Source organism: Zosterops lateralis (assembly GCF_965231275.1).
Source record: "Zosterops lateralis genome assembly, chromosome: 26".
In the NCBI taxonomy this organism is placed as follows: Eukaryota; Metazoa; Chordata; class Aves; order Passeriformes; family Zosteropidae; genus Zosterops; species Zosterops lateralis.
This window is the reverse complement of record NC_139786.1, coordinates 1,635,904-1,706,106: the sequence shown is the minus strand read 5'-3', so window position 1 is coordinate 1,706,106 and position 70,203 is coordinate 1,635,904. Positions and strand designations below refer to the sequence as shown.

General features: G+C 50.5%; 2 protein-coding genes across 3 annotated transcripts; both read left to right on the top strand.

Annotated features, from left to right (window-relative positions):
- The first annotated feature begins 17,177 nt into the window (after positions 1 to 17,177).
- KCNA3 (potassium voltage-gated channel subfamily A member 3) lies at positions 17,178 to 30,442 on the top strand. 2 transcript variants are annotated; one of them, XM_083878371.1, is made up of 3 exons: positions 17,178 to 19,299; positions 19,796 to 20,510; positions 28,613 to 30,442. In XM_083878371.1, exon 1 carries the CDS (start codon positions 17,213 to 17,215, stop codon positions 18,995 to 18,997), a length of 1,785 nt encoding a protein of 594 aa, XP_083734497.1. In that variant the 5' UTR covers positions 17,178 to 17,212; the 3' UTR covers positions 18,998 to 19,299; positions 19,796 to 20,510; positions 28,613 to 30,442. The 2 variants fall into 2 exon arrangements, with proteins under 2 accessions (XP_083734497.1, XP_083734496.1); XM_083878370.1 differs by having other exon boundaries at positions 17,178 to 20,510.
- A 15,561-nt stretch (positions 30,443 to 46,003) lies between these two features.
- KCNA2 (potassium voltage-gated channel subfamily A member 2) lies at positions 46,004 to 48,939 on the top strand. Its single transcript, XM_083878664.1, has one exon. The coding sequence runs from the start codon at positions 47,123 to 47,125 to the stop codon at positions 48,620 to 48,622; it is 1,500 nt and encodes a 499-aa protein (XP_083734790.1). The 5' UTR covers positions 46,004 to 47,122; the 3' UTR covers positions 48,623 to 48,939.
- The last annotated feature ends 21,264 nt before the right edge of the window (positions 48,940 to 70,203 follow it).

Genomic DNA, 70,203 nt, shown 5'->3' with positions numbered 1-70,203 from the left:
TTCTCTCCTTTAAATCGTGGCTCTGTTTCCATCATGTTTTGAGCTGAGGCCCTAAAATTTGCAGTTCAAAGACTGTCTCTCCATGGGAGTATTTGTAACTTGTAGGGAAATAAACTCAGCCGTGGAATAAAGAGAGAATGGAAAAAGTAATGGAAATTTTGCACTGAGATGAGGTGTAACATTGAAGGGCTCCTCCAGCTCTGCTGCAAGCCAGGCTTGATGTGGGAATTACAGGGCAAGAATTTTTAATGTTAAACACAAAGGGAAACATTCCTGGTAACTCTGTGTTGTACCAACACCCAACCAGATGGGGAAGCCCAGAACACTTCCCTAAACTCTTTATCAAATGAGAATGGATTTAACCAGTGCTTAGGGGGCACAATTTGGGGGACATTCCCCAAAAAATGGCTAAGCCAAGGCTCTTGGTGTTTTGGAGCACTTTTACTAGAGGCAGGAATTTTTTTTTTTCAACACAAAGCTCTTTTCGGTTCTTCTTCTTCTTATTATTATTATTTTAATAGCAAGTCAGATTTTTAGAGTAGCTCATTGCCGGACACAGTGCCAAAAATGTCACCACTCCCAGTTTAGAGCACCTTTCCAGGGGGCTCTAACAATGCCCAAGGCACTGCCCTGTGCCCCAGCTGGAGCTCCAAACTGTGTCACCTCCTCTCCTTCTCTGCAGGAGGGAGAACTGGAAATAAGGTCAGTTCCTTTCCCCAGCAAGGGAGAGGACATGGATTGGTGCAGATGGCGGGGGGATGGAAGGGGAGGGTCTCCTTGAACAGTTGGACTCAATGATCTTGGGTCGTTTCCAACCCTGATCATTCTCTGATTCCTTAGAAAAGGGTTTTTTAATCACTTGCACTTCATTTGCACTGAACACGTGCAGCTTGGACGTGGCTTGGGGAGGATTCATGGAAAATGCTCAGTACCACAATCAGCAGCTGAAATGTGCCTTGCACAGCTCATCTTTAACTTAATAACCACAAATCCACACAGTGGGGAGCTGCTGAACACTTCCCCCATCCTTTTCCTTGTGCCTTTCCCAGTGCTGGGGTGTGGCCACACTGTGACAAGAGTGGTGGCTGCATCCCCCATGTCCCACTGTCCCCACGTCCTCTGTGTGTGCTGGGACAGTGTTGGGAAAGGTGGGACAGGAAGGGTTTGTGGATATGATTGCCTGGTAAGAAATACTGGAGATGTAAAAGCTGTGAGTAAATAGAAATGAAGGGCAGCTCTGAGATGTGATCATGGCAGGCAGGAAGACGGGGATGAGCTGGAGATGGGTGGAAGGACAGAAAACAAAAGGAGCCAAGGGTGCAGCCCCTCTCCACCCTGCCAAGGCATCAGGGAAAAGGTGGATAAGAAAAGTCTCTTTAGAGTTTAGAATACAGGATTATATGGTAATATAGCAGTTCTCATGGGCTGCATGCAAAGTCTGTAGGTTTTGTATCTTGCACCACTTGGTCACTGTAAATTAGAATATTCAACACAAAAGGAGATAAAAAGGTCCTCGGTCTCTTACTCTGATTTCTCTCTTACTCTCTTGCTTTTTACATCCCTTACTCCTACCTCTCTTACCCCTCTTAGCTTTTTACCTCCCTCACCTCACACCCTCTCTCTCCCTTTCTCTTTTGGGGTTCCCTCCAGCCCAGGCTGGTGGCTGAAGGCAAAGCCCTTTTTACCCACGACCCTTGCAATAAACCCACGTATTTCTAGAATATCTCGGCTCTGCAGAGTCCCTTGTCCCTGCCCTCCACAGGTGCTCCTACAGGACAGTTTGTCACAGACACCTGGGACACGCAGGAGCCCATTCCAGGCTCTGTGGTCCTGCCTGGCTCAGCAAGATCAGGAAGGCTCAGTGAAGTTGTTAGAGGTGTGCTGGGTATCCCCGAGCTCAGGATTTGGCCCAGATTATCCATCTGCCAAAAGGAACACGTTAGAGCACAGCCCTCAGTAAATCAGGAACGCTTTATCATCACCGGAACTTCCCTGGGGGCTGTGTGTCCTACATAACCACAGAATGGCAGGAGGAGGTTACGTGACAACCCATAAACCTGCTCTCCTTCTGGGTGACTCAGGGCTGCAGCCACAGAGGCAGCAAACTCTCACTGCCTGGCCTTGGCCTTCACCTGGTGTGAAAAACAAGGTTCACTTTCTATGTAAATTTTAAGAAATAGGAGATAGAAAAAAAGCAAAGTACAGGACTCAGCCAAATCCACCCCTTGCTATATCAGAGACATTCTTTAAATACCCTTTCCATTGTAGCAATCTGTTGAATATTCATATTTTTCCATAAATTAGTTGCCATATTCCAGGAACTCTTTTGCATGGTCCCTCCTTGGGTTTGCCTTTTTAGAGCATTTGTGTTTCTTGGCTGTATCTTCATTATCACCTCCAGCTGGGCCTTGGTCCAGACTTTTTTCAGGTGGGAGATGCTGATAGTTGATGTATCAATAGTAGAGTCTTCTTTACATGTTCACTGCATGTTATTTTGACTAAATTCCCAGTTTTCTATCCCAACTCTCCAATCCCACCAGAGATGCTCTAAGTCCAGGCTTTTAGACAGATTCCATATTTGCAATAGTTCCCTTGGAGCAGAACACGATCCAAGTTTGTCATTTCTCATGATTTCCCCCTTTGATTTTTTTTTCTTCCCCAACTTTCTGGCACTTTCCTGGGAATTGCCACTTTCTAAATAAATCTATAAGAATTGGCAAGCTTGGATAAAATTGGAACACTTAATTCCAGTTTTGGATCCTAGGAAGCGTTTTGAGTAGAAGAATTGTGAACATAATTCGGGGAATGAATTTCTCTCATCTTCTGTTGAGTTGTAGCAGATTTTAGAAGAAGCAGAAAAAGCCTGCCTTGAGCACACAAGTGTAGCAAAGTGTTTTCAGCAAAAAAATATAATCATTTGGGGGAAATGTGAAGACTGGAAAGAGTTGATTGTGCACATTTGATGTATAGAACCTTATGGATCCAGCTGGGAGTTTAAGCAGGAGCTTGGCCCCCTCAGAAGACAGAGGCTGTCAACTGGAGCCAGCAGTGGCCCAGAAACCCCAGGTGACCCATCCTGTAGAGGCAGCAGGTTTTATCAGCCAAGGCCACCATCCTGGCAAGAGTCTCCTCTGCGCTTTCCCACAGGACATTGTATTAGTCATCCCTAATTATTCAGCTCTACTTGAGCAAAGCCTTGTTTCCGTCTTTTTTTTTTCCTTTTATTTTTTTTTCCTTTTATTTTTTTTTTTCTTTTAGCCTGAAAACCTATATTTAAATAATAAAGGGTGGGAGGCATTTTTTAATCCCAGCTGAATAATTCCTAAAATGCACAGAGAGGTAAATCCTGAGACGAGGGATGCTCTGAGAATTGTGCTGGTTCATTCCTTGCCCGCCTCAGGCATTTAAAGCCAGGCTTGAGCACAGCTTATCCCAGGCTCTGTCCTGCTCCAAGTCTCTTGGACCACTTCCCTATGGTTCTTCTGAGTTTGTCTTTCTTGCCTAGATCTACTCTTCAGGTACCATATAAATGAGTTATTCCTTTAGGTCCAGATTTCAGACAGAGATGTGACTTTGCTTGGAACAAGGAGCAGCTCATACTTGGTGGTAATTAGGAAGGTGTTTGTTTATATTGGTGAATATACCAATATATTGGTATATATATGTATATATATATATATACACCATGAAGCCCTGGTGTCAGAGAGAGTGCCAGTGTGAGTGAGGATTTTGGCTCCCCTTAAGTACAGGGGCGTTACTGTTGGAAATGAGGGGGAGTGATTTAGGTACAGGGGGCATTGACATGGCCATTTTGGGGCAAAAGGGGTGTGGGGACACCTGAAGCCTTGGCTGAACCATCTGGCTTTGCCAGACCCATCAAGTACCAGAATGTGTCCATTGATAAGGTACAACAGACTGGGAGAGGGTATTGAGGGGGTACATGGGGAGGGAGAGGCCCATTGAGGAGATAACAGCAGGGATTAAGGAAAGGGATGTGGGTAGGGATGAACCATCACAGAAATTCAATAACAAAAAATCATACAGAACTTTAGAAAACCCAAAATGCACATTGTGACACTTCGCTGCCCTTTCTGATGGATTTATGATTTTTTGGGATGTTCGTGAAGCCTTTCTGGGCTGGGACACCCAGCAGTGACCACAGACCAGACCTCACCTCCCCGGCCGTGAAAGGAGAGTGAAATACTTCTTGAAATAGGAACACCACATGTGTAATTGTGGGGTGCAGAACCCCCAGGAGAGGGAAATGCTGGAGCCAAAGCCATGCAGGGGCTCCCTCCAGTTTCCTCCCACCCTCTGCTCATCTCCATCCTGCTAATTTCTGCTGAGGAGGCTCAGTCTTGCCTTGTAATCTCGATTCGGAGTTTCATTATGAATTACTCGAGTCTCATGTGCCGTTTTAAATTGATTCGTTACGCCAAGTACTTGCCAAACACCTAATGAGGGTCTAAATCGGTTCCGTATGTAACGAGGCAGCGATTTAATTATTGTGAGCACTCACATTCTGACAAAAACCTCAATTATTGCTGTCACTCATATTTTGGGACCTCCTCATACACATCCACACCCCAAATCCTTCCCCACCCCAGATCCATCAGAGGCATTTCATGGTTCCGAGTGCCCACCCCGTTATTTATTGTTATAAACGCTGCAATATATTGTTATATATTGTTATAAACGCTGCTATTTTTGGCTGCTGGGCTGGGAGTTGGCCCTGCAGGGATTGGTATTAATGAGAATGGGAGCAGCTCCGTCTCCTCCAATCCGTTCACAAAGTCTTGTGTGGCAGCTCTTAAAGACCAGCGGCAGAAATGAGAATTAATCAAAAGAAGGGGCTATTAAGCCGCAGCACATCAAAGACAGCCCAAAAAAAGTCTTCACATCGTCAGCGAAGAAAGCTTTTATCTCTTTCTAACAAATGTTGGAATCCAGACACAGCCCTGATGGGCTCTGAAGATCCATTAGGAGGGTGTGAATAATTATAATTGCCACCCCTAATCACGTCTTTCCTAGATTTCAGGGTACTCCAGGAAGGATTGTCAACACCTGCAACTCTTTTAACAGATGGGGAGACTGAGGTACCGCAGGGGATGAGGGAATATGTGGTTTAGTCCCTTTTCCCCCCAAATTTTCTGCACCACCTTGGGAAATAGTCCCAGTTGTCTGTTGATGGGCTCAGGAATGGTTTCATGGAGTGTGGAATGAATCTGTTTCCTGGGTTAAGGAATGATGGGCTGAATCAGATATGGGCACTGACTCATGGAATCATGGAATGGGCTGGAAGGGACCTTAGAGCCCATCTCATCCCATCCCTGCCATGGGCAGGGACACCTTCCACTATCCCAAGATGCTCCAAACCCTGTCCAGCCTGGCCTGGGACACTTCCAGGGCTGGGGCAGCCACAGCTGCTCTGGGCATCCTGACTTTTCCCTGAGCCTGATTTGAAGTCCAAATATCTTTAAATGGTGAAGTAGCCTCCAAAATCCAGGTCCAGGACTCCTCCTGTCCCTGCTCTGTGTTTATCCCTGTCCTTGACTTGGGTGGGTGGAGGAGGTGGTTGCATTATTGCTCACATCAATTTTTGGGCCATTCCTGCAGACTTTGGGGCTCAACCCATCCTTTTACCTCTTTGTTTTGGACTCAGAGGAGCAGAGATCCCAGTTCCCTGTCTCCTCCATGCTGCAGGCTCCAGCAGCCAAAGCTTTTCTGCTGAGCTCCTGATGAAATGTCAGTGTAGAGCTGAGACCAGGGCTGGGAGCGACCACGACTCATCCTCATTAAAAGGCATTTCCAGTTCAGCTGCAGAGACACTTCTCACCCTCTCTGCTGCCATGGCAGAGCTATTAAAAGCTGCTGTGGAAGGCAGGCAGCAGGTGATGGGCACGGGCAGGTACAGCTGCAGCGGGTGAAAAACACATTCTCTGAGTCATTCCCCGTGCCAGGAGCAGGAGGTGGATCTGCCAGCAGCATCTCAGTCTGAAAGGAGAAAATGAACTCAAAGATCGTGGATTTCTCCATCTGAAAGGAGGTTGTAGCAAGATGGGAGTTGGCTGTTTCTCCCCAGGAATGAGTGACACAGCCTCAAGCTGTGCCAGGGAAGGTTCAGGCTGGACATAAGGAGGAATTTCTTCATGGAAAAGGTGTTTGGGCATTGGAAGGGGCTGCCCAGGGAGCTGGTGGAGTCCCCATCCCTGGACATGACCAAGAAATGATTGGATGTGGCACTGAGTCCTCTGGGCTGGGTGACGAGGTGGAGACCAGGCACAGGTTGGAGTCGTTGAATTTGGAGTTTCTTCCAGTCTCAGTGATGCTGGGATTCTGTGATACTAAAGAAGAACATCACTGGAGCACACTAATTTCTAATAAAATGCAACAAGGCCAAAGGCACCTGCCATGGGTCAGGAACAGAGTGTCCAGCAGGGACAGGGATTGTCCAGGGCAGGGATTGTCCCTCTGCTCTTGGCAATGCTGAGGCCACATCTCCAACCCTGGGGTCAGTTTTGGGTTTCTCACAAGGACATTGAGGGGCTGGAGCATGTCCAGGGGAGGGACAGAGAGCTGGGGAAGGGTCTGGAGCCCCAAGAGGGGCTGAGGGAGCTGGGGAAGGGTCTGGAGCCCCAGGAGGGGCTGAGAGAGGTGGGGAAGGGGCTCAGCCTGGAGAAAAGGAGGCTCAGGGGGGACCTTGTGGCTCTGCACAAGTCCCTGCCAGGAGGGGACAGCCGGGGGGGGTCGGGCTCTGCTCCCAGGGAACAGGGACAGGAGGAGAGGGAACGGCCCCAGGCTGGGCCAGGGGAGGCTCAGGCTGGACAGCAGCAGGAATTTCCCCATGGAAAGGGGGCTCAGGCCTTGTCAGGGGCTGCCTGGGGAGGTTTGGAGTGCCCATCCCTGGAGGTGTCACCTGGAGGTGGCACTCAGTGCTCTGGGCTGGGGACAAGGGCAGGCTCAGTGGGATGACAGGGAGGCTCCTTGCTGGGAATGGAGGCACTTTAGCACAGGGGCTCTTGGGGAGGTTTGTCTAGAGGTGGTGGTTGTCTCCTGAAAGGGGGTGAATTGGGAAGAAAGGTGTGTGTAGGGTGTGTGTAGGGTGTGTGTAGGGTCTCTATGGCCAGCAGAGCTTCCTCACTATCCCCAGCCCTACATTATCCACGTACCCTGGGCTCTCTCTGGCCCTGTTGCATTCCCACAGTGCTGAAGGTGTTGCAGGAGCAGGAGGATTTAGCAGGATTTCCCTATTGAATTCTGGCTCATGACAACTGTTGAACAAGGAGAGATTTTTTGGGTTCATTTTCTCTCTGCCATCCTCGTGCATTTCCCAGCCGTGAGTCACAACTCATCCTCTGCTTCTCCCCCTCCCTGGCATCTTCAGGCACCTCCTGAGGGTTTGGAAGATAATAACAATGATAACATCTTGTGCAGGGTTTTCTCTGGCTCTGTGCTGCGTGAGGGCTGGGAATTCACCCTCTGAGTGGAAAGGAAGATCTCCCATCCCTGCTGGGTGACAGGAGGTGGGGGCAGCACAGAGGGGACCCAGCCCACACCTGGCCACATCTGGCAACAGCAGCATGACCGTGTGTCATCTCCTGGATGCTCCTCAGGAGGGACCAAATGGAGAAATAAATCCTGGCAATTAAAAGAAAAAGCATCTCCCAATTGATCGATTATTGGGAGGGGTGTCACAGAGCTTTGCTGGCCAGAGGGAAGCTGCAGAAGCATTTCCTGGTGGGGACTAACATGACATCCCCTCTCCCAGCCATCCCTGGTCCTGCTCCCACCTGCATCCCCATCCTGTCCCTCCACTCTGCTCCCATCACTCACCAGCCAAAATGACTTTACCAGGAGGAAAAGCTGTGAGAAAAAAGGCCAAGTCAAGTGATTTTTCTCTCTCTAGGCTGTTCTGGATCTCATTTTGTGCTTTCCCAGGAGAAGAAGGGGAACAAAGCAGCAGAGAAATCACCAGATTTACACTCAAAAGGAAAGCAAGCAGCAGGCAGAAATAGGGTCAAAGGGAAGAGGACACTTGGTCATTTTGGGGAGAGTTCCTGTTTTAAGGAGGCCCCTCAAGTTTCCTCCCCTCCCTTGCTGTCTCCAGGCTGTTAATCATTGAATGATTTATATTTGCAGCAAACCCCTCCACCTCAGAGCCATTTCTGTGTGCAACAACTCCAGTGAATTAACAGTGGGCACTGCCTTTGGAACCCACATTCATTTCACAGTGGAATAAAACTTCTCTCTAATGATGGCTGCTCTTTTTTCCCCCCCCTCATATGTCCATTTATAATTAAAGTTTCATAATTCCTTTGTTAAGGGCAGGGGTTAAAGGAGAGGAAGAGCAAGGCTTCAGCAATGCTGCCTGTGAAGGGTGAGCTGCACAAGTGAAGCAGGCAGTGAGTCAGCATCCTTTCCTGCCTCTGCTGGCAGCAGAGCTGTTGCTGGGGTGACTGTCACAGGTGACAGAGCGGATCAGCCTTTCCTGTGTCCCCAAGCCCAGCCAGGACATGGGTTTTTTTCCCAAATATATCAAAGCAAAAGCAAAAGGCAGGCTGCAAAAATCCGCCATTCTGCCCCCAAAAAACCCCCCCAGATTGGTTATATTGTCATTTGGGGCTTAGAGAAAACGAAAAAAAGAACATGGTGGTTTTGGAGGTTGTGTAAGAAAAGGAATTTGAGAGAATCTTGTGATAATTGTTTCAGAATTAATTTGTTATTGCTGGGTCTTGTTGGGTCAGCAAAGAGAACCTGACCTGTGGCACCCATGGGTCACCTCCTGCCTGGATTGTCACCCAGCACACCCCTGGTCCCAACAGGATGATTAGGAAGGCAAAATATGACTCATCTTCTCCCCCTCCCTCCATTTTCAGCCTTGCAAACAGGGGATTTCTGAATGGGGCTTCAGGGGTTTTCCCCAGAAATGCTGCAGCTGACAAGCAGGAAATCTGATTAAAAATAAATCACAGGGTTGAGCTGCAGAGCTTCGTGTCTCTGAGCCTTTTGCAGACAAATTCCTTTGCTCCAATTTTTTTTTTTTTTTCCTGGTTTGGGTTTTCCAGCTAGAAATGAAACCTCTGCCAGTGGCTGGGGAGTGTTTGGGAGCTCCAGCTTTACCTGCAGCCTCTGCAGCTCTACCAGCATCCAGATTTCACAGCTAAATGCAGCTCTATCAACATCCAGATGTTGCAGCTAAAGTCTCCACCTCTGTTTGCAAATAAATTCATCTCCCCTGCACAAAATGACCCTTCAATAACAGCCTGACAGCTGAGGGAGGGGTTTTATAACAAACCCATTCCCAGCACTGGTGATCCAGGGTTGAACTGGCTGTGAAGATGGAGAGGACAGACAGGAGGGTCTTGAGGCAGAAGAGAATTTCCTCTGGATTTCCAGTTGGAAAGAGAATGATGACAATATTACACCTGTATTCAGGATGTGGGTTTTTTTCCTCTCAAAGCACAAACATTAACGGATGAACTGAGGCCAGGAAGGTGGGGCTGCATTAATGTGTTTGGCCTGGTGACCTGTGCAGGTTTTCATTTTCTCTTTATTCATTTCCTTTGAGGCCAAAAGCCCAAGGACAGAGCTGCTGGGGGGATCCAGCCCTCAGGAGCACCCTGGTCTCTGTTGTGGCTCTGTCACTGCAGCCAGGCAGAGTCACTCTGTTTCTTTCCATGATTTCATCAAACTCTAATGGAAGTCTGATGGCTTCAGGGTAATTCTACCACAGTGACTTTGCTCCCGTGTGTGTTAGAAGGCATAAAAATGTGAACTGTAAAAGAGGATTTTCTCTCCCTTCTCAGTTTCCTCTCCCTGTAGGTTTCCTGCTTTAACCACCAGCAGTTTCACATGAAAACGTGCAAAATGTGGTGTGTGATTTTGGGGAAAGGCAGATGTTCCTCAGTTTGGTTTTTTTTTGAGTTTCATCATTGCAGGAGGGCTGGGGGTACCCAGAGCTGGGTTGGGCTGCCCAACCCTGTTCATCCTTTGAGATCTGGGATGCTCTGGAGAACAAGCCTTGCTCTCCAAGGGCTGGTTTGTCCCCAAGCTCAAGGTGTTGGTGCACAGAGGAGCTGTGGCTGCCCCATCCAGGCCAGGCTGGATGGGGCTTGGAGCAACTTGGGATAGTGGCAGGTGTCCCTGGTGGAATGGGATGGGATTTAAGGTCCTTCCCCACCCAAACCACTCTGGGATTCTATAATTCAATAAATGGTGGCTTTTTTCCATCAAAACGTGACTGATGGACCAAGTGTCCCACTGGAGCTCACTACGATGGCAATGCCTCGTCCCTCATTGTGTGATCGTGGGCTGTGCCAGCCAAACTCCTGCAGCCTCAGACCCCTCCTGTCGTGGTTTGAAAGCAAAACGAGTGAGAGGCTCCAAGTCAGAAATACAATTTAATAAGAAGAAAGGTAAAAAGGTAAAATAAAATAAATAATAATATAAAAGAGCACTGACAGAGTCAGAACACACCCTGAGCAGGGTGGTGGGAGCAGTCCAGGTGAGGGGCTCTTCCTGAAGCAGTGATCCCACAGAAAGGTCTGGGAGCTCTGCTCCTCTGGGAATCCAGTGGCTCAGGGCTGCTTGTCCTGTCCCAAATCCCAGATTCTCTCCAGGTGGGAATGCTTGGCTCCTCCCCCTGGGCATTGGGAGCATCTCCCAATGGGATGAGGAGTCGTGCAGTGGCTCCTTGATGGCCCATTAAACAGAGAGAGCTCCTGGAGGGAGTTCCCTGTGAGTCCTGGGCAAGGCATTGATGGGCCATGAGCAGAAGAGCCCAAAGGAGGGGCCTGGGAAAACACTGCCCCACCTGGTTCCAACAGCTCATGGGGATGGGGAGGGAATAAATACTTTGTGTACATCCCACACTACAACCCAGGACACCACCTCACTCCTTTCTAACACGACGTTCACTGAACAAGCACATGAAAAACCACAGAATAATTGGAAGGAATTGCGGAAAGGTGGAAAAATCCCAGAGACAAAACACGGTTTGAAGGTCCCTGACGGCTGCCAGGCATCCCTGTGGCTGTCACCGGGATCTGTGCTGGGCTGAGACAGCTCCCTGCCCTCCAAACATCCCCTCCCTGCCCAGATCCCACAGATCTCACTGCTGAGAGACTCTGCTCCCTCTGCCAGCCAGGGGAGGGTCGAGGCTGGCTCCAGCCCAGCTTTCACACACAAAAAAATTTGCTTCATTCCTCTGATGCAATTTATTTTTTCTGAATAAAAAAACTGGCTAAAGAGTGAGGAAAAGGTGGAGAGGGCGTGTTTCAAAAATAAACTCCTGAGCCTGCACAAGGGATGCTTTGTGGCACAGCGGTGACTTACAGATTCTCTGGTTTTCTATGGAAGGCAAAATCTTTTTTCCTTAAAAACAGAGTTGTTTGTGCAGCTGGAGTTGGGCACCAAAACACCCAGAATGTCTTGAACATCCTCTGAAAATTCAGCTTAAAATACTGTTGGAAAGAGACCGAGCCCATATTTTAAGGAAAATTTTTCCAACCACATTGATTTAGAGGGAGATCAGTAGCTGGTTTTTGTTGTAGGGGCTGACACCAAGAGCTTTCCCTGCTGTGGGGTGGCATTGAAGGCTCGTGTCACCTCACTGAGTGACTGTCACCAATCACAACCAGAAGTGACATCCACAGAATAAATTATTCAAGGGCCAAACAGTCCCCCCCTGGCTCATATGATGCTTTTTACTGCCAGAAATTGGGGGTTTCACATCTTTATGCTGAGTCTGTGTCTGGCTCAGCACTGATGCTCTTCCAGCGTCACCTTGAGTCCCTGAGATGTCCCTGATTTTCCTGCTCCCCTTCTCTGAAACGCAGCTCATCTTCCCCTCCCGCAGACACTGGTAATGAAAACACTGTCGTCTCCCAGGATTTGTGGTTAAATTGCTTTGTCGATGTAATCTTAGACCTTAATGACCAAATAATGCCCTGCAACAGGAGTCATTGGGTATCGCTTTGCTGTCATTGTGGAGGCCTTGGAATGTGATCCCCCATTCCAGTGGAATTTGCATTAACATTGTTCAGCTATCATAATCCCACCCAGTTAATCACATTTTTAGGATATTGAAATAGGTCTAACTCCATCCTGAGCTGTAACCTCGGGATCTCCAAAGGTTGGATGGGATTTAGCTCCATTAAAGCTGACGGATGACGGCGATGCTCAGTAATTTGTCTGATCTTTTTTAGCCACTCCAACTCGTTCTTCACTTCCCAAGAAACGCTCTTGCTCAATCCTCAGCTTTGTGGGAAACAAGCCTTGAAAAATATCTGCTGTGCATGGTCGGTTATTTCGGGGCATCAGTTCAATTTTCACTTCCCCCCTGCCTTGTCCTCTGAGGGCATCCAGCAGTCAGGGCAGGATCCCAGCGTGTTTGGGGTCCTGCTGTGCCTGGTGCTAAATGTCCTGTGTGACACAGGCAGCTCCAGTTCTCCCTGGGGAGCTCCCAGTGACGCTTTCCACCTGTGCCGAGGGCTGAGCAAGCTGCGGGATTTACTCAGCATTGGGTTTTCCTCCCTCTTCCATATTTCAGTGTCTTTCCCAACTGAGCAAGAGAAACAATTCTGCAACTGTGAGTGCAGAGAAAAAGCTTCTGGTGTAGGATGGAAATAGACTCCAGGTGGGAGGCGAGAAATACTCCCTCAATGCACAGATGAGAAACTGAGGCACGGAGGGATTGAAGGATTCACTCCATGGCTGAGCTATACCTGGAGTCTGACTAAGACAGCGACAGGAATAGGAATGGTCCAGAGTTAGAGATCTAAATCCAGCCTGGGAAATCAAGATTCAGATCCCAATTCTTCCTGCTGTCTCCTTGGATGGCGTTGGCAGAGAATTTGTCTTACCCCAGAGAGGGAACCCTCCCTGGCTGCTTTTGTGTCCTGGTGAGGAGATGAGATAAGATCCCTGATTTCTGGGAATGAGATGTCCCCATCTTGGAGTACACTGGGAATGGGATCCCAGTTCTTCTGCAAGAGTGTGAGCTCCCAGACTGTGGGGATGCTCCCACCTCCTTCTCCACAAGGGGATGGCAGCACTGGCCAGTCTGGAAGCAGAGGTTGCATTATTCAATTTATTCCCTGGTTGCTGAGAGTCAGGACAAGGGGAAAAACAAGAGTCAGGACAATGGCTTCAAATTGTGCTGATGAGGTTCAGGTTGGATATTAGGGAAAAATTCTTTCCCAAGGTATGGCACAATCACAGTCTCACCAGGGCAGTGGTGGAGTCCCCATCCCTGGAAAGATTTAAAAGGCACATGGATGTGGCACTTGGGGACATGGTTTAGTGGTTGCCTTGGCAGTTAGGTGGGCAGTTGGACTCTATCACCTTAGAGAGCTTTTCCAATCCACAATTCTGTGATTGCTCCAAGTTAATCTCAGAAGGTTGGGTTGATGCTGAGCTGTGTTTGCTGCCTGTGATTGGTGACCTCAGTGACAACCTCGAGCCTTTCTCCATGACATTTGTCCATCCTGAGCAGCACAGGAGGACTCGTGTTCCCAAGAGGAGAAAGCTGGAGGGGGTTAAAGCTGCCCTGCCTGGCTGGAGCAGTTGGGGCTTTGCTGGGGGAGGACAGACAATGCATTTGCAGTGCATTAAGGTATTATTGTAACCGCCTGTGCGCTGAGAGGTTTGTGATCCCGAGAAATAAAGACGAGCAGATTTGTCCCAGATTTATCAATGAAAGCAGAATTCCCACTGAAAGGGGAGGGAGGGGAGGGTGGGTGAGATCCTGCTCACAGCCTGGCTGGATTCCTACACTCTGCCTGGCTGCTGCTGCTACTACCAAGGGGAGCTTTGGGGGAAGAAGGACAACCCCAAAATGCTGTTTGAGAGGCACTGGGATTCATCCAGAAGGAAGGAAAATTTCAAGGTGGGAGCAGGATTTTAAGGGAACCCCATGGCTGGGAATAACTGAGAGTTGGGGTGAAGGTCCTACGTGTTTTCTGCAGCTCATGTCCCCTTAGGGGAGGGATGCTGGGGGAATTCACCTCATGGACTGGGTCTGGCTGTGGGAAAAGGGAAGTTGTTCATCCCCTCTGCTTGGAAACCTGCCCTGAGAAGGCCATTAAGGGAGGAAAAAGAGCAATGCTTGTTCTTCTTCCTCATAGAAACTGCATGTGCTGTTCCAGGGCAGCCTGTGGATCATTGCACAGGGGGATTTCTGAAATGGCCGTTAGGAACAAAATTAAATTTGTTCAGACCAGATGCAGCAGAAGAGATGGATGAAAAAGCAGAAGGAAATTTGCAGAGGGAGCACTGGCACATCTCGCATTAGACAGCAAACCACAGCCTCGTTTGGTGCTGCACCAAGTTCCCAGTTTACGGGAAGGCTTTGGCCAGGTTGGACACCAGGGACATTTCCCTTCCCCTGGGTTTTCATTCCCCTTGTGCTCAGACCTCCACATTTTAAAGCCTGACCTTGACCACCTCTTTTTCTGCTTGACAAACACTGAGCTGCATCTCCTGGATGCAAACCCCTGCAGGGAAGGCGTGTGAGGCTGGTGGGGGCTCACAGGGGAAGGTGATGCTGTTGTTGCATCCCCAGAGCTGCCCCAAAACTCGGCTGGACACCCAAGGGAAGGGCTGGGGAGGCTCTGCCCCTGGTATGCTCCTCTCCTGCAGCGCCTGGCACAGCCTAATTGCCTTTGATAGGATTACAGGGAAGCAGCAGAGGGAATAAACAGGGCCACGACGTGCTGGGGGCCACCAGCTCCAGGAGAAATCCCAGCAGGACTCCCAACCAAAGCCACCGGAGCTCAAGGGTTAATGTCTGCTGCTGTGCTGCCGAGATGGGCTAAAGGCTTAATCCTGCTGCTCTTAAAGGAAAGGCTTTCCCAAGCAGCATCCCAAAGATCTGTGGGCTCTCTCTCTGGTAATTCCTGATGGGTTTGCCCCTGACAGATGCAGAGTAAATTATTGCAATTATGGGAGTTACACCTTGTGCCTCCAGCCTTGTGTCCTCAATAAATGTTTATGGTTTGAGGCAGCCTCGTTTGTTTGCTGGAGGAGACCAGACGACTCTGATTTATTGGCAGAAATCCTAGCAGGGAAAAGGGATGAGCCAGACAAGTTTTTAGCTGCTACACACATGGATGTGGTGAAGGGATGGTTGTTATTTCTTTTTCATGAAAATAAAGCTCCAGACTTGCTTATTTTTCCCAATTTACAAGCAACAAGGGAAGCTCAAGGGTTAATGGTGCTCCAGGGTTTTGCTTCCTGCCTTGTCTGGGTTTTGGGATGGCTGGAGATGCTGTGGGTTGGAAGGGAGGAGTGGATGCTCTCACTGGGACCACGTTGCTGGTGCTGCAGGAATGGTGGGGGAACCACTTCCCAATTCCCTCCTCCCAGGAGATCCATACCTTCAAGGAAAACAGGTGCCAAAATTGGGGCTGAAAGCCAAGGATGGAGGTGGCAACAAAGGGATTTGTGTCCAAGTCTGGGGCAGGGTGACATGGCCTAGAGACCACTGTCCTTGTGTGGGGATGTGGGTGAGCATCCCCCTCTCCATGCTGGGGCTCATTCCTCAGGAATCCTGCTGGGTTTCTGCTGGCAGAGGGTGTTTCTCCTCTTTCAGCAAAGAGGTCGGTGGGCTCAGCTCAGCCAGACTCCATCCTCACTGTTCAAATGCCATTCAGAGCCCGGAGTCGGCTCTTGCACCAAAATTTATTGTTGTTCCCTCCCCAAGATCTGGGTATTTTGGACAGCTTGTTTCTGATTTAAAGTATAAATAAGTTTGATCTTTTCATCTGTTGTTCTCCCTACCTTCTGGAGGCTGTGCTGGTTAAAAATAACTGGGATGATGAGCTCGAGTGGGGATGGTGGAGGGGTTTTAACCTCCATTGTGGCAGGACCACCCATCTGGCTTGGGAAGGGAACTTAGGCTCCCTCCTCTCCCCAACCCTCTTGGTCCAGGGCAAGGTGGCAGAGAGGTGGAATGAGATCAACTTTAAAATCCCTTTTAAACCAAACCATTCCATTATTTTTTTCCCAAGCTGGGAGCTCCCTGAATTGCCCAAACCCCCTTGGCACGTTGCTGGGGGTTAAAACCTTTCAGTTATTGCAGGGGGTTGGAAAAATGGGGATGCAGAGATCAGAGGCTGTCCCTGACACAGATCTCCTGGGCATGGGGTGTTTTCCAGCTCTGGGCTCCTGCAGAGGAGATTTTTGCCTGAAAAAAAAAGTCCCTTTAGCTCACAATTTGAACTATTTACTTAAGAAGACCAATTGAAAGGAGAAAGAAAGAAAGAAAAAGAAATAGAAAGGATTTGGCTTTCTGGATGGAAAGTCTGAAATGCAGGTTTGGGTTCAGATTGGAACCTCAGTTCCTTGGTGGGGGGGCTGGCTCAGCTTTGCCTCTGGGTTTATTTTGGTGGGGGGAGCACAAACACACACAAACACACACACACACACACACGTGTGTGCACACACTCACAGACACACACATGTGTGTACACACACACACACAAACACATGTGCACACACACACAGACACACACACAAACACATGTGTGCACACACTCACACACACACAAATGTGTGTACACACACTCACAGACACACACAAACACATGCAACACGCTCTCCTAGACAGAGGAAAACAATCCCCAGCCTAACCCAGACGCTGATTCAAAACAACTGTTGGTTCTGGCCACGCTGTCTGCGCTTCCCACTGCCCACAGCCTCCACCCAACAGGCAACCCCCAAAATTCACACTCAAAATTGCATTTCACCTGGGGAAAAGGGCAGAAAAAACTCTTTCTAGGCGGCGGTTCTGCTAGGAAAAACCCTTCTCTCTGCTTGTAGATCAGTGAACAGCAAAGGATGCTCCCGGGGGGGAGAGTGAAGCCCCTGGGCGCTGCCTGGGGGATGGATGGGGCAGGGCAGGGCAGGGCAGGGCAGGGGGTACCCGAAGCCGCCGGGGGGCTGCGGGGCAGGGCCGGGGGGTGTCTCCGGCAGCGCTGACTGAGTGAGGCGGTGCCAGGGCTGGGGGCGGATTTTTTGAGAAGCCTCAGCTCTTCTTCTTCAGAGCAGCGGCAGCCGCTGGAGGAGTTGGGCGGCTGTTGCTCCCTCTCCTGCCCGGAGGAGGAGGAAGGGGAGGAAGAAGAGGAAGAAGAGGAAGAAAAGGCTTCGCCTGCCGCCTCTCCTATCCCCCCCCCTATTCCCCTCCCCTTTCCCCCTTCCGCCCCACACCTTTATGGACGAGCGGCGGAGCTTGCTGTACTCTCCGGCCGCCTCCTCGTCGGGCCGGCAGCCTCGGGGCGGGTCGAGCAGCAGCCACCACAACCTGGGCTACACCGACCCACCGCCCCCTGCCGCCCCCCAGCCGCAGCAGCAGCAGCAGGAGGAAGAAGAGGGAGAAGAAGAAGGGAGGGAGGAAGGCATCAGCAGCATGACCGTGGTGGGAGGTGGAGGAGGAGGAGGAGGAGGAGGAGGAGGAGAGCCTCTGCTGGAGGAAGCTCAGCATCCCCCCGCACTGGATCGCTATGAGCAGCCCCCAGTCCCAGCCGTGCCCTCCGGGCAGCCCGAGGGCTCTGGGGGAGAACAACACGAGTGCTGTGAGCGCGTGGTCATCAACATCTCCGGGCTGCGCTTCGAGACCCAGCTCAAAACCCTGGCTCAGTTCCCCGAGACGCTGCTGGGGGACCCCCGGAAAAGGATGCGTTATTTCGACCCCCTCCGCAATGAGTATTTTTTTGACCGTAACCGGCCCAGCTTCGACGCCATCCTCTACTATTACCAGTCGGGCGGGAGGATCCGGCGTCCCGTCAATGTCCCCATCGATATCTTCTCCGAGGAGATCCGTTTCTACCAGCTGGGAGAGGAGGCCATGGAGAAGTTTCGGGAGGATGAGGGTTTCATCCGGGAGGAGCAGCGGCCGCTCCCCGAGAAGGAGTTTCAGCGCCAGGTGTGGCTCCTCTTTGAGTATCCCGAGAGCTCCGGGCCGGCCCGAGGCATTGCCATTGTCTCTGTCCTGGTCATCCTTATCTCTATTGTCATCTTCTGTCTGGAGACTCTGCCTGAATTCAGGGATGACCATGACTATGAGGGAACTGGGGGGACCTTTGGGACAGGCAGTGGTCCTCTCCCACCCGACGTCTTCACCAACTCCTCATCCTCGGCTCCTTCCATGGTGTCGTCCTTCACCGACCCTTTCTTTGTGGTGGAGACTTTGTGCATCATCTGGTTCTCCTTCGAGCTGCTGGTCCGTTTCTTCGCCTGCCCCAGCAAGGCCACCTTCTCCAAGAACATCATGAACATCATTGACATCGTGGCCATCATCCCCTACTTCATCACGCTGGGCACGGAGCTGGCCGAGCGGCAAGGCAACGGCCAGCAGGCCATGTCCTTGGCCATCCTCAGAGTCATCCGCCTCGTCAGGGTCTTCCGCATCTTCAAACTCTCCCGCCACTCCAAGGGGCTGCAGATCCTGGGCCAGACCCTCAAGGCCAGCATGAGGGAGCTGGGCCTGCTCATCTTCTTCCTCTTCATCGGCGTCATCCTCTTCTCCAGCGCCGTTTACTTCGCCGAAGCCGACGACCCCAGCTCGGGGTTCAGTAGCATCCCTGACGCCTTTTGGTGGGCCGTGGTCACCATGACCACCGTGGGCTACGGGGACATGCACCCCATCACCATTGGGGGCAAAATTGTGGGCTCCTTGTGCGCCATCGCGGGCGTGCTGACCATCGCCCTGCCCGTGCCCGTCATCGTCTCCAATTTCAACTATTTCTACCACCGCGAGACGGAGGGTGAGGAACAAGCCCAGTACATGCACGTCGGGAGCTGCCAGCACCTCTCGTCCAGCGAGGAGATGAAGAAGGCTCGCAGCAATTCCACCCTCAGCAAGTCCGAGTACATGGTGATAGAGGAAGGGGGGATGAACCACAGTGCATTCAAACAGGCTGCCTTCAAAGCAGGCAACTGCACCACCACAAACAATCCCAACTGTGTGAACATCAAAAAGATCTTTACGGATGTTTAAAAACGAAACCCAAAGCAAACGGACGGCGGCGGAATCTTGAGGATGTGGTGAAACGATACCAATAATAATAATAATAATACCAATAATAATAATAATAATGCAAAGTGACTGTGTGTCGGTGTTGTGTGGAACATGCACCATCGTCGGTCTGTGTGTGCCCTCGTTTTTATACCTTTATTTTTTTAGATCCTTCCTTTCTAAAGATCCAAAAGCTAAAAGGATTTAAAATTCTCTGAAGAAGAGGACAGCTAAAGGGTAAAGAGAAGGAGGATGAAGACAAACCACACTCACTGTCGAAACAGGTGTTTGTTCTGCAACGTGTTGCGGGGCTGCTTTGCTTTTCGGGCTTTTTGGGGAACCTCCTGCTTTGCTCCCGAATTTCCCCCTCTTTCCCTAAGGGCGGTGTGTAGCCACTCTCCCTTCCAGCACATAAGGTAACTTGTTGGATTAACAAACCCCGACTGGGTGGAGGAATGAGGGAAACATGAGGCAGAGCGTACTGGGAGGGGGCTGGGAGGAAATAACCATTTAATTCTGCAGAGAGTCTCTGTTACCACATCGTTAAATGATGTTTAATATTGAAACATGTGATGTGCCATTACGGGCACATCCCAGATTCCCTTTTTCCCCCCACCATTAGATCATTTATGAAATTCTAATCTGGTCAGAGACCAAGTGCAATCAATGCTGATTTAAACAGAAAAAAAAAAAAAATTAAAAAAATCCCCTAAGCCTTCGTTTTCTATTCTGAATTCCCTTCCCCTGTAACCTGACGGAATTATTTCCTCCAATGTCAAGTTTGTGGCTGTGCAGAAGGGACGGGAGGAGGGAGAGGAGAGGCAGCCTGGAATGTTTTCAGCACAGGGAGCGATGTCTGCACGGGGAGCAGGATCCACCACGGGCTGGGAGCCTCCAATCCACCCAGCTGGGAGACAAAGGGATATTTCCTCCTCTTTTTGCAACGCCTTTGGAAGAGCTTTATCACCAGAAGATTAAAGCGGCGAACACGCCTTCCAGCGGAAGTCACTAATTCCGACCGGAGTGATGCAGTTGCCATGGTGACCACGGTTTCCTGGGAAACCCCCAAAGGTTGTCATGGCATCCCTTCTCCCATCCCCCTTGGTCCTCGCTCTTCCCGCAAAAAAAGCTTTTTCCAGATGGTTCCAGCTCTTCCATCCCACAAGACGTCGTGTTTTTGCGCCCCATTCCCGGTTCCTGCCCCGCTGCTCCTCCCGTGTGCCCAACAAAACATCCACAGGCAATAAACACCTCCAGATCCACCTGTCCCTCACCTTGGCAGTGAAATCTGGGCATGGAGGTTCATCCTGCTCCACCGAGAACGACCCCAAACCCAATGGGAAGTGGCACCGAGCAGCTGATGGGAAGCTTGGCCTGGGGGAACCTCTGTGAAAACGGTAAAGAACAGAATTGAAAAATAACCAAAAAAAAATCCCACCGGGAAAAATCATCTTCACGTCTGTGCCAGGGGCCACGGGACATCTGATGGGATCAGGTGAGCTTTGCTTTCAGTGGAGTCATAATGTTGGTTTTTTTGACAAAACCCCATGTTTTCCAATGCTTACTTTGATTCTCCAGCTGATCCTGACGCTCTCGGGTATTTTTATACACGTTAGATAAAGTGGGATCATATCCCGTAGCTCCTCTGATTGTATTTGCTTTTTTAGTGCTGTGGGAGGAAAACCCTGCTGCTTCTCTGCAGCTGGATTGCTTCACTCCTGTGCTAAAAAAAGGTGATTTCAGTGGTTCAGTGCTCCCATCCAGCCCCTGCCATCGACACAGGCCAAAAGCAGCTTGGCCTCGAGAGCTTTGGCTCCAGCTCTACTCAGTTTTGCTGGGTTTTTGGTTTTAAAAAAAAGCCAAATTCCTCTGAGGTAGCACATGGAACAGGGATGCTGTTAAATACTTACAGCAAAGAGAAATTTGGCCCCAACTTGTGCAAGCCACACCTTTCCCAAGGCTGTGGAGAGGGGACCTTGTCCTGAGAGACGCCAGCTGTGCCAAAATTGGAGTTTAGCTGGGATTTTTCCCAGATTCAGAAGGATATGGATGGTTTGTAGCATCTTCCCTTAGCCACAGTCAAAAAGCCCAAAAAAACCACATCAGAATCCCTCCTTGGCTGTTGGGGTGTGATGGTTTTATTGGAGCTACCAGAGTTTTCATCAGCTGAGATGATCTTCCTTAGGGAGATGCTTTGAAACATCATGGGAAATTACAAACCTGAGATTCCCTGTCCAGGATAACTGGGATTCCTTGTCTGGGATAACTGGGATTCCTTGTCTGGGATAACTGGGATTCCTTGTCTGGGATAACTGGGAACACCTCAGTGAGCCTTTTCCTCAGGCTGCCACTGGGCTGAAATGTCATTGCTGCCTACGAGCTCTCACTTTTTTATTGTTTTTTCTCTTTTATTTTTATTTAAATTTTATTGTTATTAAAACCTGTTCGTAAAAGGAGGGTTTGAGTTTAAGAGCAGAGAAAACATCTCACTCAGGAGAGTTTGCAGATGAGTTCTGGGTTGGTGATTTCCCCGTGGCAGCTGCACAGGGTACAGAAACCACACGTTCTCCTGGAAACGGCACAGAACAATTTTCAGTTTCTCTGTCATCTAAAATAAGCAGAGACCTTGCAGGTTGTTGGTTTGTTTTCCTGACTCCTCCCTGCCCGGTTTTGTAGGGGCAGAGTAGTTTCAACGGGGTTTTATTGGCAGTAAAAGATCTTTATGGGAGAGATGATAAGGAAACCACTTCAGCCACTGGGGTGAAAGGCAGTTTGGCTCTGGGAGAATTCCAGAATGGTTTGGGTGGGAAGAGACCATGAGGATCATCCAGTCCCACCCCTGCCATGGGCAGGGACACCTTCCACTATCCCAGGCTGCTCCAAGCCCTGTCCAACCTGGCCTTGGACACTTCCAGGGCTGGGGCAGCCACAGCTGCTCTGGACAACCAAAATCTGACCTAAATTTCCCCTTTTTTCACGTTCAGAAAAACAGTTTTTAGTGCTGAGTGGTATCACTGAAAGACAAAAATTCACTGCTGCTCTGTCTTTTAGATACACCCCAAAAAGTGGAAAACTGGGAAGGGGAAAACTGGGAAGTGGAAAACTGGGAATATCCTTTGGCTGTTCTGCCCTCTCTGCATCTTCCCTCTCTGCTGTCTCAGGGTTCCATTCACTGAGAGAAACACCCGTGGAAGGTGTCCCATGGGAGGGAGCTGGGACTGGATGCTCTTTAAGATCCTTTCCAACCCAAACCACTCAGCGACTCTGATAAATAAATACCTTCTGTTCCGTGCTCTGACTGCTCCGCTGCTGCAGATGTTGTGCCAGGAATTGGAGAGAGATCCCTGAAACCCCGGGCTCTGCACAGCCAGCTGTTAAATTTAAGTGGCTCTGCTCTCCTGCTGTGTCAGGACAAGGCAGGGTTTCAGGGGAGTTACAGAGAAGCCTTGGCTGTCCCTAATGTGCTTAGAGGGGCAGGATTATGGGATTAGCATCAGCCCAGCCGCTGTCTGCGAGGCAAAGGGCTCAGCTTATTACATTCAGTGGGGAAAAGGGCATCACCAGGAGCTGGGCTGGTGTTTCCCAGCACCCCAAGGGCAGGAGGGCAGGGTTCCTGCAGCTCTGGGCAATAATCCCAGCGTGGTCTGCACTGCCACGTCCTCCCCGTGGAGACCAGAGAGACACAGTGACACTGAAGGATGGGAGAGCTGCCTCCGTGGATGCCTCCAGTTTATCAGAGTCGCAGAAAGGTTCAGGTTGAAAACAACCCTAAAGAACATCTTGTTCCAACCCCCACATGGGTGCTGCAGAGCCTTGTGCCTCCTGTTTTCTCTTCTCACAGCCTTTCCTTTCCCTCTGTGTAGAAGCATCCATGGTTTACAGGGAGAAGGAACTCTGCAGAGCTGAGATATTCTAGAATGTGTGGTTTTATTGCAAGGGTGGTGGGTAGAAAGGGCTTTGCCTTCAGCCACCAGCCTGGGCTGGAGGGAACCCCAAAGAGAGAGGGAGAGAGAGAGGGTGTGGGGTAAGAAGAGGGGAGTGAGAGAGCAAGGGGCAGGGTCAGAGTGCAGGGGGAAGAGAGCAGAGGTGAGAGCAGGGAAAGGAGAGCGAGGTCTTGGTTCCAATCCATTCTATCTCCTTTTGTGATGAATATTCTAATTTACAGTGACCAACCAGTACAAGACACAAAATCCTATAGAATCTCCACACAGCCTATAAGAACTACTACATTACCACACTGTGTTATATTTTAAACTCTAAAAACTCCTCTTTAGACTTTTCTGTTTTGCTACATTGACCTTTGGGTCCCTCAGCCAGCAGAAAGGTCTTGTTCAATCCAAAGGGATTCTCCTCCAGCTGCCCAGGCTGTTGTCTTCAGGTTATAGAGTGACTAAGACTCGGTGTCCTACAACTCAAATTAAGCTTCCATTTCTATTTCAATTACAGGTTTCATATTTTCAGAATCTTTTGCTAAGCAATCATATTTATAAGGTTTCCCTGATTCATCTTCCCCAACACCTCTGTCTGTATTTCAGGTCCTGTTCCCCTCATTCAACCCTGGATTCCACCTCGAAACACATCCTTGGCCACAACCCCGTTCCTTCCACTCTGTACTTTGACACCATCACCTTTTTCTCCTGCTTCTTTACCCTCTTTTCCGTGTGTTTTCAGGCCTGAACTCCTTCAAAAGGTCCTGTTGTTCTCCAGCACAATAGATGCCCTTTGGGTGCTTGGGGTGGCCTGAGCAGAGCAGAATCCATCCCACCCCTGGTGTGGACACAGACAAGGGCTGGGATATCTCTTTCTTCCGGGAGGGTTAAATTTCTTCCCGGCCAATTGTTCCCGCTCCATCCCTTGACAAAAGAAGTGGTTTTGTTTTTTTAATCCCTGGTTTATGGACAATTAAGCAGCAGCAAAGGGCAGACAAGTGGTTTTTTTTCCCCCAGCAGGATGGAAGGAGCCAAGCGGGGTCACTGATCCTGCAGGGATGTAGAGCAAGGAAAGGGTGTACAGGGAGCGTTGTGTGTAAAATCTGTTTAATTGTGTAGTTTGGAGCCCTCTCCTGCCAAGCTTTTAAAATATGCATATCCTGGTTGTGAGCACACGGAGGCTCCACCGCCGCCGGAGGGAAGCAGGGCTCGGTTTTCCCTGGGTTTTAAAATGCTTCAGCAAAACTGAGAGTGTAAACAGGCAAATGGGGTTTAACTGTGCCTTGTTTTGCCCCTCAGTCTCAGTTTTCTGTGTGTGCCTGGAAGGAGAGCTCAGTGCCCCTGTGGGAGCAGGGAGATAAGGGATTTCTGGATATTCTGTGATCCCTGGAGAGCTTCCCCAGCCCCAGGGGATCCCTCCAGAGCAGCCCCAGCCCCAGAGGATCCCTCCAGAGCAGCCCCAGCCCCATCTCCCAGCTCTTGCTCCAGGCAGAGCTCTCCTGGCTCTGCTGTGGTTCAGCCTGGGATACAATTGAGACCTTTCACTCAGTCCTTGGCTCCCTGACAGGCTGATGGGTGTCCCTGTCCCAGGGGTGTCCCTGTCCCAGGGGTGTCCCTGTCCCAGGGGTGTTTGTCCCCCTGACACCCCTGTTGTGTTGGCTGCTCCATGCTGGGAAGGCCTCATGGCTCCTGCTCTCTGTCACTCAGCAAATCCCAGATTTTGCTCCAGAAAACCATCCTGTGAGTAGAAGAGGGATGTGTGTGTAGGGTCCTGCACCACCCTCACAGCTTTTATCCCCTTTATCCCCATTTCTGGCAAAACCCAGCCACAAACACAAACCCCATGAGCCTCTCTCTGTGCTTCTCCTTCCACCATTAACGTGCTGCTCTGACACCCACAGGGTTCAGGCTCTGCCTGTGTCTCATCACTGAATTTTTTAGTGCTGAGGATGCTCAGCAGCAGGGCAGGGAAACCTCCCTGCACGAACATCCCCGCGGGGCACCGTCACTTCTCTCCTCCTGATGAACCACGACACGCTCAAATAAATCAGAACATGTCTCCCATCTCCTTCAGCTTCTCACTGGAGTCAGGAGTAGCTGGGATGTTCCCTGGTCACTGCAGCAGCAGCTTTTCCCTGGTGTGTCTCTGCACACTCATTGTGAGACCCCCCGGCTCAGCCTCACCGACTGGGTTTGTTTGGGAATGATTCATTTCCTTCAGATTTGTGATTTCTGAGTGTGGTAAAGCTCTCTGTTGCTTTGCTCCAGTGGTTGCAATTTCATTTTCAGCATCTCTGAACACCCTGGATGGGGGGGCTGGGGTTGGATTGTGGTTTTGGGGAAGATGAGCCTGTTTTTCCCTCTCTCTGCTCACCCCAGCAAAGCTGAAAAGTGCAGTCAGGTTTATTTTGAGGCTGACCAGCACTGCTGCTTGTAGTAACATCTGTGGAGGGCAGGGAGAAGGAACTCTGCAGAGCTGAGATATCCTAGAAACTTGTGGGTTTATTGCAAGGGTTGTGGGTAAAAAGGGCTTTGCCTTCAGCCACCAGCCTGGGCTGGAGGGAAACCCAAAGAGAGAGGGAGAGAGAGGGGGTGAGGGGAGGGAGGTAAAAAGCTAAGAGGGGTAAGAGAGGTGGGAGTAAGAGAGGTAAGACCTTGTTCCAATCCATTCCATCTCCTTTTGTGTTGAATATTCTAATTTACAGTGACCAACCGGCACGAGATACAAACCCTACAGACTTTGCCTGCAGCCCATGAGAACTGCTCTATCACCACATCATCCTGTATTCTAAACTCTAAAGAGACTTTTCTTGTCCACCTTTTCCCTGATGCCTTGGCAGGGTGGAGAGGGGCTGCACCCTTGGGGTCCTTTTGTTTTCTGTCCTTCCACCCATCTCCAGCTCATCCCCGTCTTCCTGCCTGCCATGATCACATCTCAGAGCTGAAATTCATTTCTATTTACTCACAGCTTTTACATCTCCAGTATTTCTTACCAGACAATCATATCCATAAGCCCTTCCTGTCCCACCTTTCCCAGCAGGACATTTCCTGTGAATTTGGCTTTATTGCTCCATTTTTTTGACCAAACAGCCACACAATTCCCTTGCAGGAGAGCTTGACACAAGCACCTTTATCAGCCAAGTGTGGGACTCATCCAGAGATATCAATTAATTTGATAAGATCTGTTTTCTTAACAGAAACCCTGTGTTGATTGGCATTAATTAAATCTTCTTTAATTCTGTATTAAGACTCTCAGCCATCCCAGAATGTTGTTTGGGATCAGAGATGGATGGCCAGACCCATCCTTTTTGCAGGTCACTTTGTTTATCCCTTAAAAATCTGTCCCAAAACAGGAGCTGGGAAGGACCCAGGAGATGCTCAGCACTTGCCCTCCCAGGAGCTGTTTTGCCAGCTCTGAGTGTTTGGATAGAAGTTATTTGACTCAGTCAATTTAAAAACATCTAATTTTTACAGCTGCTATTTCATATCCTCTATTTCTCTTGGGATGGAGAGGATTTCCTCACCCCTGGACAATGGAAAGACATCTGGATCCCTTCAGGAGCTGGAGCAGCAATAGCTCCTGAATGCTCCTCACTCCCAGTGCTGTTCTCACTGGATCCAGAGAAATAACACCATTATTGGGCTGAGGGTTTGGCATTTCTCTCTTCCCTGGCAGGGAAACAGCTTGGAAAGGCTCCAGGGTACCCCAAAGCCCTGGATTATTTGCCTGGTGGGAATTAAAATCGTTATTTACCCCAACTCCACCATCACCTTCTTGCCCAGTGGCATTTCCTGGGCTGAAGGTGCTGTTTGGGTGGAATTTGTGTATTTATTTATTTACTGAGTGTGTAATGCTCCAGTGATCCTCAGGGATCCTGGCAGCCTGGAGCCCTTCCCGGCTGGCAGGTGGGAGGGGTTTAATCCCCCAGCAAACCCAGACCAATAAACAGAAAACCCTGTGAGCTGTAAGCCCAGGAATGGTCCTGCTGGCACTTCAGGATAAGCTGGTGCTTGAGCAAGTGCCTGGGCTGAGATCCTTGCTCGGAGCTCTGAGCCCCTCTGGAAGCTCATTTCCCCAAAGCTGCACTGCCTCGCCAGGGGATCTTTGCTCCTGGCAGGAATTCCCATCTCTTTCCTTTCTCTGCTGGGTTTTAGCATCATTCCTACATCCTCATCATCCCTGCAGATGCATCCTCAGTATTCCCATATCATCATCATCCCTGCATCTTCATCATCCCTGCAACTTCATCTCTGCAATTTCATCATCCCTGCAACTTCATCACGGCTGCATCTTCATCCCTGCACCATTGCCATCCCTACATCCCCATCATCCCTGCAACCTCATCATCCCTACAACTTCATCCCTGCAGCTTCATCATCCCTGCAAATGCATCCCCATCATCCCTGCACCATTGCCATCCCTACATCCCCATCATCCCTGTAAATGCATCCCCATCATCTCTGCAACCTCGTCATCCCTACAACTTCATCCCTGCAATTTCATAGCTGCAACATTGTTCTCCCTGCAGCTTTATCATCCCTGCAATGCCATCAGCCCTGCACCATCATTATCCCTGCAACATTTTTCCTGCATCTCCATCAGCCCTGCAACATCTTCCCTGCATCCCCGTTATCTCTGCAATATCTTCCCTGCATCTCCACTATCCCTGCAACATCTTCCCTGAGTGTCCTCATCATCCCTTCATCCTCGTTATTCCTGTAACTTCATTCCCTCACCCTCACTATTCCTGCAACTTCATCCCTGCAACATCTCCATCCCTCCATCCTGATCCCTGCAGGATCCAGAGCAGGGTCTCTCCCTCCTCAGTGCGTGGATCCCACCTGGCTTATCTCCATCCTGCCTCTCGCTTTGGGGGCAAACAGGTTGATTTTTGGGGCTGAGCTGGGGCCAGGCAGGTCCTGGTGCCTCAGGCTGGGCTCTGAGCTGTGATTTTTTTTTTTTTTTTTTTTTGGAAGATGAGAGGGATAAAAACAATCCTGTGAAATTTCTAGAAATTCCAGTGTCTCAAAGACAGAGCAGAGCATTTCCCTGTATTAAAGCAGGAGTCAGTCCCTTGAGTGAAGAGCTGTGGATGCAATTCTGGCACTGCAGAAATTAGGGGATTTTTTTGTCTCCCTTTCTAGGCACCCCCATCCCCACATCAAAATGGGATTTTGGGTTTGTGCTCTTTGTGAAAATAACTCCACAATCCAAGTTTTGGGAGTGGGATCAGCTCTGGCTCCTCCCATCACCTGGACTGGATTTATAAAATCAACCAGTTGCTCAATATTTCATGAGTTACGTCAGGTCAGAACAAACCCTGCTTGATTAAGATAAAAAATGAGGAAAACCCACTTGGCACTAATTATTCTGGGTTTGGAACTTGCCGTTAATGTGAGATAACAGTTAATAACCAGAATATATTTAATGAATCTTTTTCCTATCTTTAGCTCACTTTAGACTGTGTGGCATCTAGTCCATTAAATTAGTGCATTAATTAGAAAATTTTCATTTTTCATTCGGGGGAAATGGAGTTGAGGATTTGTCAGGGGGGACCATTGTGCAACTTCTCTTCCACTTTATTTGAAAAAAAAAAAAAACAACAAAAAAACCTGTTCTTGTTTTCCAAATCTGTGCATAAAAATGATTCTTTGCTTTGCCCAACAGATCACAGAAGAAGTTTTGAAATGAAGACATTCAGGACTGTGTTGAGAAATAAAACATCTCCAAGGAAAGGACAAAAACATCCCCAACACAGTGACCGACGCAGAGGGCCTGTCCTCCCCAGCCAAACCCAGTCCACATTTCATATATATATATATATTTATACATGGAATATTTCCCACTTTATCTGTGTTTTCTAACAAGTGCATTATGTAGAGGGGAACATCTTTGGAGCCAGATTATCTTCCACTCATGTGCAATATAACGAGACTGAGCAAAGCCAGGAAAAAGGAGGAGGAGGAGAGGTGGAAGTCACTTGGACATTATTTCAGTCATTTTTAAAAAATATTATTTAAAAAAACAAACAAAACAAAACAAAAAAAAACCTCACGAAAGATGAAGCAACCAGAAAGGAAATGTTAAGCAGAGCTGCTAAAACTCAGCCCAAGTGTTTTGCTCGGGGTGGGAGGGAGTGGGGGGAAAATTCAGTTGCTGTCGCTGTTCCCTGGCAAAGGCCACGGGCTGTTCTCAGCTCTTCCGAGTCATTCCTGTTCCATTTTTCTCACTTTCCTGGAAATGCCCTTTATAAGTAGCTCTGTGCTGTACCAAAGGCTGTGATTTGCTTTAAATCCTTATTTAGAAAGAGACATCTCTGCTGGTGCTGAGGAAAAGGGTGTGGAACAGCTGTGCCTTGCTACCACCATCACCCCACGAAAAAAACAAAGGACAAATTGAATTTCCAGCGTGGAAAAGGCCTAAAAAACCCAATTTTTGGCTGACCATGTTCCTGCTTCGTTTTGTGAGAACATCTCTGCCTTGTCTGCACTTCCACAGTACCCCAGCCTTGTGGGAATATTGCCTTGCTAATTCTGTAATAATCAGGAATTCCATCCCTCCTTTGCTGTTTCATTTTGCACATTGAGGTTTTTGGTGGCAGGTTCAGAGCTGTGGGTTGCCCAGACTGGGCTGGGAAGCTCTTAAAGCTGGGCTTTCTCCAACCTCACTGTGTTTCCTGGGACTGCAGGGATCAATATTGTATCCTGGTGCCATGAGATGAATGGTGTGCAAAGGGAGAAATGATGTGCAGAGGGAGAAATGATGTGCAAAGGGAGAAATGATGTGCAAAGGGACAAATGCAGATGCCAGAGGGGCTGATGGTCTCCTCCTGCTTCTGGTTCCCCTTTTTCCTCCTCCCCAGCTTCATCCACCTTCTCCTGCTGCCTCCATCCCAGCTTGGAGACTGAAACCCTCCCAGCACAGCCTCCATGGGAGGAGCAGAGTGAAACTTGGGACAGTGTTGGATTTAAGGGTGAAAATTCTGTTGGAGGGACTCAGATGAGCACAGGAACCTCTTTGTCTGCATTGCAATAATTCCCTGGGAATGGTTTGGGAATGTTAATTTGGGCTGGAGCTTCCTCTGAAGCAGAGGCTGATTGAGGGGAGGTAACAGGAACTGAAATAATTGTGTGTGAAACAACAGCCCCTTGAGCTGCTGCTGCTGATTGATTGTCTTTGGTGTCCAAGGACACGCCTCGAGGTACCTGGAAGGTGGAGCAGGGACCACTTTTCCAGGGGGAAGCACCAAAACCTGGATCCTTCCCCCAGTGGAGCTGTTGACCTGCATCCCACATGGACCATCCACAGGAGACACACATGGGATGCCTCGAGGGAAAATTGAGAAAATGGGAAAAACTGGGGAATACTCAAAGCAAAGCAGTTCCTGTCTTGCAGAAGAGCTTTGAAGATGAACAAAACCCCTGCACTCAAACCTCAGCTGAAATTCAGGTTGAGAAATTCCCTTAAGGTTGGAAAACGAGGTGATTGTTTCCAGGAACGCGTCGGCTTTGGTGAGGTCGCCTTTATTTTGTTTGGTTTTTTTTTAAACACAAGATAATTTCTTGGCTGGGATTCTTCCTCCTGTGCCATGGCAGGTGCACCACTGGTGGTGGAGACTTTGTTCATGGCTTGGGGAGCCCAAACACAGAAATCTCCAGGGCTCTGCACAGGTGCAGGTCAGGCAGAACAGGCTGAGAGGGCATAAAGAATCAAAAAGTGTTAAACCAAGCAGTTTCAGTCAATTTAATAATTTGGAGAATGAAGAACAAATATGGATCTGGCTCTCAGTAGGACATTGCTCCTCTTGCATTTATTCCCAGCAGGGAAGAAACCCTGTGGCCAGTGAAGCTGTGGGTAAATGGAGGAGAGAAAGGGCTGGTGCTGCTGGGACCTGGATTGGGCACATCTCCAGGGGCAGAGGGACATCGGGGACCAGGATTGCTGGAACACCACACGGAGCAGGTCCCTGAGCCCACGGAGATGAACGAGGGATGCTGAGGAATCCCAGAGGTGAAACAACCCATGGTGTGAAATCAATGCTGTGCCAAAGCTGCCGGCACAAATTAGAGCTAATTAGGGCAGTGGTTCTCATTAATGTGGTTTGGCCAAGCCCTGACTGGAGCCCAGCCCATGCTTAGTAATTCTCTAAGAAAATAGTTTCTCCCTCCTGACCCCCTGGAATCCCTGACCACTCAGAGTGACCCTTCCTTCCTTCCCTGACCCCCCTGGCTGTGGTCCAGCTGTCTCTTCCCTGAGCTGGGGGCTGTAAATTGTCTCCCCTTCCTTTGTTCTACCTCTTTCCCCCCTGGAATTTTGAAGAATAAACGCCTGGGACAAAGGGTCTCTTCTGAGATATCTCACCTCATCCTTGGTATAATTCTCTCCAAATCCTCCTGATAACTGAGCTGGCTACAGCCCCCGGGAGGAGGGCAGGAGAGTGAATTTATACAGGTGGGGAGAGGGAGTTTCTCCGTGGGATCTTCCAGCAAGTTGTTCCTCCGGCAAATCCCCGCGGTTGTGGCAGCTCCGAGTGGGAACAGCAGAGTTTGTGCCCCCAGCACAGCCAAACGTGCCCTGGGTGTCCCTGCAAGGAGATTTGTCCTTGTGTCCCCTGCCTGCCTCACCCCAGCACTGAAATCAATTATTGCTCAAAAAAATCTCCAAGATCTTAAATGAGCCCTTTAAAAAGACCTAGAAAAGTGTTTGGGGTGAGGCTGAGCCACTTCCATTGCAGGGAACTCCTGAGTTCTCATCCCAGGAGCTGCCTGCAGGCTGGGGGAGATGGAGCTGGGCCTTTTTTTGGGGACATCTCACCTCCCAAACCCCTGAGGAGCTACAAAACACATTTGTTTGCAGCCTCCCCCTGCAGCGTGACGGGTTCTCAGTGCGCTCTTGAGCCTGCAAAAGGAGACTGAACAAAGCTCTGAAATGGTGAGAGACTTGACCCCAAAGCCACTTTTCCAGCCTGCTGATGGGTTTGGGCTGCAAACAGCCCAAGGAGGGGGGTCCAGGCTGCCCAGGCAGCTCAGGGCACATTAACAGGAGGAGAATTGATTTTCTGGATGGCAGCACAGCCCCGGATCTTGGGAAGCCCTGGTCCCAAAGGTGTTTATATTTAGTTTCTTTTGGAACATGATCTAGTAGCCCTTTAAAATGGGGGATAGAATGTATCAGCACTAAAAGTTATTTTTATTTTTCACCGGTGTTACAGAGAGCTTTTTTATGATGTGTGTGTGTGTGTCTGTTATACCTCGTCTGTTTTCAGCAGCCACTTGTTACAGCATCTCTTCCTTTAGGGCTCAAAACTGTGTTTTGATGATTAAAGTGATGGGGAAAAACTTTATTCCTTCACCCAGCTGGTCCCACCCACCTCCCCCAAACCATCTCACACTGATGAAAATCTCACCCAAAAATGCCTTGGTGTTGTAACTCTGGGCTCTGTGCTCTCGTTCTTGAACCAGCTGGGTGTTAATGTGCTTTTCTCCACAATAACTGAGGGTTTGATGGTGTTTAACTGTCAGTCCAGTGCGTTATAATCTGTGTTGCCACCACCCTGGTGTATATTGGAGATAAACATCGTGCTGGGACAGCCACAGCGAGGGAAGACAAATTAAAAATGTATCCAGTTGTTTAAAAAAACAAACAAACAAAAACAACAAAACAAAACAAAAAAACTCCAAAAAAACCCAAAAAACTCCCAAAAAAATTCCCAAAAAAAAAAAAAAAAAAGAAAAAAAAAAGAAAAAAAAAAGAAAAAAAAAAGAAAAAAAAAAAAAGGGAGTGATTTAATGATGGCTGACATCAAGAGAAGATCCAAAAAATAGCGTGCTTTGATTCCCATAATCATCCCAAGGCAGGCTGCTCATCTTTATTCATAGCCCTTCAAAGCTACACAAGAGCAGCTCGGAGCTGTCGTGCTCAGATGGAACTCTTGAGACTCTGAACACGTCTGACATCTCTGCTCCCTGCCCAGCCCAGAGCTGAGCTCCCAACCCTTCCCCTTTTAATTTCAGGGTGCAATTAAAGTGATGAGAGAGAGCTCTGCTGTTGGCTGAGAGGCAGGAAAAGCAGATCTGGGGTCATGTAAAGCTGCTTCTTTTAATGACGTGTTTTTAAGCTGTTTTTTTTTTTTTTTTAAGAAGGCAGTGAAATTAGAAAAGCAAAAAAAAAAGATCTCCAGAAGTGTTTCAGGTTCAGGGGACACGGCACAGGGACAGGGCTGGAATGGGCTGTCAAAAGCAGGGAGGGAATATGGGAAGCTGCTCTGCCCTGATGGATTTGGGGGAAAAGTCAGGATTTGGTGAGGAATGGAATGGGATGGAATGGAATGGAATGGAATGGAATGGAATGGAATGGAATGGAATGGAATGGAATGCCCAGAGCAGCTGTGGCTGCCCCATCCCTGGAAGTGTCCAAGGCCAGGCTGGATGGGGCTTGGAGCAGCCTGGGATGGTGGAAGGTGTCTGTGCCCATGGAAACGGGATGAGCTGTTCCTTCCAACCCAAACCACTCTGGGATTCAATTAATTAGTGATTCTGTCATTCCTGCAGTCCCATCCCAGCCTCTTTCCACAGGCAAAGCCCTGCAGGACTGACATCTCAGAAACCAGCCTCGGGCATGCTGGAGGCATCATTACCTCACTCACTTGGGTGTTTTCTGAGCCAGCTGTTCAAACGCTGTTATTGCTCCTGAATCCTTTTAAAATTAAGGAATTTCTGAGACAGAGTTTTTCTTTCCCGAGTGCTCCCCACTCTCCTGCTGGAAATCTGTCTTTCAATCTGAAATTAAAGAAAGCAGCAGCTCTGAGTGAATTAAATTACACATTCTAATCCCCAGCCTCTGATACGGGTAAATTATATTTCTTTTTCTCATTTTTTTCCTGCTTGGTCCACAATGATGTCATCAGTGCACCTGTAAAGGAAATAACCTGAGATGGTTCTGACATCCAGAACATTGCAAAGCCAGGCCCTGCTGCTGGGTTTTAAATTCCCATTCCAGAGGATTATTTTAGAGCAGGACAATTTTTGCCTGGCAACACACAAGTCGTGGATAGAGCTGGAATGGTGAATCAAAAGGTATTAAGTGAAAATGCCTGAAATATTGGAATTTTAATGTGAAACTGTGCTGGCTGCCACCGGGGCACTGAAATTAGACTTGGTTATCCCAAAAGTGCTCGGGGTCTTGCAGGAAAATCACTTTCCCTGCTGGAGGTCAGGGGCTCCATGGCTGAATTTGTCACCTTGGGAGGAGAACAGGCTCTGAATTTATCACCAAAACGTGGCAAAAGGGAGGCTTTGAATCATCCTCCAGCACAGCTCATGTTTCCTGATTTCCCATCCTTTACTATGCAACTGATTTTCATGGAATCTTCCCAAGACAGAGACAGCTGGATACAGTTTTGACTTTTCTTTCCTTTCCTTCACTCAAATTCCTTCATTCGAATAATGCAGAAATGTCTCCCTGGGACGTGCACTGGGGCTGTGAACAGTGAAATGTTGGGAAATCCTGTGTGTCCAACTGGAAATCTGAACTCGCCCCTAAATCCTGAGTGATGGTGCCACAGGAGCGATGCAATTTGGGGCTGGAGATGTTAAATTCAGTCTTGTTACTCTGAGTTCATTTAAAATTCTGGTTTTGCCAGTGAGCTGTGTTGCAACTGTTTAAAATTTGTGGGTTTTTTTTTTATACCAGCTGCTGCATCTCCTCATCCTGGTTGACTCCACCATGGTGTGGGCCTTGTGTTCAGTTCCTGGTTAAAAAACAAAAAAAAAAAAAGTGATTTAATTTTTTTTTTCAGTTGCGTGATTTTTTTAACCTGATGTCGAATTTATTTTTTTAATTCTTTTTTTTTTTTTTTTCTCATTAGAACTTGAAACTGTTCTTTCATATGCAAAGTTCAATAAAATGGCTGAACTGCAGCGTGTGGTGTTTGGTGCTGAGGTGGGATGGAAAAGGGTGGGATGAGGATGAGGATTGAGGAATATCCTCTAATATGAACTCATTTTTCAGGGTTAAATAATCTGAAATTTAATGCCATTCACAGGAGTCAAATTTACCCTGCTGGGGAAATAAAAGCCTGGGGCAAAATGTGCACATTTCCAGCATCCCACCCCAACCAGCTGGGCTGAGGGAGCTCCAGGCAAACCCTTAAAATTTTGATGATGTGTCACAAGAAGAGATGTCACAAGTGGTGCTTGGGCAGGAGGAGGAGTTTGACCCACACTGCTGGAAATCCTGCAGAAGGAGCTCAGAAAGGAGCTCATTTGAAAACCTTATTCTTGGCTTCAGACACGTCTGTGAGCTCCACCCAAAAGTGAAAGTGTCAAAATTTTGGTTGACTTTAAAACACTGAAGTTGTTTCTCCTGTGTTGCCCAGAGAAGCTGTGACTGCTCCATCCCTGGGAGGAGCCAAGGCCAGGCTGGAGAAATCTGGGTGAGTGGAAGGTGGTTTCACCCATGGCAGAAGCTGAAACATCATGAACTTTAAGGTCTTTCCCCACCCAAACCATTCCAAGATTCCAAGGCTTGATGATTCCATGATAAAATGACTTGAGATGCTGTTCTGTGTCCCAGGGCCAGAGGTCCCAGGCTGCTGCAAGGGGTCACTGACTCTTATCCCAAGTGACTTGGTTATTTTTGCAAATCCCAATTCTGGCACTGAAATCCAAGGAGGAAATCCTGCAAGAGGCAGAGCAGCAGCCACCCTGGACAGGATCACACCAGGGGAGTTCAGCAGCCCTGGAGAACATCAAATTCCCAAACTTTACCAAACATCTTGATCCTTTTTGGCCTCAAGAATTGTGATAGGGGCAAAATTGTGATAGAAAAGCAGCAGTGAGTGCTGGAACTGCTCTATGTGGTCTCTGCTCTCGAGCTCTGCAGGAGGAAGATGCTCCATGGTGAACAAACTCAGCTCCAGCTCAAAAACCCCCAAATCCTCTCAGAGTGGCTGTGCTGGATGGTACCACAGTCACTCCTGGCTGCTGGGGGTGGCAGGGCAGATTTTGGGGCTCTCTGAGGTGGGTTTTAGCAGCTCCTGCTGCTTCATTCTCTGATCTGACCTCGATCTCTGTATCAGCTCCCCCAAGGGGTTGTGGTTGTTTCCAGCTGCAGATTTCAGTTGCCGTGTGGTTACCTCGAACATCCTGGAGAAACAGGATGTGGCAAACTCTGAGGGGCAGATGGGGCACGAATGGCACCAGCCAAAACCAGGCCCAGTTAGGGAGAAACACCTTCCACACCACAGTGGTGATCCCACACCAAGGAGGATCCTTGGCTTGAGGCCCTCCCCATCCCCTGGGAGCTTTGCAGGATTTCCAGCCCCTTCCTGGGGTGTTCAGGGTGTGCAGGAGACTCTGCACTGCAAAGGGGCAGTGCCTGGTCACTGCCTGCAGCTCCCCAGGCTGTTTCTGCCAGATTTTAGAGGGAAAAGATGAGGGGGAAGAGAAGCTGCTGAGGGCACAGTGTGATTCCAGGGTGGGCGTTTCCTGCTGCATGACCAGAGGTTATAAAATATAAATTAGATATATTTTACCTCGGGGTAAATGGCCTTGAGGCAGTTCCACAGTGTTGGGTGCTCAGAGTGAGTCCTGCTGGGGTTCATCACAGAGAAATTCAGGTTAAATGAGGCTCTGGAGGAGCCTGGCTGTGCACAGGGTGGTCTCTGCTGCCTTTTAGCTCCTCCTTTTCTCTGCCACAATATGGGCATCCCCTGAGAGGGCTGGTGGCAGCTCCAGCAGCAATCCCTGCACAGAGACAGAGCTGTAAAAAAAAAAAAAAATACAGACAGTGCTGTAAATCCTTCCTTTGCTGCCTCGGAATTTCCTGCTTGGGAATTTCCCTTTGCTCCTTGCTTTATGGAGAAATAATCAATTCATCATTCCCTGCTCAGAGCCTCAGCACCGTGCAGGATTTTAATGAGCTGTGTCCTGCCCCTCTTTCCGAGCCAGAGCATCGGGATCTTCCAACTGTGACTCGTCCAGGATGGTCCAGCTTGGAGTCAGGGATTTCCCTGCTCCTCACTTGTCTTGGATATTTCACTTCTACCTTTTGGGTGGATGGTGGTGTCCAAAGGATCTTCCTTATTATTCCTGGCATCCTTCTGCAAGGGGTGTTTGTCCATCCCTCTGCTCTGATATTTATCTATGGGAATGTTAAGGTTGTAATTCTCCCTGTGGAATTCTCCTTTGCTCAACAGCACCTTGTCCAGGCCTTTTGTTGTTATTCAGTTTATTGATGGATTCTTGATTTTGTTCTCCCAGTGCTGCATTTCCAGCCCCTCAGTTCACCTCCCTGGTCCAACACAGGACCCTGATCCTGAGGATTTGGGTGGTGTTTTTTACCCTGTGGATATTTGGGAAGGGTGGAATAGATTTTATTCTCTGCTTTCTCAGATGTTGGATTTGGATGGTTTTTCTGCCCTGTGGATATTTGGGAAGGGTGGAAGAGATTTTATTCCCTGCTCTCTCAGGTGTTATAGTCACCTCTTGGTTTGTCCTGAGGGCAGGAAAGGAAATATTCCCGTGGCTTCCCAGGGCTGTGGAATCACAGAGGGTCCTGCAGGGATGGTCATTCCACAGAGTGAAGGGATTTTGGGTGCTCCCAGGACCTTCCCTCAAACACTTTTTAATATCCCAATATTCCACAGCCCCACAAATCAAAGGGAACCCGCAGGATCTGGAGGGTCTGAGCTGCTCCTGCCCAGGTCACCAGCCCTGGGGGGGATTCCACAGCTCCCAAGGGTGCTCAGGGGAGCCTGGTGGGTGCTGCTTGCCTGGGAAAACCTGAGCTGGAAGCAGAGTGTGGGGAGGGGGAGAAGGGGAAGCCGTGGCTAAAAATAGCTATTTTTGAAAGAAAGGGATGAAAACCTCTTTGAAGAAATGAGGGGAGAGGGGGAGTGTTTCCATGGAAACGGGGAAGTCTGTCTCTTCCCAAAAGAGGGGGTGGGAGATGGAGAAATAGTAAATACAGCAGAGGGATGACGGGGAGGAGGATGTCAGTGGCATCCCCACGGATCTCAGGGCATTCCCCACGGATTCTGGGCTCTGGGTCCTGGTGGGGCTCTGGCACTGCCTGCCCACACAGCCTTGGCAGTGTCACTTTGTCACTCCCTGTGCCACCTGCAGCCCTGGATCTGTCACCTGCCCAGGTCACCGGAGAGAAGAGCAGTGACCCAGAGCTGCTGGGGACAATGACAGGTCGATGTCACCCACGATGGGGCACCTCCAGCTGCTCCCAGCAGGGACAGTAAATAATGAGTGTCCTCCAAATTCTTTGGAAATGTACATAATATCTTGGTTTGTTTTTTTTTTTTTTTTTTCTTCCAGGACTTTTCCATCATGGCATGGCCATTTCCAGGGGAGGCTGCAGGGAAGGGAACTGGGCAGGAGAGATATGGGGGGGTTTGGCCAGAGTGTGGGGACATCTGGGGGCTTCTGGATGGATTGAGGGCCAGGCAGAGTGGGCTGGCCTGGCCTGGAGTTTGGCACAGCCCCCAAACTGGCACCATCCACAATTTGGCTTGTGTGGCTCAGTTTGGCACAGCTCAGGGTTTGGCACAGCTCAGGGTCTGGCACAGGCCAGGTTTGGCATAACACAAGATTTTAACTAAAAGGAGTCGATTTAGGTTTGATCCAAGGAAGAAATTCCTCCCTGTGAGGGGGGAAGGCCCTGGCACAGGGTGCCCAGAGCAGCTGTGGCTGCTCCATCCCTGGAAGTGTCCAAGGCCAGGTTGGATGGGGCTTGGAGCACCTGGGGCAGTGGGAGGTGTCCCTGCCATGGCAGATGTGGCACTGGATGGTCTTTAATTTCCCTCCCAACCCAAACCATTCTGGGATTGATGATTTGGCACAGCCATGGGGCAGGTAGGTCCTGTGAGAGCCCAGGATTTTGGCCAGTTCTGTGCTCCTTCCTCTCAGGGTCATCTTGTGTGTGACACTGCCTTGGTGCCACCCTGCCCATAGTGCCACCAAGCCCATAATGCCACCAAGCCCTCAGTGCCACCAAGTCTACAATGTCACCCTACCTGCAGTGCCACCCTGCTCATGGTGTCACCAAGCCCACAGTGCCATCGAGCCCATAATGCTACCAAGCCCATAATGCCACCAAGCCCCCAATGTCACCCTGCCCACAGTGCCACCAAGCCCTCAGTGCCACCAAGCCCACGGTGCCACCAAGCCCATAATGTCACCAAGCCCACATTGCCACCAAGCCCACAGTGCCACCAAGTCTACAGTGTCACCCTACTTGCAGTGCCACTAAGCCCACAATGCCACCAAGCCTACGGTGCCACTCTACCGACAGTGCCACCAAGCCCATAATGTCACCAAGCCCACGGTGCCACCAATTCCACAGTGCCACCCTACCCACAGTGCCACCAAGCCTACAGTGCCACCCTGCCCACGGTGCCACCAAGACCAAAGTGCCACCAAGACAACAGTGCCACCCTGCCCATGATGCCACCAAGCCCACAATGCCACCAAGCCCTCAATGCCACCAAGCCCATAATGCCACCAAGCCCACAGTGCCACCCTGCCCATGATGCCACCGAGACCACAATGTCTCCCTGCCCACGGTGCCAGCCTGCCCAGGCCATGGGGAAGGCACTCCCAGCCTCAGCCCTGGGTTTCTCCTCCCTGCAGCAGCTCTGCGTGGGAGGAACACAAATCATCCTCTCAAACCACTTTTCCTCCCGGCTCGTTTGCAGCCCTGCAGCTCCCTGGGGAGGGAGGGGAGTTTGGGGTGATGGGAACATCTCACCCCACTCCCTGGCTCAGATCTGACCTGCAGCAGCTCTTGGCCCCCTCCCAGCACCACCAGACACGGGCTGAGACACACAAGGCTCTAAAAACAGCATCTGCAGGGCTGTTTATCCCATCTGTGCTGTGAGGGAGAGGTTTCCACCCACCCTGGCCATCACCTGCACAGGGCTGAAGGCTGGAGGGGGTTGTGTCCCACCAGGGCAGTGCAGAGGGGACCCCGAGGTCACCTACAGCTCCCCCCAGGCCAAGGAAATCTGTCTGCAGACAATGATCACCTCCAGCTGAGGTTTGGGCCATTTCCAGCCCTGTCATCTCCCCTGCAGGTTTCTCCCATTTATTTCCCTTTAGTCTTCTTTCTCCTCCCTAATCTCAACAACCAGATTTCAACTTTTGGCCCCATTTTTCCTGTTTCTTAGAGAGCACCGACCCCTGGAGTGAGAGAAAAGCTCCCAGAACTGGAGGAAGAGGGATGTTCCATCAGGAGATGGGCTGGGGAAGAAGAATTTGAGATGTTCATCACTTCTCCTTTATCTTGGGTTGCCACAGCCCTGGCTTGGCAGAGCAGGTGTTTAATTGGCATCGTGGGTGAGGATTTGGGCACATTTGGGACCCTGAAGGTGCTGTGCTCTTGGTCCCTTTGGAGCAGGAGGACTGGGGGGGACATGGCTGGGTCCCCTTGGTGAAGAGGTGGTGGCCCAGACCAGTTGAGGTGACACCTGCAACAAAGCCCCAGCCCCAGGGATGGTGGGGGATCTGTCTGGTGAGAGGCCTGTGAGCCCTGGCCCCTTCCAGAGCTGGAAATCCTCACCCCTGGCTGCAAGGAGCCTTCTGGTTCCTTTTCCCTTCCTGAATTTGTGAAGCCAAGTGGCTTTGGGAGCCTTTTAGCTGGAGTGGCAGGAGCAGCCCAGGTGGGAGACACACTCCAGGCCCACCAGGGACAGCCTGGCAGGAAATATTTACAATCAGGACTGTAAAATTTACAGTAAATATTTACCCCCAGAACTGAAGTTCTTTGTTTGTTTTGGTTGAGCTACAAGAGTTCTGTGTAAACAAACAGAGCCCAGCTCCTCTCCAGACCTGGTGGAGCATCTCTGGGGGCAAAATGGCAACTCAGCCCTCCTGACCAAAGGAGAATTCAGACTGGAGGCCCAAAGGAGCTGCTTTGAAAATAATTGGATATTTTATTACAGGAAAAAAAAAAAAAACAAACAAACAAACAAAAAAAAAAACCAACGCCTTGGAGAATTCCAGAGGGATGTGTTTGGTGTTAACTTTGCCAAAAGGTGATTTTTGCTTGTGCCTTTCCAGGGACCAGGAGAAGCACAGAGGACCCAGGAGGATCATCCAAGGACCAAGAGATCTCTTCAGATAGAAGGAGATTCCACCAGGATCCAGAAGATCCTCCTGAGGGTCCAGGGGGTTCTCCCAGGCACTGCCCAGCATCTCTTTTTGCTGTGCTCCTCCTTTCCCACATCACTCCAGGCAAAGCCCTGATCCTTCCCCCACCTCCCAGGCTCAGCGAGGCTGCTCTGACCCACCTCACCACGATATTTTGGGCTCCACCAGCAGCACCTGCCGTGGCAGAGCAGAGCTGGCTCTGTGGCTCCGTGTCACCGTGTTCCTGGTTCATTTTTAGACCTCTCCTGGCATCCCCTCCTTGCCACCACCACCCACCCAGGGGGCTGAGGAGGTGCCAGGGGTCCAGGAGCTCCACGCCCTGACGTCAGCAGCAGGATGATTTCCCTGCAGGGTGAATCACAGTCCTGGGAACTCACTTACAGCTTTCACAGCTCCTGAAACGACACAAAAGGCCCAGTTATGTCAACACCTTTGGCTGGAAAAACGTGGCTCAGATGGAGATGGGACTCAGTGCTCTGCCCTGTCCAACCCCTCTGGGCTGGGCAGTGCTTGGTCCAGCTTGGATCCCCTTTCCTGGCGTTTGCTGCAGCCCCCAAAGTCCCTCTGGCTTTGCAGGAGGTGGGATGGGGTCCCCAGGAGGGACACCAGAGAGAGTTGTCACTGTCTGAGGCTGTGCAGGAGGTGTGGAGGTGCTGCCACAGGCTCTGTCCCCTTTGCAGAGCTTGTCCCACCCCTTCCCTGGCTTGGCTTATGCAGGTGCCCACCCTGGGTGCCCTAAGCATTGGGGCTGGGACCTGAATTCATAACCTGAATTCACCCTGGGACTTGAATTCAAGACCTGAATTGGCCCTGAGACTTGAATTCAGGACCTGAAATCACCCTGAGACTTGAATTCAGGAGCTGAATTCACTTTGGGACTTGAATTCAGGACCTGAATTAGCCCCAAGACTTGAATTCAGGACCTGAGTTCCCCCTGGGACTTAAATTCAGCTGTTGTGGATGAGGCCAGGCCTGGGGATGACCCTGCCCTGTGGTTTCATCCCTCCCCCACAGCACCACACCTTGGAGCATCTCCCAAACCCACTTCCAGCAGGATACAGGGAGAAAAAATAGGGAGAAAAGCACTTTTTTTTTGCTATTTTTGTGGCTGTCTACAAACTCACAGAGAGTCAGGGGCATCCCTGGGAATAAAGGAGACAAGGAGAGATCACCCTGGCCACAGATTTGCCTGGTTCCTGGAACACCCTCCCAGCAAATGCTTTTTCCCAGCACCACACACACACAGAGAAAAACGGGGGCAAGAATTCCAGTTTGGGCGTCTGCAAAAAAAAAAAACCCATTGAGGCGAGAGAAATAATTCAGGAGGAAATTATTATTTAATAATAACAGCGAGCGAAAGGCGTCATCTCGTTAAATCCTCGTGAAACAGCCAAGTGGGTGCAGAGCTGAGCTCGTCTGGTTCTCCGCGAGGCTGGGACGCGTCTGGAGCTGTCAGCGCGGCTGAGGGAGGCGAGTGCAGACACACAGACAGATAATAATAGCTCACAATTAGGGTAGTAAATCAGGAGAGAGAGCGAGAGCATCACTCAATTCAAGAGAAATTCCCCCTGATTTGCTGGAGACAGGAGTTTGGCTCTTTGCATGGAGCTGTTTGGATGAGAAATCCCCCCCTCCCTCAACTCTGGTTTTGCACAAGGCAGCAGCAGGAGGAGCGCGCTGGAAATTCAGCTCCACTTGGGTTGTTCCATGCCCAGCCTCAGTTTCTATGTATTGCATAAGGAGAGATGATTTTCTGCATTCAGCCCACCTCGGGGAGATGGTTTTCTGCATCCAGCCCACCCTGCCATGGCAGATCCACTTCCAGGAAAGGTTAAAATGGTGCAGATTAAAAAATGGTGCAGATTAAAAACCCCTCGGCCAGAGTAGCCTCCTGCCCAGCTGGATGAGTGTGGGAAGGAAATCCAAAGTGCAAGGGCTGGTCCTGATGGATTCCCAGTTTTCCTATAGGGTTGGAGGTTAATTTTCAATATTGAGATCTGACTGGGGCTTGGGAAAATGCAATTTTTGTGTCAAGGTGAAGAGGAATGTTGGGAGGAGCAGCAGGAAATCACATCCCCCTGCTCCAGGCACCTCAGGGAGCTAAAACATTGTGATTGATCCCTCCCATGTCCCCACATCCCCCTGGATGACTGAGCACCGATTTTCTCAGGTTTTCAGGATGTTCCAGGTGTTCTCCATCCCACCTCAGGGTGTCCCTGGAGGGATCTCACTGGTCACTCTCCAGGCACACCTGACTGCTGTGTATGGGAACACAAATATTCCCCACTTGTGTTTTGGGTTCCAGGAGTTTTGTGGGACTTGTTGCTTCCTTGTGGGGCCATGAGGGGGATGGCAGAGTGGTCCAAACCTCATGAGGTTGATCCATAGGTTTTATATGCTGGTAAGAGCTTGGCCATCCACTGGGATGGCCATTATCTGGGATGGGAGAAGCCTCCTCATGAAGGGACCTCAGTAAATGCAAAATGACATAAAATTATTGCTTTTCACACCCTCACCCCAAACCCTGCAGGTCCAACCCTACCCCATCTCCTTCCCCAGGGCTGCAGGGAGGTTCTCCATCCCCCAGAGCCCGGGATGGATGGGAGCAGCCTGGCAAAGCATCCCCGTGTATCCAGGGATATGATGATTATTTCCCAGTGGTTGAAATCTAGGTCTCCTGCTCGGGAGGGAGGGATGCGCAGGGATGGAGAAGAAGAGACTCATATTAATCTTATGAATATTCATGGAGAAGCTGAGCTGCCTTCTGAGGTTGACTCCAGGCTACGAGTTTGGGGGGCTGTAGGTGAGAGGTGCCGGCAGCAGCTGTTTGTGCATTCCCCGCATGCCTGACTGCAGAGCCCGGTGTAAGTTGGTGCCTTTTTCTCTCCCTCCAAACCACTCCATCCCTGCATCCTTCCCTCTCTTTCCTCTGCTTAAAAACAGCGGTGCAAAGCCAGGGGAGTGGTGGTTTAATCTCAAACAAGACCCCAAACCGTGTGACTGCCGCCTGCAGAGCCCAGAGAGAACAAACTGAGGGGTTTTGGGAAAATCTTCGCCTCCTCCATCCCTCCCTCCCTCCCCTTCCTTCAATCCTCAAATTTGCATGAATTAACCCTGTAAAAAATGCTTGGGGAGGTTGTTTGCCAGGAAAAAAGCAGCGATGGGGAGAAAGTAGGAGAAATTGAGTGTTGGGATGGGTGATGTCAATGAGATGATGCTGTAGCATCAGTGTTTGGGTTTGGAGTCGCTCAGAGCCCATGCCAAATAAAAATCAACATGTTAAATAAAATAAAAATCAACAAAAAAAGGAAATTTCTGTGCTGTTAAAAAAATCTGGGGTGTTTTGGGGAAAGGGAGAAAAGGGGAGGAGAGAGTTTACGGGCAGGAGGAAAACGGCGTGTTTTTATATATATATAAAATAATAATAATAATAAATAAATAAAACGCTGAAGGTTGGTTGATCTTTTGGTGAGAATGGGGGGTTTTTTGGCTGCCAGTTCTTTCCTGCAGCTGCAGGAGGATGTTGTTTGTGCTGTTCTGGTGTGAGGTTCAGAGGAGCCAGGGAAGGTCAAACCCAACCAAACTCCTGGGCAGTGAATGGTGGGGGAGAAAATGCAGGAAAAGGATAAAAACTGGGACAAATGCGACCTCCTCTCCTCCGGGCCTGGCAGAAAAGGGTTAAGAGAAAGCGGTTGAATGCTGCAAGCCTCGTCAGGGTTGTACTATTTTTTCTAGTGCATAAGGAGAAGGGAGAGGAGGGTTGCACGGAAAAGGGAATTTTCCAAGAAAAGAGGGATCTGCGGCAAGATCTGCACCTCGGGGGATGGAGAGAGGAACCAACAGGCATAAATGGCCTGGAGATGGCTGAAATCTTTGCCGAGGAGATTGGGACCGCGGGGTTATTTTCCACCTGCCTCCCCTGCCCGGTTCTGTAATCCTGGCTCAAAGTAGACAAGTCGAGTAGGAGCTGAAGAAGGGAGGTTAGAGGGGTTTTTTTATTTCGTTTGGGGAGGGAAAAAAAAAAAAAAAAAAAAAAAAAAAAAAAAAAAAAGGGAGAAAATACAAGAGGTTGGTTGGCCCTCTGCGGGCTGAGTATCTCCCCGCTGCGAGGCAATGCAGGATGAGCCAGGGCAGCGCCCGCCGGGAGCAGGGCAGGGATGCTGAGCACCCCACCAGCCTCAACATCCCCTGCAGAAATCCCACCCGGGCCAGCGGAATTCCCACGGGGGTGGGTCAGCCTTGGGGAGGGATGTGGGGATTGACTCTGGGGAGGATGTGGGGATGGTGAACGGGACTCCAGTGATGCTTTGGGGGTTCTCTCTGGTGGGTAAAGCCGGAACATCCTGAATTACCGGCAAAAAGCACCGCAGTGACCGTGGGTGCTGTGCCCAGCTGGGAAGGCTTTGCTGCCCGGGGGGGGGCTGCGGCTTTTTTTTTATTTTATTTTTTTATTTTTCCCCTCCCTGGCACAGGCTCGGCGGGCAGGGCAGCCCCGCTGGGCTGAGCACAGCGCAGGGAACGCGGGGCTCGCTGTTTTTCCGCCTCTCTCTCTCTCTCTCTCTGGTGTTGCAGTGCGGGTTTGGTTGGGCGGGCAGGTTTGGAGGCCGGGGAGAAGGAGAAGAAGAAAAAGAAGAAGAAGAAGAAGCAGCGGGTGCCCGGAGAGAGGAGCCGAGGCTTTGCGGATGCTCCTCGCCAGCCCCCAAGGCTCGTTACCTTCTTCTTCTGGGTGTTTTTTCCAGGCGATGCCACACCTCCCGAGGACACTGGGGACATCGGCTTTTGCTGAGCTTGGCAGCTTTTCACCCGCGTACCGGAGGCATCAGACAGACGCTCCTCTGCCCTGAAGTGCAGATCTGCAACAGCTCCCGGGAAGACTCTGTCTCTCTGTCTCTCTGTCTCTCTTTCTCTCTCTTCTCCAGTCCAAACCATTACAAGACCTGACTTCCACCATCTGGGAATCTAAACCCCCTCTTATGTCCCTTCTCCTTTTTTATTTTTTAATTTTTTTTTTTTTTCTCTACGATGACTCACCATTATTTTTAACTTTGAAGAGAGAGGAAATTATGGGGATCTTGGAAACCTGTATTTCTCTCTAGGATTTTTTTTTTTTTCCCCCCTCAAGGGGGGGTCAGATAATAAGAGACACTAAGATTTGGCTTCTCCAGGTAATGTGATTTGTTTTTCTGTGTGCCATGGTGGTTTGCAGAGGATGACAGGAGCCGGGACATCAGAGGTCGAGGAGGGGGACTGCGGTGGTCCTTGGGCTCCACATTCCGGCAGCCGCAGGGTTTGGCTGCAGGCAGGGAGGGCAGCGTGTCACCAGGGAAAGGAGGATTGGGAAGGTGGTAAACTCAAAAGCGGAGCTGGAGCTTTCCCGGAGGGTAGATTGCCTGAGATAAGCAAGGTTAAATGTTAATTAACCCTTAGCTGCATGCCTGGAAATGAGCTGAGCCCAATCCTCTCGCCACTTCAGGGCTGGATGGGGTTATTTTTCTTCCTTCCTCTTCCCTTTTCCCCCTCTTTATTTATTTATTATTTTTAAACTTGAATTTTTTTTTATTTTTAGTCAACAAATAAACCCTGGTTTACCAATGCCAGTTTTCCCCACGTTGGTTTGGAACAGGTGATGGTTCCTCAGGTGTTTTTTGTGTTCCACCTCACGGGTTTAGATGGGAGTTGTTGAACTCTGTCCCAAGGAAGGCAAATTAACCCCTCCAGGAAGGGGATAGATGCTCTAGAGAAGGGATCTGCTCTCCTTCCTCCCTCCAACTTTATTCCATCTCTCTCTTTCTCAGCAGGGGCGATTTTCTTTCTTCTTCTTCTTCATTTTTTTTTTTTATTTTCCTCTTTTTTTTTTTTATTTTTTTTTTAATTTAAAATCTCATCCCTTCGCCTTTTCATGAGACTCTTCCAAACCTACGTACCTGTCCTTCTGCAGGATAGTAACCCTGCCCTGAACCCGACCCCACCGCCGGGCGCTGGGAAGAGTTTAGCATAAGGATTTCTTTTAAAGCCCAATATGACAGTGGCCACCGGAGATCCTGCAGACGAAGCTGCAGCTCTTCCCGGCCACCCGCAGGACACGTACAACCCCGAGGCCGACCATGAGTGCTGCGAGAGGGTGGTCATCAACATCTCGGGGCTGCGCTTCGAGACGCAGCTCAAAACCCTCGCCCAGTTCCCAGAGACCTTGCTAGGGGATCCTAAAAAAAGGATGAGATATTTTGACCCTCTGAGGAACGAGTATTTCTTTGACCGGAACAGGCCCAGCTTCGATGCCATTTTGTATTATTACCAGTCCGGGGGCAGGTTGCGGCGGCCGGTGAACGTGCCCTTGGACATCTTCTCCGAAGAGATCCGCTTCTACGAGCTGGGGGAAGAGGCCATGGAGATGTTTCGGGAGGATGAAGGCTACATCAAGGAAGAGGAGAGGCCTCTGCCTGAGAACGAGTTCCAGAGACAAGTGTGGTTGCTCTTTGAGTACCCCGAGAGTTCAGGCCCTGCCAGGATTATCGCTATTGTGTCCGTCATGGTGATTTTAATCTCCATCGTCAGCTTTTGCCTGGAAACGTTGCCCATTTTTCGGGATGAGAACGAAGACATGCACGGCAGCGGGCTGAGCCATCCCCCCTACTCCAACAGCAGCATGGGGTACCAGCAGTCCACTTCCTTCACAGACCCCTTCTTCATCGTGGAGACTCTTTGCATCATCTGGTTCTCCTTCGAGTTCTTGGTGAGGTTTTTCGCCTGCCCAAGCAAGGCTGGTTTTTTTACCAACATCATGAACATTATAGACATCGTAGCCATCATCCCCTATTTCATCACCTTGGGGACAGAGCTGGCCGAGAAGCCAGAGGATGGCCAGCAGGGCCAGCAAGCCATGTCCTTGGCCATCCTCCGAGTCATCCGCTTGGTGCGGGTCTTCAGGATCTTCAAGCTCTCCCGGCACTCCAAGGGGCTGCAGATCCTGGGACAGACTCTCAAGGCCAGCATGAGGGAGCTGGGCCTCTTGATATTTTTCCTCTTCATCGGCGTCATCCTCTTCTCCAGCGCCGTTTACTTCGCCGAGGCCGACGAGAGCGAGTCCCAGTTCCCGAGCATCCCCGATGCCTTCTGGTGGGCTGTGGTTTCCATGACGACTGTTGGCTACGGAGACATGGTCCCCACCACCATCGGGGGGAAAATAGTGGGTTCCTTGTGTGCCATCGCTGGCGTATTAACGATTGCCTTACCAGTGCCCGTCATAGTGTCTAACTTCAATTACTTCTACCACCGGGAGACCGAGGGAGAGGAGCAGGCTCAATATTTGCAAGTAACCAGCTGCCCAAAGATCCCCTCTTCCCCTGACCTAAAGAAAAGCAGAAGTGCCTCTACTATTAGTAAGTCTGATTATATGGAGATTCAGGAAGGTGTAAACAATAGCAATGAGGATTTTAGGGAGGAGAACTTGAAGACAGCCAATTGCACCCTAGCTAACACAAACTATGTGAATATCACCAAAATGCTAACCGATGTCTAGTCGCTAAAAAATCTAGTCCCGTATTTAAAGCTGAAGTGGAACAATTGCAGATATTGAGTGCTGCTCTGCATTGTAGTTAACACAGTATTTTCTACGGTGTATATTTGGTTCTGCATGGGAAGCAATAGCTGTGTAAGTGACTTTTAACCTTTGATTTCCGCACCGAATAAGCGTCCGTGCAAAAAAAACAAAAACAAAAACAAAAAAACAACCCCAAACCATTTTGTTGCCCTTCTCCCATCCCAGGCTCGTGGGTTGCCAAAAGATACGGAAGGGACGGGCACTTGGAGCAGCGGGATGGAGATGCCAGGGGCAGGTCGGGGCCACCCTGGGGTGCCACAACTCCTGGTCCTTGTCCTGGGTGCCAGGCAGCTCCCAGGCTCGGGGAACAGCTGGGAAAGGTCAGGCAGAACTTCCTGGAGGGTGGTTGTAGGTGTGGGGCCGGGGCATGGAGGGTTTGGGCTCCTGCCCCCAGAAAAGCCGAGCAGCAAACGCGGCGCCCGGCTCGTGTTTCATAACTGAAAATGCTGCATGCTGCAATAGTTTCAGCCACTGCAGTGTGCCAGTGTGAGGCCCAGGGGAGGGATAATTAGTGTGACGGCACATTATTTATTAAGTCTTAAATTTTTCTATGCGAGGCATCGGGAGGGACGAGTAAATAAATCAAGAGCTTGGAATTTTATTTATTTATTTAGATGACACTTTCCATCATCGGTATTTCCAGGATCACCAAAGACACCCTCCACTGACACATTGAAAATGAGTTGGGAAAAAAAGCATCTTTTTTTATATCTATATATAAAACTGGAGCAACTATGCTGTGGCCTATAATATATTTATACTGCAGTGAAATTTAACCAGTAATACAGTACAGCTGCATGGATATTCGTTGCATGAATCTGAATATTTAATACACACACAAATATATATTTTCTTAGTAGACTATACAGTATTCATGTTTATAGTGTTTATAGATTCTCCGGTGGCTTGAAGGAGATTCATGGGAGTTAAAAATATCTCCGTTATAGTTAAAAACCGGATGGGGAAGGCGTGTGCTGACAACAGTTGGATAGATATCAGCGCCAAGCCTGAGAGATAAAAAGGCAAAGCCTGAGTGTCCGAGCATCCAGACACCAGAGCTGACGAATGCAAGCCAGGGAAGGTGAGCTGAAAGTTAAACACCTGCGCTCATTATGGGCCGAGTAATTAGTCATTAATCGTGGTGTCAGGAGCAGAAACCACGGCGGATGGGAGAGGGCACGAGGAGCAGGTGGAATAGCCGGTTCCAGCTCTCCTGCCTTGTTTGTTCAGCAGTTTTCAGCCGTTCCCGTAGAATTCCCATGTGTGTGTGTGTGTATAGATATTTAGAGAGCGACTACAGGGCCGAATCCTCAGCAAACAGAGCGTTTGGGGCATCCAGGACTTCCCAGCTCAGCGCTGCTGGGATGGGGGCATTTGGGCTGGAGCAGGTTTGCCTCCCCCTGAAGCCCATAGGGTCACCAGGGTGAGGTGTGTTTTGGGCTTGAAAGCTCCTTTTCAACCCCCTCAGGGCTGGGGGTTTATTCCTTTATGTGGAGTGGGCATGTGCTGAGGTGGCCTGGGTCAGAGCTGGGTCCTCTGAGCCTTTGCTTTGCCTTCTTGCAGGGTGTTTAGGAGCAGTGGGTCGAGGTGGAGAGAGCCTGAGCTTCTCTCTCTTCTTCACCCCCAGTGTTGTTTGGGGATGGGCAAGAGCTGTCGATCCATGGGGAATCTCACCTGCTTTCCCCATCCCTGTGTGGGTTTGCTCGTGTTTTCCCCATTGCTGACAATCCTCAGGGAGAGGTGCCCTGTTCCTCTTCCTGGGCAGGGGGGATGGAGGAAAATCTCTGCCAAGGTCACGGTTGAGCAAAGCCTCCCTGGGCTGTGGAACAGGTTCAGCCAAGGTGAATTTGGGCAGAACTGGGGCATGACCAGCCCTGAAACATTGCAGGAAGGGTGAGCACAGGGAGCCTGGGGAGGGGTCAGCCAGACCCTTCCTTCCTCAGAGAGGAAACCCCTGCTCCTGACAATAATCCAATTGGTGCTAAAGTATCTACAGCAATGGCTCCAAATGCTGCTCCAGGGCAGGATCCATCTTGTGCTGACGGGGCTCCACTTGGCCAGTGGAATCACTCCTCAGTTTTACTTGATTGATTAATTGATTGATTGATTGATTGAGGCCTGGCTATAATTAATTCCAAGTGGATTGTGCATTATGGGGCAGAGGATGAGCAGCACCCACGTGCTGGGGTTCAGGGGTGCTCAGGGCCCCAGCCTGTCTTTAACAGGATCTTGTTACACTGGGAGTCCTGCACTCCCACTTTGCTGTGGCAGCCTGGGAATGGGACACCCTGAAGCCCCTTCAGGCACGCGCACAAAAAAGCCAACGCAACCAAAAGCAATAAATCTTGAATTCTGAAGCTCATCCTGTGGGATGGGACAGGGCTGGCGAGAGTCGCCGGCTCGGGCACAATTCCCAGGGTGGTTGGCCAACTTCCATGGATTGGGCTCGTGGTGGGTCTGTGGGGACATGGGCTCACAGGGGGAGCTGCCTGATGCTGGGTGCCCTGAGCACCAGGTGATCCCATTCCTGGTCAGGGTTGAGGTGTTTTCCTGGTGGTTTTGCTGCAGATGCTTTGGAGGATGTTGACACTCAGTGAGACGTTGCAAAATGTCTGTTTGTTGAACACCCGTGGGCTTGGGGTGGTTTGGAGGAGTTTTGGCCAAAGCATTGGGTGTGTGTTGTGGTGGTTTGGTGAGGAGGAAGGTGAGGTTTTCTTTGGGGAGGCAGGGTTTGGGGCACGGTGTTCCTGTGGTGTTCCCAAGGCCAGGCAGGAGGGGAGAGTGGATCTGTGATCAGGATCCAAACATCCAAACCCAATCTCCAGGCTGGAGGGTCCTGGCTGCCTTGGGAAAATCCACAGTCACACAGCAGGGGTGAATGGGGATGAAGAGAGAGAGGCCACACTCCTGTTGTCACTGAGGTGAGGTGATGACTGTCCCCTGGCCAGCACAGCCAGTCCCTTCCTTAGGACAGATCTGGCCCCTCCTGCACTGACCCTGGAAGATGCTCCAGGGGAAAATGAGCCCTGGTGGGAGAGCAGCTCTGGGCTGGCCTTGTTTGGGACACAAAGAAAAGGCCCAAGGTCAGTGCTCAGTGCTTGGCTCGGTGGGAAGGGTCAGTGAGGGCCATGGCTGGGAGGGATCCACAGCTGGGAGAGATCCATGGCTGGGAGGGATCTATGACTGAGAGGGATCCATGACTGAGAGGAATCAATGTCTGGGAAGGATCCATGGATGTGGGAGATCCATGGCTGTGGGAGATCCATGATTGAGTGGGATCCATGATTGAGAGGGATCCATGGCTTGGAGAGATCCATGGCTGGGAGAGATCCATGGCTGTGAAGGATCCAGGGCTGTGGGAGATCCATGGCTGAGAGGGATCCATGACTGGGAGAGATCTTTGGCTGGGAGAGATCCATGATTGAGAGGGATCCATGGCTGTGGGAGATCCATGGCTCGGAGAGATCCCTGGCTGGAAGAGATCCATGACTGGGAGAGATCCATGGCTGGGAGAGATCCATGGCTGGAAGAGATCCATGGCTGAGAGGGATCCATGACTGTGGGAGATCCATGGTTGTGGGAGATCCATGGCTTGGAGAGATCTGTGGCTGGGAGACATCCCTGGCTTGGAGAGATTCATGGCTGTGGGAGATCCATGGCTGGAAGAGATCCATGACTTGGAGAGATCCATGACTGAGAGGGATCTATGGCTGTGGGAGATCCATGGCTGTGGGAGATCCATGGCTGTGGGAGATCCATGGCTGTGGGAGATCCATGGCTATGGGAAATCCATGGCTGTGAGGGATCTATGGCTGTGGGAAATCCATGACTGTGGGAGATCCATGGCTGTGAGGGATCCATGGCTATGGGAAATCCATGGCTGTGGGAGATCCATGGCTGTGAGGGATCCATGACTGGGAGAGATCTTTGGCTTGGAGAGATCCATGATTGAGAGGGATCCATGGCTGTGAGGGATCCATCAGCCCACACAGCGCAGAAGGGTCCAGACTTCTGCCTCGCACAGAGAAATGGTTCCCCTACAGCTTTTAATGGGATTTGTGCCTGCAGGTCGGAGCTCTAGTGCTATTTCTAGCTTTGCTTCTGACTCACTGATGTGATCTTGAACCAGTTTTTCAGGAGGAGACTGTGATTTTTTTTTTTTTTTTTTTTTTTTTTTTTTCTTAAGGAATGTGGTTTGAGAGAGTCTGGGCCTGTTTCTGTGGAGATGCTGAGCATCCCAATCTCCTCCTGACTCTGAAAGGTGCAAAAATGTTCTGCAAACCGGTTCAGACTGAGGATGCTAAATTAGGGGCTGGGGAAAGAGAGGGTCCCACAGCTGTGTTAGAATTCATCAGGCCCTTAAACAGAGGTCATCTGGTTCATTTCCTCCTCCTGAGGAGCAATTTCCCTCTCTCCAGGCCTGGAGTGGAAAACTGGAGCTCTCTGGTCTGTGGAGGTGCTCCTGCCTTGGCACCCGGAGGAGGCAGCGCCTCTATTTTAGTTTTAGCCACTGTGCCACGGTTTTGGAGAGATGGAGAGCTGTGATTACAGAGCAGGTTGTCTTCTAACACCCAACCTCGTGCCCAAGCCTGCAGGCAGCCCATCAGCCCTTTCAAATCTTCCAGAATATCTGCTGAGGGCAATGGGGTGAGGCTCATGTGCCAGCTGGATGCTACCAAAGTGATTAGGAAAGAAAAAAAAAAATTATCTCTTTGGAGCATGATGTTTTAATGGGAAAATTAATCTCTGCAGCGACTGTGTCAAAGTCCTACAGATTTGAATGCTGAGCTATAAGAAGAAAAGGATCTCTGGATTGGCTTTATGAGAGCGTGGCACGTGGGTGTATAAATATGGGCATATTTGTGCATAAATACACAGAAGGAGAGAAAAAGACAGAGGAGGAGGAGGTATTTCAGGAAGGTCCTTGCTTTGTTATCAGATAATTCCTGGGTCAGCCCTTGAAACGGCTGCCAAAGCCTTGCAGCTTTTCCAGAGCTTGCGATAAATACACTTGGGGATGGGTCCAAGGGAAGGAGATGTGGATCCTGCCTTGGGAGTGGAAGCATCCTGAGGCTCTGGTGGCATTCAGCTCCTCACAGCCCTCTGCAAACAGCAGCTTTGCAGTGTCTCTGTTCCCAGCCCTGAGTCCTGGCTTGGGCCAGTCACCACCATTCCTGTGGCTGTGCAGGGAAAGCCAAGCAGGGGTTGAAGGGATTTGGTTGAGATGCAGGTGCTGTGCTGCACCGAGTGGGCTTTGGGGTTATTGTCTGTAATGGTTGGGGTTTAAGTCTCTTAAACTATGATGACTTTTAGTCCCAGTGTGGTGGCTCCTGTTCTGGGGCCAGGGCAGTTTTATCACAGAATCCTGGAATGGTTTGGGTTGGAAAGGACCTTAAAGCTCACCTTGTTCCACCCCTGCCATGGACAGGGACACCTTCCACTAGACCAGGTTGCTCCAAGCCCCGTCCAACTTGGCCTTGAAACCTTTTCTCAAGATCTTTCCCATGAGACCTTATCCCAAGGTCTTCACCCATGGGAGTTATCTGTGGTGGTCAGTCATGGGAACTGGTCACTGTGCTGCAGGGGTGAAGTGGGCTGAGGAAAGAAGGAGTCAGCCCCAAACCATTTTGGTTTGCACTCAGATGAAGGCTGTGGCTCTCTCCTCACACCCCTGGCAGTGCTTGACCTTCTCCCCATGACACATCCCTTGGTCCCTCCTGTTGGGGACCCTCTGCTGCCCCTGCCAGGAGCCCCAAAGAGGAACAAGGGTTTCCCCCAAGGCCCAGCCCCTGCTCTGCCCTTCCCCAGCCCTGTCAGCACCTCTGGCCTCGGTGTCCCCGTGATGTTTCTGCATTTGGCTGCCCAAAATTCACCCCCCTGCTCAGAAATGGGTGTCCTGTCAGGGGGAGAGGGCCCAGCCCTGGGAGCACAGCACTGATTTACACCTGGGGACAGGATCCCCCAGCCCAGTTGGGCATGACTAGAGATAAATCCCTAATTCATGTTTTTCCTCCAGAGAGGGGATGGTTTGGCTTGTAGGAGCTGCTGGACGTCGTGTAACCACACCAGGACCCACCACGTCCCCTCCCCAACCCTGCCTGGCTGTCCTGAGCTTGGGGTTGGTCTTCTGGGGTTTGGTTTTTTGATTATTATTATTATAATTTTTAATTTATTTTTTTTTTCTGCTGCCTATAAGATGTAATTATCCATTTGCACTTGTTCCCTCATCGTTCGAGACTGTGCTCTTGTCCTTCAATGTCATCCCCGAAGCACAAGGGGAAAAAAACAAATGGGTATTGGATCAACCCTGCATGTGGTGCCTAATTTGAGCAAATCAATAGGAAGAGGAAATCCAAGAAGGACTCATCCTAAGGATGCTGGAGCTGAACCTTTTGTTTCCATGGTTACGGGAGAAATGGGACCAGGAATGGAGAGAGGCCTATAAACTGTTAAAGGAGGACTCTTGGGAATTTCAAGTCATTTAACCATGCGTTTGCTAGACACAACTTTAGACACCAGCTGGATCTGACTTGCACAGTGTTTATAGAAATTCCTGCTTTATTGACAGCTGGGGGTGCCAGGGGAGGGCTGTGGGAAGGGGCTGGGGCCCCCCAAGTCAATAAAGCTGCCTGTTGTAAATAGGTATACAGAGCTGTGTACATACATGTCCAAATGAGCATTTGCTGTCTGGTTTATCATCAGTGTATATAATTTATTCTTCACAGAGTATCACGATTTTTTTTGTAAATATCGGCACTAATTAAGAGAAAATAAATATGTATATTATTGAGGAGTTATTTGGATATCAGTTCTGTGGAGGGTGGGAGAGGAAAAGGACAAGTAATTATGGTTTTTTGGTTGTTTTTTTTTTTTCCTATGAAAACCAAGCCCACGTTCCCCATGTGGTTGGTTTGCTGAAGCCACTCCAGGGATCCCATCCCTATTTCCTTCCTGAGATCCTACAAGTGGTTGGTTTGTCCATGCCCAAGGAACAACTGCAAAAATATTTTCTCTTGCTGTTTTATCTGTAGCAGCAAAGGGCAGGGAAAGTGTTTGGGGCACTTGGTTTTTGTGGGTTGGGGTTTGCCTGTTTGCTCAGTGGCTCTCACAGGCAACGTGGCTGCTCTAGGCTTCTCTTCTCATGCGGAGAACTCACTCTGTGTGCAGGGGATGGGGGACAAACACAAGGAGAGCAAAAATATTCTCCTTCTCCCATGGTGGGTTGGCCCTGCTCAGCTCTGGGATGTGGCACCACCAGGTAACCCAAGGGTTAGTGCCAAACCTCCTCCTCAACCACCCCAGGAGGAGCCTCTGGTGTGGGCTCAGAGTCAAGGTTTGGGTTCAAATGTCACTGTGTGACCCAGGGGAGGTCCTGCCCCATCCTATGCCTCAGTTTCCCTGTCTGTAACACCATTTGCTAAGCTGGATGCAGCAAACTGCAAATCCCAATTCAGTATTAGGACTGAATGTGGCACCACCAGGTAACCCAAGGGTTAGTCCCAAACCTCCTTCTCAGTCACCCCAAACTGCTCGTACTGGCCATGGAGGAGCCCCTGGTGTAGGCTCAGGGTCAAGACTTGGGTTCAAATGTCACTGTGTGACCCAGGGGAGGTCCTGTCCCATCCCATGCCTCAGTTTCCCTGTCTGTAACACCATTTGCTAAGCTGGACCCAGCAAATTGCAAATCCTAATTCAGTATTAGGACAGTGAAAATGTGGGAATGAGGGGCTGAACCCATGGACAGTTCTTGTTGGGGACAGAAGTGACGTTCAAGAACAGCCAATTAGGAATGTGTGGGAAACCATCGGAGTGCACGAAAAGTAAAGTAACAGAAGTGTTTACGAGCAGAGCACCCTGAGGGAAGTGCCACACCATTTGCTGCAGAGCTGAGTGGAAGCAATCCCCAAACTGGGCCACTCTGTGCTCCTCACCCCATCATCCCCAGGCCCAGGGGGGGCTCCAGCTGGCTCTGACAGATGCCAAAACCCTTCCCTTATCACTGTCCTGTTGGCTCGTGGGCTCATAAATATCCAAACACCGAGTGGCACCAGGAGTTTGCAGCAGAGGCTGCTCTGCACGGGCTCTCAGGGCGATGGCAGCGGAGGCTGCGAGGCAGACACGGTAATTATTTTAAATTGCCGGGCTGTCAGCGTGAGCCACCAGCCCAGCCGCGCTCCGAGCGTGCAGGAGCTGCCATCAGGGGTGTGCATCCTCCTCCAGCCGAGCTGTTTGGGCTTGTGCAGCCTTCAAAGAGGCCAGGGAGGGTCGCCCAGGCAAGGTGGAGACCTCCCCACTCTGGGACAGCTCTTTGTCCCCCGTGATCCCGATGCGGTGAGCGGCCGATCCCCGCCGAGCCCAGCCTGGCTGGGTCTGCTGTGCTCACTGACCTACTTTCTGCCACTTTTCCTCGCCGTGTGTCTCCTCTCTGGCAGCCAAAACCCCACAAAAACCTTTCCTGGATCCAACCCAGAGCTCACAGAGACCCCCAGGGTGGGCATGGTGATGGTCCCCATCATGCAGGGACCTGCACAATCTGCAGGGGCTCCTCTCCCTGCCCAGGGCCTCAAACCCTCCAAACCCTGCTCATTTTCCATCGAGGAAGGAGAGGATTCAAGTGCCAACAAAGCACTACCTCTTGCTGTTCTCCTGGAAAGCTCGGGATGCTCAAACCCCATTACAGCCCATCGGGTGCGCCCCAGGGACCAGCAGGAATTTTTAGCCCTCCTGGCTGCCTGTGAGCAAATCTGCTTCCATTTGGCAAAGTGGGCACTGGGATCCTGAGAGCACTTCCTGGGGCAGGGCTGGAGGAAACCATTAACTGAGATGCTGAGAGTGGAAAAGGGAAAATAACCCCAAGCCAGGGATGTTGTTGCCCTCCTGGTGGTGCTCTGTGGCTCTCTGGGGCGCTGGGGAATGGGGTGGGAGGTGCTGCTGAGTTGAACCATCACTGCTGCAGTCCTGGTGATTCCAAAGGAGCCTTCACCAGGCAGGCAGCTGGGTACAAAACATTTGCAAGGGTGGGCGTGTGAAGCAGGGCCCCCACAATCTATCTTTAGGTAACCTCTAGGCAAAGGTTTGGAGCTTGCAGAGCTCCGAGATGAACATTTATCCTGCAGCTCTGGAAATCAGGCCAGGTCTCTCTTTCTCCTTCCCACTTCCTCCTTGCTCCTTCTTCTCCCTCCTTTGCATTTGTGCTCGGGTGTTGCAAAACCTATTCCTGGGAGCTGCTCTGTCATCTGCACCCCAGCACAGTGTCCAGGGCGGGAGAAGGGGAGTTTGCCAAAGGAGAGCAATGTTTGGGTGTATTTAATATGAATCTGTGTTTTTACAGAGTCGGAATTGAATCTCCCACATCTACAAAACATTAGGGCAGACAAATAAGATCCAAGGGCTAAAGCCAGCTCTACCCAAATATTAGAGCTCCCCTTTGTTCCAATGTCACCCCAATTTCATGGAGAAGGCACTTGGTGCCTTCCCCAGCCCAGAGTGCTGAGGTCCTATTGGACATCTCAGTGTCCTCAGCCTCCCTGTGCTGGGCACAAGCCACAGCGAGACCACCTCAGCTTTTTAATCTAAAAAAAATGCTGGGACAGTCTGTACCCAGAGGATCTGGGAAGTTTTTCCCAAAGGATCAGCAGAAGGTTTTCTCCTGCTCTCTGTGGCTGCTGTTGCTGGGCAAGGCTCTCTCACCACCCTGGGTGGGCCCAGGAGCTGCAGGCGTTGATCCATCCCAGGACTCCACGATGTTCCACAGACGAGTCTTTGGGAGGTTGTTGGTTTAAAGGATGCCTTGCTGAGTTCACAGGGACCCAAGGGGATGGGGGCTTGGCAGAGAAACCCCAGGGCTGGCGAGAGCTCAGAGTTTGTTTTTGCTGCTTCTTTAAAGCAGCCGAAAGCCGCTCCCGGCGAAAGCTGAGCTGGAGTTTGGGGAGCTGGAGATGCCAAGGTCATCCTCCTGCTGCTGCTGCTCACATCCCCTTGATCCCAGCCTGGCACAGCCCACCCGCTGCCCCCACAACTGCCCCGACCTCCCTGAGCACCTCTGGGGGGGGCACAGAGCAGGGCCAGGCCCCAAGGATGTGGTTTTACCCAGCGAGAGGTGAAGGTTTGGGGCAGGCAAGGGAAGCAGAACAAATTTCTTCTGCCAGGCACCTGCTCCCTGCCTGGGCAGAAGCGCCGGCGGCGCAGCGTTTGAGAGCGGAGCCTTTTCCGCTTTAGAGCGGGGTTGTCTCCCACTGTCCTTTTATCCTTGGCTAATTAAAGGCAAATCTCTGCTGAAGGAACTCGGGCTCTTCGTAGCTGAGCTTTAATAACTAGAAAAGTGGCTGCGAAATGCTCGGAGGCAGCCGCAGAAATCCTGGGCAGAAATAGCATTTTTTTTTATCTCGCAGCTTTACCAGCTTTGGCTGCGGGGATAATAAATTCCTGAGTTGTAGAAGGAGGCGACGGGCGGATCCAGCCCCGAATTGTCCGAGTTTACAAAGGGATCAGCTGGATGGATGAGCTGAACTCCCAACTCCTCCCTGGCCAGGACAGCAGAGATCCCATGGCAGGGGATTGGAACAAGGTGACCTTTCAGGTCCCTTCCAACCCAAATTCTGTGATTCCATGAGAATACAAGGCCGTGGTGAGGTGCCAGCAGTCCCTGGGGAAAGGCTTGAGTGAATCATGTCCCACCAAACAAAGGTTTTTGCTGCTCCCTGGGCAGCTGGTTCTGGATCCAAGCCCTCCCATCCCAAGGAGGGCTCTGCTGGATCCCACCTGGAAGGAGCATCACTCAGCTCCAGCTGCTGCAGGGGAAGGTGAGGGAGGTTGGTCCCATGTCCCAGATGTTGGGTGAGATGTTTAAAAGGGATCCTGTGGAGCTCAAAACCAGCCTGGAAGGTGGAAATCGTGAAGGGAAGATGGACCACAGCTCCTGCTTTCCCCTTTTGCAGCAGCTGCTCTCTGCCCCTGCCAGCCCTGCACGGTGGGAGGGCTTTGCTCCAAACCTTGTGTTTTATCCCTGTGGGAGGACTGGGCAGGACCAAGGGGAAGGAGCAGGGCTGGGAGCTGATTTTGCAGCTTCAGCTCTCTAAACCCAAGCAGTCTGGCCTGCTGGGGTCACCTGGGGCTCAGTGTGCTCCGTGGAGAGACTGGCACCTCGGAGGGATGGAGGGATGAGGCTCCCCTTGGCTCTTGGCCTCCCTCCAGCAACTGCACAGATGGCTGCAACTTCTTCCACTTGCAGACTAGTCTGATCCATGCTCTTGAGCATTCACATGCTGGTTATTTCCACTCTGTAAAAGGCAGAAGAAGAAGAATTTAACCCTGAAGGACCTCTATCAAATCAGGGAGAAGGATGCTCTGCACTTGTATAACATCTCCCAGCCAGGCAGCCCACAGCGCTTCACTCACAAATGTTTTTGAAGGTTTTGGGTTACTGTAATGCCCTGAAACCCTTAAGGATGAAAAAAAACCCAACAAAACCCAGAGCAATAAAAGATTTGGCATAACAGGGCATCATTTCATGAAGACAGGCACCAAAAATAAGGATATGGCATCCAGTAAGACTGGCAAGGAGCAGGCATGAGAGAGTAACTATTATTATTCTGCTGCTGATGTTGCGTGGCTCTTACACGGTGCTTTTCATTAGGAGCTCTAAAGTGCTTTAGGAAAGAGGAGACTCAGATGTCTGGGCCGTCTGCAGTGATTTCAGCAGAGCAGGGCAGGCGATGGTCTGATGCAGAAGCTCTTACTGCAGTTCACTGCTTGCAGGGCAAGGTCCTAATGGCATTTTTGTTATTCTTCAGCTTCCAGAAATCTCCACGCAGGGCTGTGGTCGTGCCAAACCATTGCAGAGCTGGGGGACATCCCTCCTTATGAACATCCCCCTCCCCTCCAGCCCCCAGCATTCCCATTCCACCTGCAATGGGGGTGCTAAAATCGCAGCACTTCTGATCCTTCCACCAGCAGCTTCCCCACGCTGGGAGGAGGCACGAGGTCCCCGGGGGAGGACACTTGGTGCAGCACCCCCGGAGGGGTTTGTGTTGCACAAGGACGGAGCAGAAAAGGGCAGCACGGAGCTCCTGGCACAGGCTCTGCAGCACAAATTCTCCTCTGATTTTTCCTCCTCGCTCTGGCTGGGGGCCAGCAGGTAACAGGAGTTGCTCTCTCCTGTGGTCCTGAGGATGCCACTGACACCCTGGGGCTCATCCCTGGGGCAGCAGCAGCTCCAGCATCCTCGGGGCAGGTGGGTCCTTGCATTCCCTGCTGCCTGCAGCACCTGAGGAGCTGCTGGAGGTGAAATACTGGACAGGAGTTCAGACCAGGGTGATGCTGCCTGGGTTTGAGGGGCAGCACTGGAACTGCCCTGGAGTCTCCTGGGGGGTTTGCAGTGAGCTCAGCCTTGGCCTGGCCTCCCCCACCTGTGGGGACTGAGGATTTTGGCTGCCTTTGCCATTTGGCTCCTGAAGGAGTGGAAAATTGGCAGAGAATACCCTAGACCAGGCCACATCCATGGGACACGCTCAGGACAGAGTCCAGTGTGCAGGGACATGAAAATACCCCCAGTAAATCCCAGTGAGCACTGGTTTGAGATCCCTCCATTCCCCAGTTCAGCCTTAGTGGTGATGGTGAAAGGGAAAATAACCCACTGGGTTTATCTTGAGTGGTGGGAAAAGGGCACCATGGCCATGGTGGGAATTGTCACAGGGAGAAAACAATCCCTGCCAGCTCCAGAAAGAGCAGCCAAGACACCTTTACCAGAGCAGAGGCTTTGCTTTGGGTCAGTGGGATGGCAGTGGGATGCTCTACTGGTGGGAAGGGGTTTGCTCAGGTGGGCTCTCCCTGCCAGGGGCTCAGGGAAGGCTCGGTTTGGGTCTGCTGTGAGATGTGGCTCCCAGTAACTCATGCTGTCTCTCCACAGCACCATCCCAGGCACTCCTGCTCCTCTCCCCAGCACCACCCCAGGAATTCCTGCTCCCCCTCCTCAGCATCATCCCAGGAGCTCCTGATCCCCTTCCCCAGCACCATCCCAGGAACTCCTCCTCCCCATCCTCAGCACCATCCCAGGAACTCCTGCTCCTCTCCCCATCACCATCCCAGGAACTGGTGCTGTCTCTCCCCATCACCATCCCAGTAACTCCTGCTCTCCTCCCCAGGACCAATCCAGGAATTGGGGCTCCCCCTCCCCAGGACCATCCCAGGAATTCCTACTCCTCAGCATCATCCCAGGATCTCCTGCTCCCCTCCCCATCTCCATCCCAGGAATTCCTGCTCCCCTCCCCATCAGCAGCCACAGAATCCCAGGCTCAGCACAGCTCTGCATCTCCTCGTCTCGAGGATTAAGCCACTCATTTGCCATAAATAGAAAAACAGGGAGAATGTGTTGGAGTGGATGAAATACACCCCAAGAGGCCGGTGATGCTCGGGAAGATGAGTGTGTCCTATCGATCCCTGTCCTCATCTCTCTCCCTGCAATGACCCCAGGGCCCGACCCTGTGCTGGGAATGGGGGATTTATCACCGTGCTGGTGCTCCTTGGGAAGGAGGAGCCCTGGAGATGGACTCCTCACCGTCCTGATCCCAGGAGGAATTCTCCCCGATCGGTCTCGGTGTTGGGAGCCCCGTCATGGTCAGCAGAGAGAGAGAGAAACTCCTCCGCATGATTCATCCGGCTTAATTTAGCCATTTGCCTGGGGGTAAGAAGAGGAAAGCCTGGAAAGAACCTGGGTTTCTGTATTTGTGGTGGAAGGAGTCAGGGAAACAAGGCCAGATGGAGCAGAGATGCCCCACTCCTGGTGCAAGGGATGCCACTCGGATTTCCAGGGCTCCAGGCCTGGAAGACCCTTATTGAGACCTGTGTAGGGTGTTACCCCTGCCCTTAGAGGGGTAACAATTTGTGATGTGGGTGTGGACCCTCACAGAGGACAGCAGGGTCAAACATGGAAGGGTCTTTATTATCTGACTTTAATCTACTTATATACATTTCGTACAGAGGGCCAAGATTGGCCCAAGGAGGTCACAACCTCCTGACCCCATTGGTCACTGTGACCATCAGTCAAATTCTCTCTCAGAGAACAACTATGCAAAACATACTGATAAATTCTAAGAATACAATATTGTTTACATGAAGCAGCGTGAGAATCAGGCTGCAAAGGTTCAAACAAGAAGAAAGCAAGAAAGTCAGGGGCGACAGTGGGGTGACTGACACATGTCCAGGCTGAGCAGTGGGGCTGCAACAGCCTCCCATCCCCAGCTCCATGCCTGGATCCCTGTTATAACAATCCCTATTTTCACAGGGGAGCTGTGAGGATGTTCCCCTCCACTTTCTCATCCAGTGCCTTTCATGCCTGCAGAGAAGAGAGGAGACCCCTGTGGATGCTCCTACAGAGACCCCTGTGGATGCTCCTTTCTGGGCCTCACACCTTTGGCGTGCTGGGATGTGCTTTCCTGGCTGCCTGTGCTCCATCTGCTGCCGTGGTGCCTTGGCTTTCCCAAGGAGAGCTCCTGCCAGGCCAGGACGAGTCCAGGGGGCCAGGAGCACAGAACTGTGTGGCCAGGGGACATCAGGTTCAGGGGACAATAAAGTCCTCGTGTGGCCCTGCAGGGTGGCACCTCGTGCACCAACATCCATGGACCAGCTGAGCTTATTTCCATGAATCCTTTCAGCACAGAACCAGGTCTTGTCAAGGCTTTGCTGCTCTGCACGGATGGATTTCCCTCCTCTGATTTGAGCTGGGTGGTTGATGTGGAGAAAGGCTCTGCCTGTGCTCTGCCCACAGTGGTGCTGCTGGCAGCAAGACCCACCAAAATTCTGGGAATTGCCCCCCAGGGGTGAGAGAGGAAAGGATGAGTCAAGGGCTCCCTGTTCCCATCTTTCCCCACCCCAGAGTCGTCTTCTCGTATCCTCGAGTCATCCCTGCCCAGAACAGTGTTTCTGGTGCTCAAAGATAACCCAGAGGAGCCCCAAGTCCCACCCCTGGCAGTGTGAGGGTCAGCAGGGCTTGGGACAGCCCAGCGCTGCATTTTCTGGGCTACTGACCTTGTTCATCCCCAAGCTCACAGCTCAGGCTGCCTTTGGCTTCCAGCACCCTCTGCCACCCCTCTGCTGTTCCAGCCCTGCACACGTCCCTGGATTTATTCCAGTTTTATGCCTGGTGAGGCTCAGACCTTACGCTGCCAGTTAATGGACCTTAAAATGCCTGGAGATCCTGGCCCTGCTTCCCTGCCTGCACTGAGGGGGGAATTCTGCTGCAGGTGCCCAAATCCCATGGGAGTGGGGATTGCTCATCCCTCTGGGTCCCATGGCAGAGCCCAGACTCTCCCTGGAGGTGAATCTTGCCCACATTTCCAGGCAAACTCCTGAGCAGGAGGCACAGGATGGCCTTTCTCAGGATATCCCATTCATTCCTTGCTCTCAGAATATTTGCTGCAGCCCGTGGGATTTGCCTCCTGGCCAAGCTGTGTCCTCTCCACCAGATCTGTCTACAGGAGGATTTCTGCATCCAGCAGAGGAGGAAAAGATATTTCAATGGATTTGATCTGCAGGAAAATCAGGCTGAATCCAAGAGGAGTGAAGAAGAATGTCCTTCTCAGCATGTCCTGGTGATGTTTCCACCCTGGAGCAAAGCCATTCATTTTTAGTGACTTCCTGCTCAGCTCTTAAAAGCATTGGGGAAGGATGGGCAGAATTTCAATGGCCTTGGGAGAGACAAGAAGTCTCACAGGGTTCTTCTCCCTATTGATCCAGCCCTGCACATCAGAGTTTTCTCCAGGACCGTTGCCTTGGCTGTTCATTTCTCCTCCCAAAGCCTCCTGCAAGGGCCCCAGCAGTTCTGCTCAAGCTCCCACCTGCTGTTTCCATCAATAAAGGATGAGGGGATTGATCAATTGACCATTCGTTGGCTTAAATGGAAACTTCTCCAAACTCTCCCAGGTGATCCCAGAGTGCAATTCCCCTTGGGGGCACAGTGGCAATGTTTAAGAATCAGGAAAATCTCTCCTTCCCTTTTGCTCTTATTTTGGCTTTGACATGGGGCTGGTTTTACCCTTGCTCACTCACGTTCCCATGGGATCCCATTCCTCCCTGGAGTGGGATGGAGAGCTGGCAGTGGGATGGATGTGCTCACCCTGGGACTTGGCCAGGGTTGGGGATACACTAAGAGGAAAGGATGTTCTGCCTTCTTTATTCCCTCTGGAAGGTCTTGGGCAAATTCCTTTCGCACAATCCTCCAAAAAATAATAATAAAAAAAGGACTCGGTGTCCTGGGAGGCTTTAAAACCCCCACCTCTGTAGCGAGTCTCTGCCTGGGGGTGAGGAGGAGCCTTTCCCGGGGTGTGTCCCCCCATCAGCCTGGCCAGGTGTCCCTGTGTGGGGCAGGAGGAGGATGAGGCCAGGCCAGCAGCCCCAGACTGTGTCCCCTGTCCCCTACGTCAGCCTTGTACCTCTCGCCGTGGTTCCTGCGCTGCATCTTCCTATTTAGAGGAAATCTATAAAGCACTTAGTACAGAGAGAACCCTCCGAGGCCTTCTGCGGACAATTGATCAGCCCAGGCTTTCAGCTCCCTGATTTCTTCTTTTCTTTTCTTTTCTTTTCTTTTCTTTTCTTTTCTTTTCTTTTCTTTTCTTTTCTTTTCTTTTCTTTTCTTTTCTTTTCTTTTCTTTTCTTTTCTTTTCTTTTCTTTTCTTTTCTCTTCTCTTCTCTTCTCTTCTCTTCTCTTCTCTTCTCTTCTCTTCTCTTCTCTTCTCTTCTCTTCTCTTCTCTTTTCTTCTCTTTTCTTCCCTTCTCTTTTCTTCCCTTCCCTTCCCTTCCCTTCCCTTCCCTTCCCTTCCCTTCCCTTCCCTTCCCTTCCCTTCCCTTCCCTTCCCTTCCCTTCCCTTCCCTTCCCTTCCCTTCCCTTCCCTTCCCTTCCCTTCCCTTCCCTTCCCTTCCCTTCCCTTCCCTTCCCTTCCCTTCCCTTCCCTTCCCTTCCCTTCCCTTCCCTTCCCTTCCCTTCCCTTCCCTTCCCTTCCCTTCCCTTCCCTTCCCTTCCCTTCCCTTCCCTTCCCTTCCCTTCCCTTCCCTTCCCTTCCCTTCCCTTCCCTTCCCTTCCCTTCCCTTCCCTTCCCCATTTTCTTTCCCATTTTCTTTCCCTTCCCATTTTCTTCCCCACTTTCTCTGTTTTTCTCTAGGGTGCTCAGTCCATCTGCACACTCTCCTCCTCCTCCTTGGGGGGCTCCAAAACCTCTGTGGGTGGGTGGGATGAGACAAGAGGTCAAAGCCCATTGTGCCCCAAAGGCTGGAGATGTTGCCACCAAGCTCAGAGGGAGGACAAAACCCTGCTCAGACACCCTGCACCTGCACCCAGGAAATCTCCACATCTGGCTGGGACCTGCCACAGCTGCCTCAGCCACAGGGGCTGGTGCAGAGATTTGGTGCCATCCCCGAGCAGGGAATTGGGAAAACGTTTCTTTTTCTTCACAGAAAAATGATGACTCATTGACTCGAAGCCTTTTGTTGCTGTTGCTGTTGTGGGAAACATATTGTTTTGATTAATATCTTGGCTTGGGAATGGAGATGAGGGAAAAAAAGATTTGAAGTTATCAAAGCATCCCGTTGGGAGAACAAAATCTCTTTTGTTTCAGGTGTTAAGTTGGTTGAGAAAAAGATTTTAAAAGGTTAAACTGAGTGAGGAGCTTGGCTTGAGAGCAACAGTCATTCAAACACTCAAACTCCAAATTGCTTTGGTGTCCCAAAGTCTTCATTTACTCTGATTCCAGCAGGGGAAGCCAAAGGGCCCCCAGAGGTGACAAAGCTGTTTCATGGGAGCCCAGAATGGTTTGGGTTGGAAGGAACCTTAAAACTCATCTCATTTCACCCCTGCCATGGGCAGGAACACCTTCCACTATCCCAGGCTGCTCCAAGCCCCATCCAGCCTGGCCTTGGACACTTCCAGTGATCCAGGGGCAGCCACAGCTTCTCTGGGCACCAGTGCCAGGGCCTGCCCACCCTCCCAGGGAAGGATTTATTCCCAATATCCCATCTAAACCTACTTTCTTTCAGTTAAAAATCATTCCCCCCATTGTTTCCAGTCCAGAAGTTGTCTTTTTAAAAGGATTATAAGGTCAGGCTCTGTTGAAGTACTTTGGACCTGGTTTTTATCCCAGGATGGCCCCAAAGGCTCTGTGGTGGTGGAGCTGCAGATCTCAGGGGTGGCCCAGGCAGGATTTGCTGGTGCTGCCTGGTCCCTCCTCCTCTGGTGACAGCTCCAGGACTGGGACACCCCACCAGGCTGTGGAGCAAGAGCACAACCCCTCCTGGGTTATTTCTGACCTTTCCCTGGAGGATGATGAAGGAATTTGCAGTCAGAGTTTCCTGGGGAGGAGGACCAAGAACGCCACAAACACATTTTCATGTGCTGGTGCAGGGAGACATGGAGGAGTGAAGAGCACATTCAAAACTGCTCTTGCGAAGCTGCAAAAACCCAGGAGGAAAATGCCCAGAGCTGCAGCAGCTGAGGGGACTCAAAGCTGAGCCCTGGGGAGAGGTGGAGGTGAGGGGACAGGGAGTGGGACACATCAGGAGTCCCCAATTCTGCAGCCACAGCGGCAATAATTGCTCAACAATTTGGGAAAGGTCGTGAGACACCCAAGTGATGCTGAAGCAGAAGATGAAACTGCCCAGGTTGTGCTGTTCTCCTCCACACTGTGAACAAAACCAGCACAAAGGCACTGCTGGGATGGGCTCTGTCCCTGGAGCGGCTCCTGATCCCTGCAATGAGCTCCCAGATATTCCCAGTCCTTTGGGATCAGGTAAATAACTCATATCCATGCTGAGAGCTGGGAGATGGCCCAGGATCGCGTCTTCCTTTTAATGTCAGATGTTGTTTTCTTCTTTTCCAGGTGGAGGGAAGAGCGCAGGGAGCTGCAGACCAGAGGAGAGAGAATTTGCTGATCTTTTTTTTTTGGCAATCATAAATTCGAGTGAAATTCCACTGAGGTTTTGAGCCAGGGGAAGGGAAGGAGAGGGGAGGAGAGTTGAACCATGTCCTTTGGATATTCCTGTATCCTACAGTGGAAAACATTCCTTTCTGAAGTGCTTTTTAATTTTTTTTTTTTATTTTATTTTTTGGAAGGGCAGACAGGCTTGGAAATTTTCTCCTTCTGGAGATATAAATCAGTTTTCCCTCAGTTTTCTCTTGTCCTTTCCCCAGTGCACACAGAGCCAAAAAAATACCCCCACAGCATCTGCCACCCTCCCTGTGCCCCATCCCCAGCTCATCCCTTTCCAAGGTGCTGCTCCCTGAGCTGGGGGCTCTGCTCAGGTTCATCCTCCCCAACTTCAGCTCGAGACATCTTGGAGCTATTTAAATATTTACAGCAGACGGTGGTAAAAAAGATTGAAACATGAATTATTCACAGCTTCGCTTTTATCTTGGCAGGGGCCGTTGTGTTTAGCAGGGAGGATTCCTCTGCCAAGGGATGGGCTGAGCTCGGGAATGTGGGGAGGGACTGGGGGGCTTGGGGTGGGCTCGGGGACACCGGGTGAGCACAGCCTGGGCAGGGGGGATGGAGCTGCCATTGATGCTGGAGGGGTTTGTCCCTCCTCCTGTGCCTCAGTGGCCCAGGGATGGGGCTGGGGAGGAGGTGGTGGGACCCTGCTGATGTTGGGAGGGTGTCAGAGGAGTCCAGCTGTGGTGTCCAGCTGTGGTGTCCAGCTGTGGTGTGTCCAGCTGTGGTGTGTCCAGCTGTGGTGTCCAGCTGTGGTGTCCAGCTGTGGTGTGTCCAGCTGTGATGTCTATCTGTAATATCCAGCTGTGGTGTCCAGCTGTGGTGTCCAGCTGTGGTGTGTCCAGCTGTGGTGTGTCCAGCTGTGGTGTGTCCAGCTGTCATGTCCAGCTGTGGTGTGTCCAGCTGTCATGTCCAGCTGTGGTGTGTCCAGCTGTCATGTCCAGCTGTGCACCATCAGCCTGGCAATGAAAGAAAGACTCCCTGGATTTTTGCCGATGGGAAAAGCTGAATTTCCCATTAGTTAGTGCATGAGTGGGCACACACCACGCCTGGGGCTTCCCTAAGAGGTTATTCAGCTCTAATAATAATAAATAAATAAAAAAGTGGGATGATTCTGCATAGTCGTGCCGGTGGGGTGGGAGAGAGGGATCCTTCCTGCTCAGCAGATGGGGAAATGGGAAATGAGGCGTCAGGAGCCCATTGGAGGAGGAAAGAAATTCCAAAGGTTGCACCGAGGGTTTGCCCAGCCTCTCAATGAAGGGCTGGCTGTCCCATCCCTGGGAAAGACCCATAATTTTTTTTTTTTTTTGCTCACAGAGGAGAATTAGTCATTGCTGGCTCAAAAAAAAAACAACAACAACAACAACAACAACAACAACAACAACAACAAAAAAAAAAAAAAAACAAAAAAAAAAACAAAAAACAAACAAACAAAAAAAAAACCACAAAAGAAACAAAAAAAACCACCACAACAACAACAACAAAAAAACCCCCAACCAAACAAAAAAACCCCCCCAATCCGTTCCCCCCCAAAAACCCAAAAAACCACTAAAAATTCCTGAAAATATCTAAATCAACCTTATTACATGGAAACAGAGCGCTGTAACCACGTTACACTGGGAAAATAAATCCTCACGGCATTCAGGAGAAGTGGTTCATGTCCTGTACTTCGAAATACTGAGAAATATGACCACAGGTCATCAGAAATACAAGACAGGTGAGATGGGCACAGAGCAGAGCCAGGGGAAGGTCAGAGAACTGTATTATCTGGGGCAAGAATTTCCTGATTTCACCATTTCAGGAGCTGGGAATGGGGAATGGGAAGGGAGGATGCTGCAGTGTGGACTCGATATTTTCTGAGCTTGAGAAGAGTCAGCTCTTTTCAACAGTTTTTCTTTTTCCCAAATCAACCTTGTGTAAACAATATTCCTTTCCCATAACAACAGGTGTTGTTTGCTATTTCTGTTCCTCAGCCAAAGGGAGAGGTGTCAGCCCTACGGACCAATAATGTGCCTTTTTAGGGCAGCACGTTATAAAAGGGCTGAATGAATTGTAAATAAAACCTCCTGATTTCTGACTGGAGTCAAACATCTTTATTTCATGTCCTATTGCAGCCCTGGATTTGGGGTCAAACAGCGAGTCCATCCCCATCACCTTTCCCTTCCCATTTCCCATCCACTTCCTAAATTTTCACTCAGATTTTTACCCCACCAGCAGGAAAAGCAGTTCAGGAAATCTGGAGCCTTCCACAGCTCTGGATTAGTTGGACACTTGAGGAATGAGATGAAAATCTGGTGAGCAGCTCCACCTGCCTGAGGTTGGGAAAGGACCTTTAGCAAAAGCAAAACCAGTTTGGGGTTTCCAATTTTACTGGGACAGCCAGGGATGTGCTGGTTTTGGGGTGGAGGAGGTGAATAAGGCCAGGCTGAGCTTAGAGGGAGAAGGGGATGGATTTAGGTGCTTAGGAGGGAATAAAAGCCTGTCGGAGCCATGTCTCAGGCAGGGGATGTTGTGACAGTTCTCTGGCAG

Bases quoted from the DNA above. Each gene is read 5' to 3' on its own strand.
- KCNA3 (XM_083878371.1), top strand. From the start codon at position 17,213: ATGGACGAGCGGCGGAGCTTGCTGTACTCTCCGGCCGCCTCCTCGTCG.
- KCNA2 (XM_083878664.1), top strand. From the start codon at position 47,123: ATGACAGTGGCCACCGGAGATCCTGCAGACGAAGCTGCAGCTCTTCCC.